The sequence below is a fragment of the Amblyraja radiata genome, chromosome 2 (assembly GCF_010909765.2).
Source record: "Amblyraja radiata isolate CabotCenter1 chromosome 2, sAmbRad1.1.pri, whole genome shotgun sequence".
In the NCBI taxonomy this organism is placed as follows: domain Eukaryota; kingdom Metazoa; phylum Chordata; class Chondrichthyes; order Rajiformes; family Rajidae; genus Amblyraja; species Amblyraja radiata.
This window is the reverse complement of record NC_045957.1, coordinates 118709812-118771277: the sequence shown is the minus strand read 5'-3', so window position 1 is coordinate 118771277 and position 61466 is coordinate 118709812. Positions and strand designations below refer to the sequence as shown.

The 61466-nt window shown below is 48.1% G+C and overlaps 1 protein-coding gene across 1 annotated transcript; it reads right to left on the bottom strand.

Moving 5' to 3' along the window:
- Window positions 1–859: 859 nt before the first annotated feature.
- Window positions 860–38866, bottom strand: gmpr (guanosine monophosphate reductase). The gene is made up of 9 exons (XM_033014278.1): window positions 38659–38866; window positions 34121–34240; window positions 24405–24488; window positions 21246–21419; window positions 17490–17571; window positions 15926–16032; window positions 13167–13209; window positions 8098–8257; window positions 860–2527 (listed from the first exon to the last, which is right to left on the bottom strand). Exons 1-9 carry the CDS (start codon window positions 38743–38745, stop codon window positions 2347–2349), a joined length of 1038 nt encoding a protein of 345 aa, XP_032870169.1. The 5' UTR covers window positions 38746–38866; the 3' UTR covers window positions 860–2346.
- Between the last annotated feature and the right edge of the window lie 22600 nt (window positions 38867–61466).

Sequence of the window (61466 nt, the reverse complement as noted above, 5' to 3'; positions counted from 1 at the left end):
ATCCCAATAAAATACATTTACGTTTGTGGTTGTAACGTGACAAAATGTGGAAAAGTTCAAGGGCTATGAATACTTTTGCAAGCCACTGTATCTCCCCGTTTTCTCTCTCCCTACATTCTTAAAACGTGGGGTTACATTGGCTACCCTCCAGTCCACAGGAACTGATCCAGAGTCGAGGGAACATTGGAAAATGATCATCAATGCATCCACGATTTCTAGGGCCACCTCCTTTAATACTCTGGGATGCAGACCATCAGGCCCTGGGGATTTATCTGCCTTCAGTCCCAACAGTTTACCCAACTCCATTTTCTGACTAATGTGGATTCCCTTCAGTTCCTCCTTCCCACTAGATCTTCGGTCCCCTAGTATTTCCGGGAGATTGTTTGTGTCTTCCTTAGTCAAGACAGAATCAAAGTACTCATTTAACTGTACTGTTAAATTATTCCTTGTTTCCCATTATAAATTCACCCGTCTCTGGCTGTAAGGGACCTACAGTCATTCGACTTCACTAATCTACTTATTACATACCTATAGAAACTGTCTGTTCCCGTTCCCCCCCCCCCCCCCCCCCCCCCCCCCCCCCCCCCCCCCCCTCCTCACCTTAAACCTATGTCCTCTAGCTCTCAATTCCCCTACTCTGGGCAAGAGACTCTGTGTGTCTACCCGATCTATTCCCCTCATGATTTTGTACACCTCTATAAGATCACCTCTCATCCTCCTGTGCTCTGAGGAATAGTCCCAGCCCGCTCAACCTCTCCCTGACCCTCGAGTCCTGGCAACATCTTCAGCCTATCTATTCCAATACCTATACCATAATCTCTCAGCTCAGAACTACGTCGAATCAAAATTGAGCCGTAAATTTGAAGTAAATCATTTTTATTTCACATCCTCAAACATTACAAACACATAAGAATTTATATATTTAAAATTCTGCTTGAAATAAATTAGATTTCTCGCATTCATAATTGTATATTCCTAAGCAGTCCATTTGGTAATAAAATAATTGCTGTACATTCATTTTTGGTTGAAGCAATTGCTGATTTTCACATCAAAATATAATCTTCAGTGGATAAAAATAAAACACATGGTTGAAGTTAGGTGCCGACCCGAAACATCATCTATCCATGGTCTCCAGAGATGCTGCCTGACCTGCCGAGTTACTCCAGCACTCTGTGTCCTTTTTGCATCATTGTGACTTTATTAAAGAAAATGCCATGCTGGACTAACTAAGCGAGTCAGACAGCATCTCTGGTAGACATGGTTAAGCGACGTTTCATATCGGGACCTTCCTTCAGACTAATCTTGTTGGGGGTGGGGTGTGGAGAAAGCTGGAATACAGAGGAGGGAGCGGGACAAGTGATGGGCGGATGTGCAGGAAGGAACCGCAGATGCCGCTTTGCACCGAAGATAGACACAAAGTGCTGGAGTAACTCAGCGGGTCAGGCAGCGTCTCTGGAGAAAAGGCATCGGCGACGTTTCACGCTCGGGATCCTTCTCCAGACCCTGAAGCTCTGAAGAAGGGTCTCGACCCGAGACGTCACCTTTCTTAAGTGATATGTGGATATAGCTGAGAGGGGGTTCACTGGCAGACGGGTGGATAAGGACTAGAGATGAAAAGAGGACAAAAGGGTGAAGGATAGGGATAAAAAGAAGAATGAAATGTGAATCCGGAGGGAAGGGGAGAAGTGGAATGGGAAAGGTGGAAGGGGGTAAAGGGGGGACGGGGCGGGGTGGTGGGATGAAATAGTCGGGTAGAGGGGGGAGGTAAAAAAGAGGGCAACCTAATATTGGGGGGGTTCAATGTAGCTTACAAGCCAAAAATAGCACAGTAAAGAACTGCCAGAATATTTTAGACGGCACAGTGGAAGACAGCTGCAGTTTAGTTTATTTTAGTTCAGAGATACAGCGCGGAAACAGGTCCTTCAGCCCACCCAGCGATCCCCGCACACTAACACCATCCTACACACACTGGGGACAATTTACATTTATACCAAGCCAATTAACCTACAAACCTGCACGTCTTCGGAGTGTGGGAGGAAACCGGAGCACCCGGAGAAAACCCACACAGGTCACGGGGATAACGTACAAACTCCGTACAGGCAGCACCCGTAGTGGGGATCGAACCCGGGTCTCTGGCGCAGCGAGGCAGCAACTCTACCGCTGCGCCACGCTGCCGCTCTAAGCCGTAGAAGACCAGCTCTATACGTCCTGCAGGCAATTTTTTTAAAATCTGGGAAATATTAACACAGCGTGCAAGGTTACGAATTATATTCAAGTACATCATGTTGAATGAGGGGAGCCGCAGAGAAATTAAACTCCCGGTTAGTTTGTCCGTGACGAGGCAGGCTAAGGGAACGTTTGGTTGTACTGACGGGTCACCCGGATGAAGGTTGTCCTTCGACTCAGCTCCTTCAGCTTGGCGGCTCCCACGTACGTACACGTGGACCGTAAACCGCCCAGAATGTCCAGGATAGTCTTCTCCACGTCCCCTTTGTATGGAACCTCCACCGTCCTGCCTTCCGAAGCCCTGGGTTCAAACGAAAGAGGCAATCCGCTGGGTTACACCAACTCATTAACCTATGATCAGCGACTCCCATCGCTGGGCCTGGACTCACTGGAGTTTAGAAGAAGGATGAGAGTGGTTCTTATTGAAACATATAAGATTGTTAAGGGTTTGGACATGCTAGAGGCAGGAAACATGTTCCCGATGTTGGGGGGAGGGGTAGGCCATTTAGGACTGAGATGAGGAAATGCTTTTTCACCCAGAGAGTTGTGAACTTGTGGAATTCTCTGCCACAGAAGGCAGCGTAGGCCAATTCATTGGATGTTTTCAAGAGAGAGTTAGATTTAGCTCTGAGGGCTAAAGGAATCAAGGGATATGAGGAGAAAGCAGGAACGGGGTACTGATTTTAGATGATCAGACATGATCATATTGAATGGCGGTGCTGGCTCGAAGGGCCGAATGGCCTACTGCACCAATTTTCAATGTTTCTGCCTCCTAATCCCATTTTCCTGCCTTCTCCCCATAACCCTTGACACCCGTTCTAATCAATTGCCTTAAAAATATCCACTGATTTGGCCTCCACAGCCGTCTGTGGCAATAAGTTCCACAGATTCACCAGCCTCTGACTAAAGTGGCTATCAAGAGGCTTTTAGATAGGCACACGGATATGTAAATTGTCCCTCGTGTATTAGGGTAGTGCTAGTGTACTATCCTCCGCAGTTTTGGGGACAGAGCCTTCTCCAGGGCAGCTCCCAGGCTCTGGAACTCCCTCCCCCAACTGATCCGCAATTCCGTGTCCCTCACCATCTTCCAGTCCCGCCTCAAGACCCATCTCTTCACCTCTGCCTATCCTTAGCCCCACGTCCCCCTCCCTTTTCATCTGTGCTTGAATTGCCTCATATTGTGTTTTGAATTGAATTCTGTCTTTAATTGGTGTACTAGTCATGTCTCTACTATTTATTTCATTCCGCTTACATGTTTTTCCTCTACTTGCTAAATTTTTGTAAGGTGTCCTTGAGACTCTTGAAAGGCGCCCATAAATAAAATTTATTATTATTATTATTAGTGTACGGGGATCTCTGGTCGGTGCGGACTCGGTGGGTCGAAGGGCCTGTATCTGCGTTCTATCTCTAAACCAAATCAACCAGTGGCCTACTAATAGTCCCAGTTTCCCACGGATTAGGTCATAAGGTCATGTGATAGGAGTAGAATTAGGTCATTCTGCCCATCAAGTCTACTGCGCCATTCAATCATGGCTGATCTTTCTCTCCCTCCTAACCCCATTCTCCTGCCATCTCCCCATAACCTCCGACACCCGTACTAATCAAGAATCTATCTACCTCTGCCATAATTGGCGGTATACAACAGTATTGATGTGGATAGAGAACTGGCTGGCAAACAGGAAGCAAAGAGTAGGAGTAAACGGGTCCTTTTCACAATGGCAGGCAGTGACTAGTGGGGTACCGCAAGGCTCAGTGCTGGGACCCCAGCTATTTACAATATATATTAATGATCTGGATGAGGGAATTGAAGGCAATATCTCCAAGTTTGCGGATGACACTAAGCTGGGGGGCAATGTTAGCTGTGAGGAGGATGCTAGGAGACTGCAAGGTGACTTGGATAGGCTGGGTGAGTGGGCAAATGTTTGGCAGATGCAGTATAATGTGGATAAATGTGAGGTTATCCATTTTGGTGGCAAAAACAGGAAAGCAGACTATTATCTAAATGGTGGCTGACTAGGAAAAGGGGAGATACAGCGAGACCTGGGTGTCATGGTACACCAGTCATTGAAAGTGGGCATGCAGGTGCAGCAGGCAGTGAAGAAAGCGAATGGTATGTTAGCTTTCGTAGCAAAAGGATTTGAGTATAGGAGCAGGGAGGTTCTACTGCAGTTGTACAGGGTCTTGGTGAGACCACACCTGGAGTATTGTGTACAGTTTTGGTCTCCAAATCTGAGGAAGGACATTATTGCCATAGAGGGAGTGCAGAGAAGGTTCACCAGACTGATTCCTGGGATGTCAGGACTGTCTTATGAAGAAAGACTGGATAGACTTGGTTTATACTCTCTAGAATTTAGGAGATTGAGAGGGGATCTTATAGAAACTTACAAAATTCTTAAGGGGTTGGACAGGCTAGATGCAGGAAGATTGCTCCCGATGTTGGGGAAGTCCAGGACAAGGGGTCACAGCTTAAGGATAAGGGGGAAATCCTTTAAAACCGAGATGAGAAGAACTTTTTTCACACAGAGAGTGGTGAATCTCTGGAACTCCCTGGCACAGAGGGTAGTCGAGGCCAGTTCATTGGCTATATTTAAGAGGGAGTTAGATGTGGCCCTTGTGGCTAAGGGGATCAGAGGGTATGGAGAGAAGGCAGGTACGGGATACTGAGTTGGATGATCAGCCATGATCATATTGAATGGCGGTGCAGGCTCGAAGGGCCGAATGGCCTACTCCTGCACCTAATTTCTATGTTTCTATAAAAATATCCACTGACTTGGCCTCCACAGCCTTCTGTGGCAATTAATTCCACAGATTCACCACCTTTTGACCAAATATATTTCTCCTCATCTCCTTCCTAAAGGAACGTCCTTTAATTTTGAGGCTGTGACCTCTAGTCCTAGACTCTCCCACTAGTGGAAACATCCTCTCCACATCCACTCTATCCAAGCCTTTCACTATTCGGTGAGCTTCAATGAGGTCCGCCCTCAACCTTCTAAACTCCAGCCAGTGCAGGCCCAGTGCCGACAAACACTCATCATAGGTTAACCAAGGCATTGTGCCGAATATGTTGCTGACAGTACCAGCATTATTGGGTGGCTACCGATCCCTGAAATGATCATAAGACATAGGAGGAGAATTAGGCCATTCGGCCCATTCGATTATGGCTGATCTATCTTCCCCTCTCAAACCCATTCTCCTGCCTTCTCCCCATGACCCCTGACACCCGTACTGATCAAGAACCACAGGAGGATGAGAGGCGGTCTTATGGAGGTGTACAAATTCATGAGAGGAATAGATCGGGTAGTCTTTTGCCCAGAGTAGGGGAATCGAGAACCAGAGGACCAAAGAGTAGTGGGTGTATGGAACGAGCTGCCAGAGGAGGTAGTTGAAGCAGGGACTATAGCAACGTTTGAGAAACATTTAGATGGTACATGTTTTTAATTTCCCCATCCTGGGTACAAGACCCAGGACTTGGGTTCATTCACCCTCATGATTTTACACACCTCTGTAAGATCACCCATCTCAATAGACAATAGGTGCAGGAGTAGTCCATTCGGCCCTTCGAGCCCATTCAATGTGATCATGGCTGATCATCCACAATCAGTACCCCGTTCCTGCCTACTCCCCATATCCCCTGACTCCGCTGTCTTCAAGAGCCCTGTCTAGCTCTCTTTTGAAAACATCCAGAGAACCAGCCTCCACCGCCCTCTGAGGCAGAGAATTCCACATGTGTGAAAAAGTTTTTCCTCATCTCCGTTCTATATGACCTACCCCTTATTAGAAACATAGAAACATAGAAAGTAGGTGCGAGAGTAGACCACCAGGTCCGTCGAGCCTGCACCGCCATTCGCTCATGGCTGAACACTAAACAGACACACTTACCCACAAACAGTAGACACAAGACACAGAACACAAGACACTACCCTCCCCTTTATACCGCTATCACCCCTCTCCACCCCAAGAACCTCGTGATCTCCTGGGGGAGGCAAAAAACCGGATAAAAACCCAGGTCCAATTCGGGAAAAAAATCCGGGAAATTCCTCTCCGACCCCAATCCAGGCGATCGACACTTGTCCAGGAGATCACTCGGGTCTTACTATACTAACCATACCTAGGTCCATATCCCTGCCCTCTCCCCGTAGCCCCTTATCCCCTTGGCAGCTAAAAAACCATCTATTTTAGTCTTAAATATATTTAAAGTTTCTGCTTCCACTGCTCCCTGGGGCAGTGAATTCCATAAATTAACCACCCTCTGGGTGAAGAAGTTCTTCCTCATCTCAGTTTTAAAAGAGCCCCCCCTTATTCTGCAACTATGTCCTCTAGTTCTAGTTCTAGTTATTCTTAAACTGGGGGCCCTGGTTCTGGACTCCCCCAATATCAGGAACATGTTTCCTGCCTCTAGTGTGTCCAAACTCTTAATAATCTTATATGTTTCAATGAGATACCCTTGCATCCTTCTAAACTCCAGAGTGTACAAGCCCAGCCGCTCCATTCTCTCAGCATATGACAGTCCCGCCATCCCGGGAATCAACCTTGTGAACCTACGCTGCATTCCCTGGAATGGAAGGAGATGGGCCAAACGCAGGCAGCATGGGGCTAGTGTAGATAGGGCATGTTGGCCGGTGTGGGCAAGTTGGGCTGAAGGGCCTGTTTCCACGCTGTTTCACCCTATGGCTCTGTGACTCAATACAAAATGCTGGAGGAACTCAAGATTCCCGCCCTGTTGAGTTACTCCGGCCTTTCACACTCTGGTGAAGTGTGTTTTATTGTCAGATGTCCCATTATTACTTGCAGCAGCACAACACAATATGTAAACACAGTGCACTGTAAAGAATATAATAAACAAGAAAAAAAAAGTGTCAGTATCTGTGTATATACATACACACACATACATACACATAGAAAACAAACATAGAAACATAGACAATAGGTGCAGGAGTAGGCCATTCGGCCCTTCGAGCCAGCACCGCCATTCAATATGCTTTCTCCCCATATCCCTTGATTCCATTAGGCCTAAGAGCTAAATCTCTTGAATACAACAATAATAATAGTCCATGTAGTTTGGGGATTATTTGGAGGTTGTAGTGTTTAATAACCTGATGTCTGTAGGGAAGAACATCCTGAACCTGGACGTTACAGTTTTCAGGCTCCTGTACCTTTTTCCCAATGGCAGGGGTGAGATGAGAGCGTGGCCAGGGAGGTGTGGGTCTCTGATGATGCTGGCTGACTTTTTGAGGCAGTGACTCCTGTAGATCCCTTCGGTGGTGGGGAGGTCAGTACCCGTGATGGACTGGGCAGTGTTTACAACTTATTGCAGTCTTCTTTGCTCCTGGGCGTTCGAGTTGCCGAACCAGGCCGTGATGCAACCAGTCAATATGCCCCCTACTGTACACCTGTAGAGGTTCAAGAGAGTCCTCTGACACACCGAGTCTCCGTAAACTTCTCGGGAAGTAGAGGCGTTGATGGGCTTTCTTGAAGACGCAGGAAACATGTTCCTGATGTTGGGGGAGTCCAGAACCAGGGGCCACAGTTTAAGAATAAGGGGTAAGCCATTTAGAACAGAGATGAGGAAACACTTTTTCACCCAGAGAGTTGAGAATCTGTGGAATTCTCTTCCTCAGAGGGTGGTGGAGACCAATTCTCTGGATACTTTCAAGATGGAGTTAGATAGGGCTCTTAAAGATAGCGGAGTCAGGGGATATGGGGAGAAGGCAGGAACGGGGTACTGATTGGGGATGATCAGCCATGCTCACATTGAATGGCGGTGCTGGGTCGAAGGGCCGAATGGTCTACTCCTACTCCGAATGGTCTATTGATACTGATGATAACTCTACTAATTTCTCCAGTGACGATGACTAACGTTGAAGGGATTACCTGTACTCCGCCACGCCGCCCGCGTGCTTCTTCATGGCCGTGTCCGAGCTCATTCCATAGAAGAGTTTCACCTTCCTGCCGTCCTTCTCGATGACTTCCCCGGCACACTGGTCATGGCCTGCAAACATCCCGCCCAGCATCACAAAGTCCGCTCCCGCTCCTGGAGACAACGAAGGAAAGGCGCTTAGTAACAGCGGGAGGAAACCGGAGCACCTGGAGAAAACCCCCTCAGGTCACGAGGAAAAACGTACACACTCGGTACCGTCATAGAAAACACAGGCAATAGGTGCAGGAGCAGGAGCAGGCCATTCGGCCCTTCGATCCAGCACCACCATTCAACATAATCAAGAGAGTCAAGAGAGAGTTTTATTGTCATGTGTCCCAAATAAGACAATGACATTCTTGCTTGCTCATTAGCAAATTTGCAGATGACACAAAGCTGGGTGGCAGTGTGAACTGTGAGGAGGATGCTATGAGAATGCAGGGTGACTTGGACAGGTTGGGGGAGTGGGCAGATGCATGGCAGATGAAGTTTAATGCAGATAAATGTGAGGTTATCCACTTTGGTAGCAAAAACAGGAAGGCAGATTACTATCTAAATGGCGTCAAGTTGGGAAAAGGCGAAGTACAACGGGATCTGGGGGTCCTTGTTCATCAGTCTATGAAAGTAAACATGCAGGTACAGAAGGCAGTGAAGAAAGCGAATGGCATGTTGGCCTTTATAACAAGAGGAGTCGAGTATAGGAGCAAAGAGGTCCTTCTGCAGTTGTACAGAGCCCTAGTGAGACCACACCTGGAGTATTGTGTGCAGTTTTGGTTCCCTAATTTGAGGAAGGACATTCTTGCTATTGAGGGAGTGCAGCGTAGGATTACAAAGTTAATTCCCGGGATGGCGGGACTGTCATATGCTGAGAGAATGGAGCAGTTGGGCTTGTACACTCTGGAGTTTAGAAGGATGAGAGGGTATCTCATTGAAACATATAAGATTGTTAAGGGTTTGGACACGCTAGACGTAGGAAACATGTTCCCGATGTTGGGGGAGTCCAGAACCAGGGGCCACAGTTTAAGAATAAGGAGTAAGCCATTTAGAACGGAAACGAGGAAACACTTTTTCTCACAGATAGTTGTGAGTCTGTGGAATTCTCTTCCTCAGAGGGCGGTGGAGGCTGGTTCTCTGGATGCTTTAAAGAGAGAGCTAGATGGTGCTCTTAAAAATAGCGGAGTCAGGGGATATGGGGAGAAGGCAGGAACGGGGTACTGATTGGGGATGATCAGCCATTGAATGGCGGTGCTGGCTCGAAGGGCCGAATGGCCTACTCCTGCACCTATTGTCTATTGTCTATTGCTGCAGCACAACAGAATATGTAAACATAATACAGAACAGGAGATAAAAGTTCAGTGTGTCTATATACCATAGACCATATATATACACACTAAATAAACAGATAAAGTGCATTAGGCTGTTATAGTTCAGAGTGTTCAAAAGGGAACTGCAGATGCTGGAATATCGAAGGTACACAAAATTGCTGGGGAAACTCAGTGGGTGCAGCAGCATCTATGGAGCGAAGGAAATAGGCGACGTTTCGGGCCGAAACCCTTCTTCAGACTCCTGTTATAGTTCAGAGTTTGTTTGATGGTGAGTTTAATAGCCTGATGGCTGTGGGGAAAAGCTGTTCCTGAACCTGGATGTTCCAGTTTTCAAGCTCCTGTGCCTTCTTCCCGATGGCGACGGAGAGATGATTGTGTGGCCAGGATGATCGTCCAAAATCAGTACCCCGTTCCTGTCTTCTCCCCATATCCCTTGATTCCGTTAGCCCCAAGAGCTAAATCTAACTCTCTCTTGAAAACATCCAGAGAACCGGCCTCCACTGCCTTCTGTGGCAGAGAATTCCACAGATTCACAACTCTCTGGGTGAAAATGTTTTTCCTCATCTCAGTCCTAAATGACTTGCCCATTATTCTTAAGAGAGTACTGCAGATGCTGGAAAAATCGAAGGTTGACAAAAAGCTGGAGAAACGCAGTCACAGGGAGAACATGCAAACTCCATACAGACAGCACCCGTAGTCGGGATCGAACCCGGGTCTCTGGCACTGTAAGGCAGCAACTCTACCGCTGCGTCACCGTGACGCCCTTGTATGTTTTTTTGTAAAGCAGCATCTGCAGTTCCTTATTTCTCGTCAAAGAGTGATACAGCGTGGAAACAGGCCCTTCAGCCCATCTTGCCCACACCGACCAACATGTCCCATCTACACTAGTCCCACCCGCTTTATGGAGGGAAATGGACCCGCATTTGGTCCATTTCCCTCCAAGCCTGTCCGAACTTGTTCCTCTGGCAGCTCGTCCCATGCACCCACCATCAGGCTCCTTCCTGGCTCTTTTACTCAACCTCTAATAGATGGCATCATCGGCAATGAGCTACTCCACCCTCAACTATAACTATCTGTTATCTGTTATTTATGTGTGTATATATATATATTCATTGGTATATGGACACACTGATCTGTTCTGTATTGATGCCTACTATATTGTGTTGTGCTGAAGCAATGCAAGAATTTCATTGTCCTATCTGGGACACATGACAATAAACTCTCTTGACTCTTGAACTTCTGCACTGAGGTAGTCAAGATGTGACAGGGATCACTAACACTTGATCAAGACTGCCCTCCTGTGGTGGAGGAAGGGAAAGCAGCTGAAAACACCAGAAACTCTATCTTAAGGGCCTTGGGCATTATTTGCGCGTCATTTACGCGACATCATTTAGCGTCACGCACACATCGTGACGCGCATGTGATGCGTGCATGGCGCGTGGTGAGACGTGGTGGCGTTTGGGATTCACAAAATCTTCGCGCGCCACCCGCGTGACATGCAAATAGACAATCGGTGCAGGAGTAGGCCATTCGGCCCTTCGAGGAGTCAGCACCGCCATTCAATGTGATCGTGGCTGATCATCCACAATCAGTACCCCGTTCCTGCCTTCTCCCCATATCCCCTGACTCCGCTATCTTTAATAGCCCTATCTAGCTCTCTCTTGAAATGACGCCCAAGTGGAACAGGCCCTTAAATAGTAATTTAGTTTAGAGATACAATATCATCAGCCCACCGAGTCCACGCCGACCATGGATCACCCGCTCACACCAGTTGGCGGCACGGTGGCGCAGCGGTAGAGTTGCTGCCTCACAGCGCCAGAGGCCAGAGTTCGATCCTGACTACGGGAGCTGTCTTTTTCACCCAGAGAGTTGTGAATCTGTGGAATTCTCTGCCACAGAAGGCAGTGGAGGCCAATTCACTGGATGTTTTCAAGAGAGAGTTAGATTTAGTTCTTAGGGCTAACGGAATCAAGGGATATGGGGAAATGATCAGCCATGATCATATTGAATGGCGGTGCTGGCTCGAAGGGCCGAATGGCCTACTCCTGCACCTATTTTTCTATGTCTGTACAGAGTTTGTACGTTTTCCTCATGACCTGTGTGGGTTTTCTCCGGGTGCTCCGGTTTCCTCCTGCACTCCAAAGACGTGCGGGTTTGTAGGTTAATTGGCTTGGTATAATAGTAAATTGTCCCTAGTGTGTAGGATGGTGTTAGTGTACGGGGATCGCTGGTCGGTGCGGACTCGGTGGGCCGAAGGGCCTGTTTCCACACTGTGTCTCTAAAACTAAAGAAAAAATAAAAACAAGTTCTTTGTTACCGAAGCCAATTCACTGACAAACCTGCACGTCCTTGGAGTGTGGGAGGAAACCGGAGCCCCCGGAGGAAATCCACGCGGTCATGAGGAGAACATAAATCTCTGTACAGACAGCACCCGTAGTCGGGATAGAACCCGGGTCTCTAGCGCTGTGAGGCAGCAACTCTACCGCTGCGCCACCGTGCTGTCACAGGTTGCATGACTCTGCACCATTGCACCATTCCACAGTTGGCTGCAAACCCTATGCATCGCTGGTCTGTCGCCGAGTGCAATATTTATTTCCGCAGCAGTACTCGAGGATGAGCAAACAACAGAGGGCGGTGGAGGCAGGTTCTCTGGATGCTTTCAAGGGAGAGCTAGATAGGGCTCTTAAAGATAGCTGAGTCAGGGGATATGGGGAGAACGCAGGAACGGGGTACTGATTGGGGATGATCAGCCATGATCACATTGAATGGCGGTGCTGGCTCGAAGGGCCGAATGGCCTCCTCCTGCACTTATTGTCTATTGTCTATAACAAGAATGTCAGAATACGAAGTTAGTCTGTAAAAGCCAGCTTCCCTGAGCTCACACTATATTCACCATTCCTCTACTTTGGGCAAGAGACTCTGTGCGTCTACCCGATCTATTCCTCTCATGATTTTATGCACCTCTATTAAGATCAGCCCTCATCCTCCTGCGCTTCAAGAAATAAAGTCCTAGCCTGAGGCAGACACAAAGTGCTGGAGCAACTCAGCGGGTCAGGCAGCATCGCTGGAGAAAAGGAATAGGTGACATTTCGGGTCAAGACCCTTCTACAGACACCTAGTCTACACAAACTCTCTGCCCCTCCCATTCCAACACTGGCCTTTCTGTCCTGGGCCTCCTCCATTGTCAGAGTGAGGCCCAGCGCAAATTGGAGGAACAGCATCTCATTATTTAGCTTGGGCAGCTTGCAGCCCAGCGGTATGAACATTGACTTCTCTAACGTCAAGTAACCCTTGCTTTCCCTCTCTCTCCATCCCACCGACTAGTTCCACTGTCCACCTGATTAATTTTACAGATTATACGCCTCGTTGTCACCTTCCCCTCAGCCAACAATGATCCATTCTACATTTCCGTCTGCCTTGATCTGTCGTTCTCACACCTTACCCTTCCAAAACTCCAGCCTCCCTATCCCGACTCTCAGTCTGAAGAAGGGACTCGACCCGAAACGTCACCCATTCCTTCTCGCCAGAGATGCTGCCTGTCCCGCTGAGTTACTCCAGCATTTTGCGTCTATTTTCGGTGTAAACCAGCATCTGCAGTTCCTTCCCACACAAACCGTGTTCATATTTGCAACGCCACTGACAAGGTGAATTATAACATATAGTTGCAATATATTCATGAGAGATTGGATTCAATCATTTACCAAATGCTTTGGCAACATCACCAGGACAGCTGCAGCCTCCATCCTTATGAAAAAAGAAAAAACAGTTAGCAATTAGCAAGCATTTGATTCCAATCCACACCAGCGGAAAGTGAAACGCTTTGGTAATCGTTCCACAAAATATCAATTCCCGCAAACTGTGTCATGTCGGGAACAGCTCCATCCGAGACCACCAGAAATTGTAGAGAGTTGTGGACGCAGCCCAGACCGTCTCACAAACCACCCTCCCTTCCACTGAAGGTAGACTAAAATATTGGAGAAACGCAGTGGGTGAGGCTCCATAGATGCTACCTCACCCGCTGAGTTTCTCCAGCATTTTTGTCCACCTTTGTCTCCCTTCCATCGACTCCATCTACACTTCACACTGCCACGGCAAGGCCAGCAGCATCATCAAGGACCAGTCTCACCCCTGGCCACTCCCTCTTCTCCCCTCTCCCAACAGGCAAAAGGTACAGAAGTGTGAAAACGCATATCTCCAGATTCAGGGACAGTTTCTTCCCAGCTGTTATCAGGCAACTGAACCATCCTACCACAACCAGAGAGCGGTGCTGAACTACTATCTACCTCATTGGTGACCCTCGGACTATCCTTGATTCTTGATCGGATCGTGCTCGCTACAGAAGCCGATCTACAGTCACACACTACAATCACTACACACTCTTAAATCTCTACTCCTGCAGCAACACTTCGTACTTTATCTGTACACTGTAAATGGCTCGATTGTAATCGTGTATTGTCTTTCCGTTGACTGGTTAGCACGCAACAGAAGCTTTTCACTGTACCTCGGTACACGTGACAATGAACTAAACTAAAACTGAACTGCGTGGCCTCCATTTTGTGGCAACAGTGTTAATGCCCCCCTGATGCAGTATTCTACTTGGGGAGCTTGCGATGCATGGAAACAGGCCATTCTGCCCAACCCGTCCATGCTAGCCAAGATGGCCCTCCTGAGTCCCCATTTGTCCATGTTTGCGCAGATCCCTCGATACCTTTCCTATCATAGATACATAGAAATGTAGAAAACAGGTGCAGGAGTAGGCCATTCGGCCCTTCGAGCCAGCCATTCAATGTGATCATGGCTGATCATCCACAATCAGTACCCCGTTCCTGGTTTCTCCCCGTATCCCTTGATTCCGTTAGCCCTAAGAGCTAAATTTAACTCACGTATCCACATATCTGTCATGTTGGTAAGTTCTAGGAGCAGAATCAGGCCATTCGGCCCATTAAGTCTACTCCACCATTCAATCATGGCTGATCTATCTTTCCATCTCAACCCCATTCTCCCGTCTTCTCTCCATAACCCCTGACACCCGTACTAATGAAGAATCTGTCAATGTCTGCCTCAAAAATACCCACTGACTTGACCTCCACAGCTGTCTGTGGCAAAAAAAATCCACAGATTCACCACCCTCTGACTAAAGAAATTCCTCCTCATCTTCTTTTTATAGGTATGTCCTTTAATTCTGAGGCTGTGGCCTCTGGTCCTAGGCTCTCCCACTAGTGGAAACATCCTCTCCACATCCACTCTATGTGGTCAGTGCAGACTCAGTGGGCCGAAGGGCCTGTGGTGTACGTCTAAAATAAAACAAACCACTGTAAACTGTGGAAAATGGCATCTGCGATATAATGAACAGTTACAATAAGCAGATTACTGCGGCAACTACAGTGGCGCAGCGGTAGAGTTGCTGCCTTACAGCGCTCTCAGCGCCGGAGACCCGGGTTCGATCCTGACCACGGGTGCTGTCTGTACGGAGTTTGTACGTTCTCCCCGTGACCTGCGTGGGTTTTCTCCGAGATCTTCGGTTTCCTCCCACACTCCAAAGACGTGCAGGTTTGTAGGTTAATTGGCTTGGTGTAAATGTTTTTAAAATAGTCCCTCATGTGTGAAGGATGGTGTCAGTGTGCGGGGATCGCTGGTCAGTGGGTCGAAGGGGCTGTTTCCGCGCTGTATCTCCAAACTAAACTACATGAAGTAAATGAACATTTAACTTGTGTGTAGAAAGGAACTGCAGATGCTGGTTTAAACTGAGGATAGAGACAAAATGCTGGAGTAACTCAGCGGGAGAGAAGGAATGGGTAACATTTTGGGTCGAGACGCTTCTTCAGATTGGTGTGTCGTGGTTACTTGGCCTAACACGACACCGGTTGGAAAGCGGTGCATTGGAAAGAAAGAGGTTTGGTTGATATAGACATAGAAGCACAGAAAATAGATGCAGGAGTCGGCCATTCGGCCCTTTGAGCCATTCAACATGATCGTGGCTGATCATCCAAAATCCCGTTCTTGCTTTCTCCCCTTATCCCTAGATTCCATCAGCCCAAGAGCTAAATCTAACTCACTTGTGAATACATCTTATAATATTTTAGAATCGAAAGGGCCTGTCCCTCTTGACCGTCATTAGCGCGCCATTGACGTGACATCAGTTACGCGTCACGACGCACACCTCATGACGCGTGCATTACGTGCGCTGGGCGCGTGGTGAGGCGTGGCGGCATAGGCAGTGATGCGCGATCGCCCCAGGATATTGTGATTCACAAAATCTTCGAGTGCCACCTGCGTGATGTGCAAATGACGCCCAAGTGCGACAGGCCCTTTAGAACTTTAACATCTTAGAATCTTATCACAATTGGAATCGGTGCATTGGAAAGAAAGAGGTTCCTGTTCATTTAGCAAGTTGCCGAGATGCCTGTGTGTAAGCGGATGCGAATGCGAGTGTGTGTGTGTGTGTGTGTGAGTCACTCACGGAGATGATGTGGCCTTTGAGACCGTGGGCAGAGTCGGCGCACTCAATAACCGCACTCAGCTGGGGGTAGCCCACCCCCGTTTTGATTCGAGTCGTGCACACAGAGCCTGGAAATAAAACACAATTGGCAGAAAGAAAGAGAGGCGTGCGTTAGGGTAGCACCTTACCACAGTCTCAGGGCGCAGCGGTAGAGTTGCTGCCCCACAGCGCCAGAGACCCGGGTTCGTTCCCGACCATGGGTGCTGCCTGCGCGCGGTTTGTATGTTCTCCCCGTGGGTTTTCTCCGAGATCTTCGGTTTCCTCCCACACTCCAAAGACAATAGACAATAGGTGCAGGAGTAGGCCATTTGGCCCTTCGAGCCAGCACCGCCATTCAATGTGATCATGGCTGATCATCCCCAATCAGTACCCCGTTCCTGCCTTCTCCCCATATCCCCTGACTCCGCTATTTTTAAGAGCCCTATCTAGCTGTCTCTTGAAAGCATCCAGAGAACCGGCCTCCACCGCCCTCTGAGAATTCCACAGACATGCTGATTTGTAGGTTATTCGGCTTGGTGTACTTGTAAATTGTTGTGTGTGTGTGTGTGTGTGTGTGTGTGTGTGTGTGTGTGTGTGTGTGTGTGTGTGTGTGTGTGTGTGTGTGTGTACGTATGTGTGTGTGTACGTGTGTGTGCGTGCGTGTGCGTGTGTGTGTGTGTGTGTGTGTGTGTGTACGTGTGTGTGTGTGTGTGTGTGTGTACGTGTGTGTGTGTGTACGTGTGTGTACGTGTGTGTACGTGTGTGTGTGTGTGTGTGTGTACGTGTGTGTGTACGTGTGTGTGTGTACGTGTACGTGTGTGTGTGTGTGTACGTGTGTGTGTGTGTGTGTGAGTGTGTGTACGTGTGTGTGTGTGTGTGTGCGTGCGTGTGTGTGCGTGCGTGTGTGTGTGTACGTGTGTGTGTGTGTGTGCGTGTGTGTGTGTGTGTGTGTGTGTGTGTGTGTGTGTACGTGTGTGTGTGTACGTGTGTGTGTGTGCGTGTGCGTGTGCGTGTGTGTGTGTGTGTGCGTGCGTGTGTGCGTGCGTGTGTGTGCGTGTGCGTGTGCGTGTATGTACGTGTGTGTGTGCGTGTGTGCGTGTGTGTGTGATAATGTTAATGTGCGGGGATCGCTGGTCGGCACGGGCTCGATGGGCCGAAGGGCCTGTTTCCGCGCTGTATCTCTGAACTAAACTAAGGCATTCAGACAGCACTGCGTCGAAGATGGTTCCCAAACCAGGCGACTACTTGCCTGCTAACCACAGACATAGATCCACAATCACACGTTACAATTCGCTCCACACTCTCACATTTCCCCTCCTACAGCACCTCCAGATTCAGGGACAGTTTCTTCCCAGCTGTTATCAGGCAACTGAACCATCCTACCAGCAACTAGAGAGCAGTCCTGAACTACTATCTACATCATTGGAGACCCTCGGACTGATTGGACGTTGCTGGCTTTATCTTGCACTAAACGTTATTCCTGTTATTCCCGTTATCCTGTATCTGTACACTGTGGACGGCTCGATTGGAAACATGTATCGTTTACCTGGCCCGATGCCCACTTTAATCACGTCAGCTCCTGCGAGAATCAGCTCTTCCACCATTTCCCCCGTTACCACGTTGCCAGCCTTGGGTTCGAGGGAGAGAGAGAGGGATTGAGAGAGAGAGAGAGAGAGGGAGAAAGGAAAAAAATGAACGTCGAAGAAAGCAGAAGTTTCTGCAACAGATTGGAGCAGCACGGTGGCGCAGCGGTAGAGTTGCTGCCTTACAGTGCTGCCTGTACGGAGTTTGTACGTTCTCCCCGTCACCTGCGCGGGTTTTCCCTCGAATGCTCTGGTTTCCTCTCGCACCCCAAAGACGTGCAGGTTTGCAGGTTAATTGGCTTCGGTAAATTGTAAATTGTCCCTAGTGTGTGTCGGATAGTGTACGGGGTGATCGCTGGTTACTCCTCAGGTTCCTATTATATCTTTCCGACCTCACCTTAAACCTACGTCCTCTGGTTCTCAAATTCCCTCCTCTGGGCAAAAGATGCTGTATTTGAATCCTGGCAACGTTTCCTATTTCCTTCGCTCCATAGATGCTGCCTCACCCGCTGAGTTTCTCCAGCATTTTTGTCTACCTTCGATTTTCCAGCATCTACAATTCCTTCATAAAAGATTCTGTATGTTATCCCGATCTATTCCTGGGATGGGAGATTGCAACCTTCACGTGGTCCGCCCTGTTTCAACAAATGCAATCAGCCTGACGTGCACAATCAAATAAGATCAAATAGAACAAGTTGCCCCACAACTTCAGGCTGAAGAAGAGAAGAACTATTCCTCTAATAGTTTTGTCCACCTCTAAAAGATCACTCCTTATCCTCCTGGTGCGAAAAGGAATATAGTCTTCGCCTGCTCAACTTCTCAATAGACAATAGACAATAGGTGCAGGAGTAGGCCATTCGGCCCTTCGAGCCAGCACCGCCATTCAATGTGATCATGGCTGATCATCCCCAATCAGTACCCCGTTCCTGCCTTCGCCCCATATCCCCTGACTCCGCTATTTTTAAGAGCTTCTCTCTTGAAAGCTCTCTCTCTCCCTATAGCTCAGCCCCTCGAATCCTGGCAACATCCTGGTAAATCTTCTCTGCGCCCTTTATAGCTTGACAATATCTTTCCTATAACATGGTGCCCAGGACTGAACACAATACTCTAAATGCGGCCTCGCCAACGTCTTCTACAACTGCAACATGGGGATCATGACCGAAGCCTCCATGTGGCGATCCCTGGAAGCCACGACATGATGCACTCTGTGGCGCGTCGGGCGACAATTCTGTCAACATGTTGGACGCCGACAGAAGCCAACAGTGAGCCACATCGTCTGACACACAGGAGCGAACGAGCAAAAGCAAAGACAGTAACTCAGCGACACTCTCAGAATCTCCCCTAGCCCAGACCATCACATAAACTAACCTCTCTTCCATTAACTCCATTTACACCTCACCTCGCCAGCAGCATCATCGAGGACCAGTCGCTCCCTGGCCACTCCCTCTTCTCCCCTCCGTCCATCGGGAAAAAGGTACAGAAGTGTGAAAACGCAGACCTCCAGATTCAGGGACAGTTTCTCCCAGCTGTTATCAGGCAACTGAATCATCCTACCACAACTAGAGAGCGGTCCTGAACTACTATCGGACTGTCCTCGATTGGATTTTACTGGATTTACCTTGAACTAAACGTTATTCCCTTTATCCTGTATCTGTACACTGTGAATGGCTCGATTGTAATCATGTATTGTCTTTCTGCTGACTGGTTAGCACGCAACAAAAGCTTTTCACTGTACCTCGGTACACATGACAACAAACTATACTAAACTAGGAATGGCTGTGGACTGTCCAGCCTGTTTTCCTTTTGCCCCTCAAGACTGACCTGAGGTTGACCTGATCCCACAACCTTACCTCAGGTGCGACAATGCCAATCCTTGCCCAGAGTTGACCCCTCCAGGGAATGTGTACGAAGGAACTGCAGATGCTGGTTTAAACTGAAGATGGACACAAAGAGCTGAAGTAACTCAGCGGGACAGGCAGCATCTCTGGAGAGAAAGAATGGGTGACGTTTTGGGTCGAGACCCTTCTTCAGACTGAAGAAGTGTTTCGACTCGAATCGAGTGGGTTTTCTGCGGGTGCTCCAGTTTCCCACCACATTCCAAAGACGTGCGGGTTTGTAGATTAATTGGCTTCGGTAAAGATGGCAAATTGTCCCTACTGTGGAGGATAGTGCTAGTGTACGGGGTGATCGCTGGTCGGGACGGACCTGATGGGCCAAAGGGCCTGTTTCCGCACTGTATCTCTAAACTAAACTAAACTAAACTACAAGAGAAGGTTATTGGCTGCAACCTTCCCTCCATTGATGAACTGTACACTGCAAGGGCCAGGAAGCGAGCGGGCAAGATCATCTCTGACCCCTCTCACCCTGGCCACAAACTCTTTGAATCACTTCCCTCTGGAAGGCGACTCGGACTGTCAAAGCTGCCACAGCTAGACACAGCCAGTTTTTATCCACGAGTAGTTGCTCTACTCAACAACCAAAAATCTGTAGCCTCCCTTTGATCTGGTATTTTGTTGGTTCACATGCTTGATCAATGGTGTTTTATCATTAATGTTTTATTATTATTAATGTTTAGTGTTTTCTGAGTCATTCGTAACTGTCACTGTATGTCATGTTGTTACTTGTGGGCGGAGCATCAAGGCAAATTCCTTGTATGTGAATACTTGGCCAATAAACTAACTTGCTTACTTACTTAAACAAGCATGAGCAGGTGATCGTGGGTCAGTATGGACTGGGTGGGCCGAAGGACATGTTTCCACACTGTGTCTCGAAACTTAGGCCCTCGAGTGCAGGCAACGCCCTCATCATCTACACACTTTCCACCTTAACAACGTCTTTCATAAGGAGAGGGAGGGTGACCAAAACTGAGCACAGTGCGGCCTCACATACGTCTCGCACGACTTGTGCCAAGATTGAAGAGTGGCAAGTCATTGAAACTTCCCGACATCTCCACCAACTTTCCAGTTGACAAATTCCCAGAATTGGAAACTCGGCTTGTGGGAAGAGGCTATTTTTGTGACTTTAGACTTTAGATTTTAGATACAGCGCAGAAACAGGCCTTTCGGCCCACCGGGTCCGTGCCGACCAGCGATCACCCCGTGCACTAGCACTATCCTACACACCGTTCATAAGTATGAGAGGCAGAATTAGGCCATTCGGCCCATCAAGTCTACTCCGCCATTCAGTCATGGCTGATCGATCTCTCCCTCTCAACCCCATTCTCCTGCTTTCTCCCCATCACCCCTGACACCCGTACTCATCAAGAATCTATCTATCTCTGCCTTAAAAATATTCACTGACTTGGCCTCCACAGCCGTCTGTGGCAAAGAATTCCACAGATTCACCGCCCTCTGACTAAAGAACTCTTGACACGAGGGACAATTTACAATCTTTACTGAAGCCAATTCACCTGCAGGTCTGCACGTATGTGGAGCATGGGAGGAAACTGGAGCAGCTGGAGAAAAACCCACGCAGGTCACGGGGAGAACGTGCAAACTCCGTACAGACAGCACCCGTGGTCAGGATGGAACCCGGGTCTCTGGCGCCGTGCCACTGATCTCCATACTGGAGAGTATATCTGGAGGTTGCCACGTCCCAAAATCAGCAAGTTCGAAACGCACCCGAGATCTTAGTACCTTGATGGGCCAAATGGCCTGATTCTGCTCCGATCACTCACGGCTTAATAGAAAGGAGCGTTCGCAGGAGCGTACAAGACTTACCATGATGGTGTGTTTTGGGAACTTGGACCGAACAGTTTTGACAGATTCCACAAAGTACTCGGAGTAACCGTTAGCAACGTCTAGGCAGATGTAGTTGATGGCTGGAATAGACTCCAGGATCTTACACAGCTTTTCCAAGTCTGCCTGGCTTGTACCCGAGCTGACAGCCACGTGCTGACGAGAGAGAGAAAGAGAGAGAGGTGAGCAGAAAAGCAGAGAATCCATTCAACATAGAACGCAGCACAGCACAGGAACAGGCCCTTCAGCCCACAATGTCAGTGCTAGACACGGTGCCAGGACCAACTTTATTTTAGTTTAGAGATGCAGCGTGGAAACAGGCCCTTCGGCCCGCTGAGTCCATGTGGACCAGCGATCCCCGCACCCTAACACTATCCTACGCACACGGTGGCGCAGCGGTAGAGTTGCTGCCTTACAGTGAATGCAGCGCCGGAGACCCGGGTTCGATCCTGACCACGGGCGCTGTCTGTACGGAGTTTGTACATTCTCCCCGTGACCTACGTGGGTTTTCTCCGAGATCTTTGGTTTCCTTCCACACTCCAAAGACGTGCAGGTTTGTAGGTTAACTGGCTTGGTAAATGTAAATTGTCCCTAGTGGGTGTAGGATAGTGTTAATGTGCGGGGATCGCTGGTCGGCGCGGACACGGTGGGCCTAAAGGGCCTGTTTCCGTGCTGTATCTCTAAACTAAAATGAGTTTAGTTTAGTTTAGAGATACAGCGCGGGAACAGGCACTTCGGACCAACGAGTCTGCGTTGACCAGCGATCACCCGTACACTAGCACTATCCTACACACTAGGGACAATTTCACATTTATACAAGAACACCAAGCCAATTAACCCACAAACCTGTACGTCTTTGGAGCGTGGGAAGGAAACCTGAGCACCCGGAGATAAACCCACGCGGTCACGGGGAGAACGTACAAACTACGTACAGACAGCGCCCGTAGTTGGGATCGATAGCGGGTGTCTGGCGCTGTGAGGCAGCAACTCTACCGCTGCGCCATCGTGCCATAGCTCAGAGACACAGCGGGGTAACAGGCCCTCCGAGTCAGTGCCGACCAGCGATCTCCGCACATTAACACTAGTCCACGCACGCTGGGGTGCAATTTTGCAATTGGACAAGCCAATTAACCTACAAACCTGTAGGGCTTGGGATTGTCGGAGGAAGATCCCGGGGAAAACCCATGTTTACCCGCCTGCACGTGGACGGTGCTGGCTCGAAGGGCCGAATGGCCTACTCCTGCACCTATTGCCTATTGTCTACCTGCTTATCTAAAACGCCACTATCGTTTCTGCTTCCACCACTATCTCTATCTGTGCGTTCCAGGCCCCCACCACCCTCTGAGTAAAAGACCTTTCACCCCACATCTCCTTAAACTCTGCCCCTCTTACCTTAAAGCTGCGCCCTCTAGCAGTGGACATTTCCACCCTGGGGAAAATACGTTCTGACTGTCTACCCTATGTATGACTCAAGGTCACTCCTATTCTCCTCTTGCGTGTACTGTATCCACGAGTTTTTCACGGAAGGTTTGCAACATCTATACCATACGCACGTGTATATCTGCCTCCACCACCACCCCCGGCAGCGCAGGTCAGGCACACACCACCCTGTGTGAAATAACTTGCCCCACGCATCCCCTTTACACTTTGCCCCTTCTTGCCTTAAACAATAGAAAATAGACAACAGACAATAGGTGCAGGAGTAGGCCATTCGGCCCTTCGAGCCAGCACCACCATTCAATGTGATCATGGCTGATCATCCCCAATCAGTACCCCGTTCTGGCCTTCTCCCCATATCCCCTGATTCCGCTATCTTTAAGAGCCCTATCAAACTCTCTCTTGAAAGCATCCAGAGAACCCGCCTCCACCGCCCTCTGAGGCAGAGAATTCCACAGACTCACCACTCTCTGTGAGAAAAAGTGTTTCCTCGTCTCCGTTCTAAATGGCTTACCTCTTATTCTTAAACTGTGGCCCCTGGTTCTGGACACCCCCAACATCGGGAACATGTTTCCTGCCTCTAGCGTGTCCAAACCCTTAATAATCTTATATGTTTCAATGAGATATCCTCTCATCCTTCTAAACTCCAGAGTGTACAAGCCCAGCTGCTCCATTCTCTCAGCATATGACAGTCCCGCCATCCCGGGAATTAACCTTGTACCAAAGCTATGCCCTCGAGCTCAGCTTTTTACCCCAGGATATATCTACGGTGAACACCACGGTGAACGTCTTGCTATTGCTATACGACATTCTTGCTATTGAGGAGATTGCAACCTTCACGTGGTCCGCCCTGTTTCGACGAATCCATCAACCCGGCGTGCACAATCAAATAATATCAAATAGAACGTTGTCCTATAACTTTAGGCTGTGCACGCCATACGCAATAAGAAGAGGAGTTATTGAGGGAGTACAGCGTAGGTTCACCATGGTTAATTCCCGGGATGGCGGGACTGACATATGATGAAAGAATGGGTCAACTGGGCTTCTATTCGCCGGGATTCAGGAGGATGAGAGGGTACGTTATAGAAACATTTAAAATTCTTAAAGGATTGGACAGGGCTAGATGCAGGAAAAATGTTCCCGATGTCGGGGGAGTCCAGAACCAGGGGTCACACAGTTTAAGAATAAGAGGTTGGCCATTTAGGACTGAGATGAGGAAAAACCTCTTCACCCAGAGAGTTGTGAATCTGTGGAATTCTCTGCCACAGAAGGCAGTGGAGGCCAATTCACTGGATGAATTCAAGAGAGAGTTAGATTTAGCTCTTAGGGAATCAAGGGATATGTGGAAAAATCAGGAACGGGGTACTGATTTTGGGTGATCAGCCATGCGCATATTGAATGGCGGTGCTGGCACGAATGGCCTACTCCTGCAGCTGTTTTCTATGTTTCTACGTTGCTAACTCTGCCCGGTCCATCACAGGTACTGACCTCCCCAACATCGAAGGGATCTACAGGAGTTGCTGCCTTAAAAAAGCAGCCAGCATCATCAGAGACCCACACCATCCTGGCCACACACTCATCTCACCACTGCCATCGGGGAAGAAGGTACAGGAGCCTGAAAACTGTAACGTCCAGGTTCAGGAACAGCTTCTTTCATGCAGCCATCAGGTTAAACCGCCGAATATATTCTCAAGAATAACATACCTCAAGACATTCAGGGTGAGAAGCTGCAAACGCCTTCCATTCCTCGAGAGTGTAGTGTTTGTGAATGGTGATAAACATGGCGAACTGCAAAATAAACCAGAGGCTGGGTGAGTTTATTGCAGGCACATACATGGAACATAGAACAGTACAGAGGATAGACGCATAAAGCTGGAGCAACTCAACGGGACAGGCGGCGTCTCTGGAGAGAAGGAATGGGTGACGTTTCCGGGTCGCGACCCTTCTTCAGTCTGAACGTCACCCATTCTTTCTCTCCAGAGACGCCGCCTGTCCCGCTGAGTTACTCCAGCATTTTGTAAATTTTGCAAAGGAGGAGGACTGGCTGAACTTTGTTGCGTTCCACCACAGTGAAGAATGCTGTGGTGGATTTTTTATTTTTTTTCAAAATAGACTTTATTCAATCGATAAATATATACAATTCATGAACCATGCGAAAAAAATTCATCCGACATTTTCGGAGACTATACAAATTGTTCAGTATCATTTTTTTACATTTGTCAAATTCCACCAAACTGTCCCCCACCCGTGCCACTCTGTGGCCCCTGTCCAAGTAATGAATATATACAATGTGTGCACAGTGCGAAAAATTCATCCGACATTTTCGTAGGCTACACAAATTGTTCAATACAGTTTATACACCTTTTAAATTCCACGAAAATGTCCCCCACCCGTGCCACTCATGTGGCCCCCTCCCGAGAATGCTGTGGTGGATGTTTGTGTTAAATCTTATTGTGTATTGTGTGTTCTTTTTAAGTGTATCGCTGCTGGCAAATTCATTTCACTGCACCTTTGGGTGCATGTGACGAGTAAATTTGACTTTGACTTTGATGTTGTATCTATCTTCGGTGTAAACCAGCATCTGCAGTTCCTTCCTCCCCAAGATTTTTTATACGTACATTAAAAACAAGGGGGTTATTAGGGAGAGGATAGGATAAAGGAGGGAATTCACGCTCGGAGTCAGAGGATGAAAAGTGCAAATGTTAATTGGAGGAACATTGAAGCAGGTACTATAACAGCATTTAAAAGTCAGTTGCACAAGTACATGGATAGGCAAGGTTTGCAGGGAGGTAGACTTTCAGTCCTGGGCCTCCTCCACTGTCAGAGAGGGGACAGTGGGCAAGTGGTACTAGTCTAGATGGGACACCTTATCGGCATTTGAGTCCCCTAATGTGAGGAAGGACATTCTTGCTATTGAGGGAGTGCAGCGTAGGTTTACAAGGTTAATTCCCGGGATGGCGGGACTGTCATATGCAGAGAGAATGGAGCAGCTGGGCTTGTACACTCTGGAGTTTAGAAGGATGAGAGGATATCTCATTGAAACATATAAGATTGTTAAGGGCTTGGACACACTGGAGGCAGGAAACATGTTCCCGATATTGGGGGAATCCAGAACCAGGGGCCACAGTTTAAGAATAAGGGGTAAGCCATTTAGAACGGAGACGAGGAAACACTTTTTCTCACAGAGAGTGGTGAGTCTGTGGAATTCTCTGCCTCCGAGGGCGGTGGAGGCCGGTTCTCTGGATGCTTTCTAGAGAGAGCTAGATAGGGCTCTTAAAAATAGCGGAGTCAGGGGATATGGGGAAAAGGCAAGGAACGGGGTACTGATTGGGGATGATCAGCCATGATCATATCGAATGGCGGTGCTGGCTTGAAGGGCCGAATGGCCTACTCCTGCACCTATTGTCTATTGTCTATTGGCATGGACATTGAAATTCCTCCAGTTTGCCTCTATCCTCACTCTGACAGTGGAGGAGGCCCAGGACTGAAAGCCTGAAGAAAGGCTCCAACTCGAAACGTCACCTTCAGTTTAGTTTAAACAGCGCGGAAACAGGCCCTTCGGCCGACCGGGTCCGCGCCGACCAGCGATCCCCCCGCACACTAACACCATCCTACACACACTAGGGACAATTTACACGTACACCAAGCCAATTAACCTACAAACCTGCACGTCTTCGGACTGTGGGAGGAAACCGGAGATCCCGGAGAAAACTCACGCAGGTCACGGGGAGAACGTACAAACTCTGCACAGACAAGCACCCATAGTCAGGATGGAACCCGGGTCTCTGGCGCTGTGAGGCAGCAGCTCTACCCGCTGCGCCACCGTGACACATCTTTTCTTTTCTATTACCTATTCTCCTACGTCACCCATTCCTTCTCTCCAGATACACTGCCTGTCCCGCTGAGTTACTCCAGCATTTTGTGTCTAAGAAGACTTGGTATTCCCTATCATACAACTCGCCACTGGCGTTAGATGGACACAAAATGCTGGAGTAACTCAGCAGGACAGGCAGCATCTCTGGAGAGAAGGAATGGGTGGCATTTCGGGTCGAGACCCTTCTTCAGATACTAACGTTAGACGGCCCTTCCTGACCCGCCTAATCACCCACTTCAGTTTTTCCTGCTTTCTTTATATTCCTCAAAAGCCTCTCTGAATTCATCTTCCTAAACTTAACATAAGGTCATAAGGTCATCGGTAATAGGAGCAGAATTAGGCCATTCAGCCCATTGTCTACTCCGCCATTCAATCATGGCTGATCTATCTCTCCCTCCTAACCCCATTCTCCTGCCTTCTCCCCGTAACCTCTGACACCTGTAATAATCAAGAATCTATCTAAGTCTGCCTTAAAAATATCACAGACTTGACCATCCATTGACATTGACTTCGGTGGCAAAGAATTCCACAGATTCACCACCCTCTGACTAAAGAAATTCCTTCTCATCTCCTTCCTAAAGGAACGTCCTTTAATTCTGAGACTATGGCCTCTAGTCCTAGACTCTCCCACTAGTGGAAACATCCTCTCCACATCCACTCTATCCAGGCCTTTCGCTATTCGGTACGTTTCAATGAGGGGGCCCCTCATCCTTCTAAACTCCAGTGAATACAGGCCCAGTGCCGTCAAACGCTCATCATAAGTTAACCACTTATTCCTGGGATCATAAACGTAAAACTCCTTCCTGTCCAAATTCACAACCTCTTTCAACATCAAAGTTCCCTAACCTTGCTATCCTTATCCCTCCTCCTTACTGGAACATAGCGATCCTGAAATACGATCGGCTGGTCTTTAAATAACTTCCACATGTCAGACGTGGACTCAATAACAACTGCTCCCAATATATCCGCCCTCGCTCCTGCCGAAAAATGTTGTGAGATACACACAAAATGCTGGAGTAACTCAGCGGGTCAGACAGCATCTCTGGAGAGAAGGACTAGGTGACACTTCAGACTGGAGAAAGGTCTCGACCCGAAACGTCACCCATTCCTTTTCTCCAGAAATGCTGCTTCATCCGCTGGGTTACTCCAGCTTGTTGTGTCTATCTTCGCTTTAAACCAGCATCCTCCTTGCACTGATAATGCTGTAATCTGCTTCATCTAAGACAGACACAAAAAGCTGGAGTAACTCAGCGGGACAGGCAGCATCTCCGGAGAGAAGGAATGGGTGACGTTTCGAGTCGAGATCCTTCTTTATCTCAATTTAATTGAGTTTAGCTTATTAATGTCACATGTACCGAGGTACAATGAAAAGCTTTGTACTATCCAGTCAGTGGAAAGACTATACATGATTACAATCGAGCCGTCCACAGAGCACAGGATAATGGGAATAACGTTTAGTGCAAGGTAAAGTCCGATTAAAGATAGTCCGAGGGTCTCCAATGAGGTAGATGATAGGTCAGGACCGCTCTCCAGTTGGTGATAGGATGGTTCAGTTGCCTGAAAAATAGAGGGGAAGAAACTGTCCCTGAATCTGGAGGTGTATTTTCACACTTCTGTACCAAGTTACTAGGACACTATTAAACATGCATGTGTATAGGACAGGCTTAGAGGGATATGGGCCAAATGCAGGTAGATGGGGCATGTTGATCGGTGTGGGCAAGTTAGGCTAAAGGGGGCTGTCTCTACACGGTACAACTTCACGACTATGACAATGGCCATATGGCTATTATACATATAAACGTTTCAGTTCAGTTTTCAGTTTAGTATATTGTCACGTGTACCGAGGTACAGTGAAAAGCTTTTGTTGCGTGCTACCCAGTCAGCAGAAAGACAACACATGATTACAATCGGGCCTTTACAGTGTACAGATACATGATAAGGGAATAACGTTTAGTGCAAGGTAAAGTCCGATCAAGGATAGTCCGAGGGTCACCAATGAGGTAGATAGTATTTTGGGACCACTCTCTGGTTGTGGTAGGATGGTTCAGTTGCCTGATAACAGCTGGGAAGAAACTGCCCCTGAATCTGGAGGTGTGCGTTTGCACACTCGTGTACCAAGCTACAAGGGCCTGTCCCACAAGTTGCTCTAGTGGGCCTGTCCCACTTAGGAGATTTTTTGGGTGACCGCAGCAACATTTTCAACATGTTGAAACATTTCCAGCGACAGTGGTGGCCATTTTTGCTGTCGTAGGTTGACGTATGTCCTATCGTAGGTTGTCGCCAGGTGTTGTAGGTGAATTCCATTAAAACTAGTCCCTGGCAGTCGCCTAAGTGGGACAGGCCCATTACTAGACAGGTACATGGATTGGACAGGTGTGGAGGGAAATGGGCCAAACGCAGGCAGGTGGGGTTTTCACGCTGTAGGACTCTATGACTTTGAATGCGACCATATGGTTACTGCACATATAAACAGCCAGAGAAAGTGACCCCTAGACGTCTCTGCTCTGCCTAATACAATGATTTGGATTCTGGGTTTTGGAAACACATTGCATGTAAGATACACTGATGTGTTTAGCCAGTACACACACACACACACACACACACACACACACACCTGTTTTGGCCACACCTGTGTTCTCCTTGGTCGGCAAGACTTAACAGGCTTTTTCAGGATTTTTTTAAAACAATAACCTTCAACAGCGCCGGAGACCCGGGTTCCATCCCGACTAAGGGTGCTGTCTGTACGGAGTTTGTACGTTCTCCCCGTGAACTGCGTGGGTCTTCTCCGATTACCACACTTCAATGATGAGATTCTTCCCAGCCGTTAGCGGGCAACTGAGCCTCCGACCACAACTAGAGAGCAGTCCTGAACTACTATCTTGGTCTGTAGCTTGCAGGTTAATTGGCTTCAGTGAGTTGTACAATTAGTGTGTATAGGTGATCACTGGCCGGCATGGACTCAGTGGGCTGAAGGGCCTGTTTCCACTAATGGGAGAGTCTAGGACCAAAGGCCAGGCGCGTGGCTTTTCTCCGGGTGCTCCTGTTTCCTCCCGCACTCCAAAGACGTGCAGGTTTGTAGGTTAATTGGCTTTGGTAAAGATTGTAAATTGTCCCGAGTGTGTGTGGGATAGTGCTAGTGTACGGGATGATCGCTGGGACTCGGTGGGCCGAAGGGCCTGTTTCCGCGCTGTATCTCTAAACTAAACTAAACTGAATTTAGACTAGCAATTGGGAAATTGTGGTGGGGCGAGTCCAGAACCAGGGGCCACAGTCTTAGAATAAAGGGGAGGTCAATTAAGACTGAGGTGAGAAAAAACTTTTTCACCCAGAGAGTTGTGAATTTGTGGAATTCCCTGCCACAGAGGGCAGTGGAGGCCAAATCACTGGATGGATTTAAGAGAGAGTTAGATAGAGTTCTAGGGGCTAGTGGAATCAAGGGATATGGGGAGAAGGCAGGCACGGGTTATTGATTGGGGACGATCAGCCATGATCACAATGAATGGCGGTGCTGGCTCGAAGGGTCGAATGGCCTCCTCCTGCACCTATTTTCTATGTTTCTATGTTCTATGGAACGGTGTATTGTAATATTCTCTGAGTAAGCAAGTTATCCTTCACCACACAAAGGAAGATAAATCATGGCTTTCACAATAAACTGTAAAAGTTGCAGATACGTTAGCAGGTGCAGCTACTGTGGAGATGACAATCAATCATCGCACGTCACAACAGGAATCTTATACCATCTCCTGATACTGCCAAAACACACTCCAAATGACTGTCACAGTCTCTGTGCTGGAGTAACTCAGCGGGTCAGGCAGCATCTCTGGAGAGAAGGAATGGGCGACGTTTCGGGTCGAGACCCTTCTTCTTAAACTTGCACTAAAGCATTATTCCCTTTATCCAGTATCTGTACACTGTGGACGGCTTGTTGCAATCGTGTGTGGTCTTTTCACTGACAATAAACTAAACTAACAAAACTGGTTAGTGGATACGATGAGCGTTTGTCGGCACTGGGCCTGTACTCGCTGGAGTTTAGAAGGTTGAGGGGGGACCTCATTCAAACATACAGAATAATGAAAGGTCTGGATAGAGTGGATGTGGAGAGGATGTTTCCACTGGTGGGAGAGTCTAGGACCAGAGGTCACAGCCTTAGAATTAAAGGGCACTCTTTTAGAAAGGAGGTGAGGAGAACATTCTTTAGTAAGAGGATAGTCAATCTGTGGAACTCATTGCCACAGAGGGCTGTGGAGGCCAAGTCAGTGAATATTTTTAAGGTAGAGATAGACAACCTCTAGCTTAGAACGGGTGTCAACGGTTATGGGAAAATGGGATTAGGAGGCAGAAATCAGCCATAATTGAATGGCGGAGTAGACTCGATGGGCCGAATGGCCTAATTCTACTCCAATAACACGTGAACTTGTGACTCTGTGTCCTTTTGTGTAAACCAGCATAAGCAATTCCTTCTTTCTACAGAGAGTCATAGAGTTACAGAGTGATAGAGCATGGATACAGGCCCTTCAGCTCAACGTGCCCTTGCCAGAAGCTCCATCTAACGTAGTCCCATTTATCCATAAGTTCAGACGTGATAGGAACAGAATTAGGCCATTCGGCCCATCAATTCTACTCCACCATTCAATCATGGTTGATCTATTTCCCCTTGCAACCCCATTCCCCTGCCTTCTCCCCATGACCCCTGTGTGACCCATTGACCCATACCCCTCGAAACAGGATCAGTTCCTGTGGATTGGAGGATAGCTAATGTTATTCCATTTTTCAAGAAAGGAGCGAGAGAGAAATCGTGGAATTACAGACCAGTTAGCCTGACATCGGTGGTGGGGAAGATGCTGGAGTCAATTATTAAAGAAGCAATAACGGTGCATTTGCATAGCAGTAAAACGATTGGTCCAAGTCAGCGTGGATTTATGAATGGGAAATCCTACTTGACTAATCTTCTGGGGTTTTTTGAGGATGCGACAAGTAAAATGGATGAAGGAGAGCCAGTGGATGTAGCTTATCTGGACTTTCAGAAAGCCTTTGATAATGTCCCACACAGGAGATTAGTGGGCAAAATTAGAGCACATGGTATTGACATGGATAGAAAATTGGTTGGCAGACAGGAAACAATGAGTAGGGATTAATGGGTCCGTGTCAGAATTGCAGGCAGTGACGAGTGGAGTGCCGCAAGGCTCGGTGCTGGGACCGCAACTAGTTACAATACAGATTAATGATTTAGATGATGGAATTAAAAGTAACATTAGCAAATTTGCAGATAACATAAAGATGCATGGCAGTGTGAACCGCGAAGAGGATGCTAGGAGGCTGCAGGATGCCTTGGACAGGTTGAGTGAGTGGGCAGATGCATGGCAGATGCAGTATAATGTAGATAAATGTGAGGTTATCCACTTTGGCGGCAAGAACAAGAAGGCAGATTAATATCTCAATTGTGTCAGATTAGGTGCAACGAGACCTGAGTGTCCTTTTACACCAGTCACTGAAAGTAAACATGCAGGTACAGCAGGCAGTGAAGAAAGCTAATGGCATGTTGGCCTTCATAACGAGAGGATTTGAGTAAAGGAGTAAAGAGATCCTTCTGCAGTTGTACAGGGCCCTGGTGAGACCACATCAGGAGTATTGTATGCAGTTTTGGTCTCCAAATTTGAACAAGGACATCCTTGCTATTGAGGGAGTGCAGCGTAGTTTCACGAGATTAATCCCCAGGATGGCGGGACTGTCATATGAGGAAAGATTGGAAAGACTGGGCTTGTATTCACTGGAATTTAGAAGGATGAGAAGGGATTTTATAGAAACGTATAAAATTAGATAAGAACTGGACATGCTAGATGCAGGAAAAATGTTCCCAATGTTGGGGGAAGTCCAGAACCAGGGGCCACAGTCTAAGAATAAAGGGGAGACCATGTAAAACTGAGATGAGAAAAAAAAATTCACCCAGAGAATTGTGAATTTGTGGAATTCTCTGCCACAGAGGTCAGTGGAGGCCAATTCACTGGATGAATTCAAATGAGAATTAGATAGAGCTCTCGGGGCTAGCGGAATCATGGGATATGGGGAGAATGCAGGCACGGGTTACTGATTGAAGATGATCAGCCAGGATCACATTGAATGGCGGTGCTGGCTCGAAGGGCCAAATGGCCTCCTCCTGCACCTATTTTCTATATTTCTATGTAAACCTGTTCTATGCATTTATCTGGAAGGGTCTCGACCCAAAACGTCACCCATTCCTTCTCTCCAGAGATGCTGCCTGTCCCGCTGAGTTATTCCAACATTTTGTGTTATTATTGTTATTGTACCAGCCTCAACTGCCTCCTCTCGCAGCTCGTTCCATACACCCACCCCACCCTTTGTGTGAAAAAGCTACACGTCATAGAAACATAGAAACATAGAAAATAGGTGCAGGAGTAGGCCATTCGGCCCTTCGAGCCTGCACCGCCATTCAATATGATCATGGCTGATCATCCAACTCAGTATCCTGTACCTGCCTTCTCTCCATACCCCCTGATCCCTTTAGCCACAAGGGCCACATCTAACTCCCTCTTAAATATAGCCAACGGACTGGCCTCAACTACCTTCTGTGGCAGAGAATTCCAGAGATTCACCACTCTCTGTGTAAAATATGTTTTCCTCATCTCGGTCCTAAAAGATTTCCCCCTTATCCTTAAACTGTGACCCCTTGTTCTGGACTTCTCCAACATCGGGAACAATCTTCCTGCATCTAGCCTATCCAACCCCTTAAGAATTTTGTAAGTTTCTATAAGATCCCCCCTCAATCTTCTAAATTCTAGCGAGTACAAACCGAGTGTATCCAATCTTTCTTCATATGAAAGTCCTGACATCCCAGGAATCAGTCTGGTGAACCTTCTCTGTACTCCCTCTACGGCAAGAATGTCTTTCCTCATCAGTTTCTCAGTCCTCAATGTCAGTTTCCTATTAAATCTTTTCCCCTTCACCTTGAACCTATGTCCTCTGGTCCTCGATTCCCCTACTCTGGGCAAGAGACTCTGTGCATCTACCTAATCTATTCCTCTCATGATTTTGTACACCTCTATAAGATCTCCCCTCATCCTCCAGTGCTCCAAGGAATAGAGACCCAACCTGCTCAACCTCTCCCTATAGCTCACACCCTTGAGACCTGGCAACACCCTCGCAAATCTTCTCGGCACCCTTTAGTTTTAGGTTTTGGGATACAGTGCGGAAACAGGCCCTTCGGCCCACCGAGTCCGCGCCGACCAGCGATCCCCGCACATTAAGGCTATCCTACGCACACTAAGGATAATTTACCATTACACCAAGCCAATTAACTTACAAACCTGTGCGTCTTTGGAGTGTGGGAGCAAATCGAAAATCTTGGAGAAAACCCACGCAGGTCACGGGGAGAACGTACAAACTCCGTACAGACAGCACCCGTAGTCGGGATAGAACCCGGGTCTCTGGCGCTGCATACGCTGTAAGGCAGCAACTCTACCGCTTTGCCACCGTGGCAGCCCAGCCAAGTTTTCCAGCTTGATTTATCCAAAGACATGAAGATACTAACCTTACTTAAAACCTCGGCCATTTTGAACGTTCCCACTGTGTCCATGTTGGCCGCGATGATGGGGATTCCATTGTAGGTCTGCTTGGAGTTCCGAAACGTGAAGGTTCGCTTCAGGTCCACCTGTGGAGGTACAGAGGCAAACTAGTAAACTAGTACACCCTCCCTCAACTACGCATGTCCATCAGGCGTCACCCAGCGTCCATGTGAAAACAGCCTAGTCACCTGTAGTCGGCGAAAAAATCACCTAAGTGGGACAGGGGCTGTACTACAGCAGTTAATGTTTAGAGGATACTTGTAGGTCTTCAGCAAACGTCAACACAGTAATTCAATCTAGGATCACATGCCGCTAAAGCGTTAGAGGGAAGATTCGTCAACAGGAACGAATATTTGATTACATTCTCCCAGCTTGAATCCTGATACCCCTTATCAATCCTTTATTAATCATGTATTGCCTTTCCACTGGCAGGTTAGCACGCAACAAAAGCTTTCCACTGTACCTCAGTACACGTGAGAATAGACACTAGGTGCAGGAGTAGGCCATTCGGCCCTTCGAGCCAGCACCGCCATTCAATGTGATCATGGCTGATCATCCCCAATCAGTACCCCGTTCCTGCCTTCTCCCCATATCCCCTGACTCCGCTATATTTAAGAGCCCTATCTAGCTCTCTCTTGAAAGTATCCAGAGAACCGGCCTCCACCGACCTCTGAGGCAGAGAATTCCACAGACTCACAACTCTGTGTGAAAAGGTTTTTCCTCATCTCCGTTCTAAATGGCTTACTCCTTATTCTTAAACTGTGGCCCCTGGTTCTGGACTCCCCCAACATCAGGAACATGAACATCGGGACAATTAACTAACCTGAACCAAAGTAATGCTAAACTTAAGAAAAAGGGGTAGGCCTTTTCGAACTTATTTTCTATGTTTCTATGTTTCTAAATGCCAGATCGATTTGATCAGCTTGCGTGAGAAAGCAGCCGTTCCAACGAACTATAACCACGCCAACATTCAAAAGGCATTTGGACAGGTACATGGATAGTTCCTGAACGGTACTCCGGTGGCACAGTGTCACAGCGGTAGAGTTGCTGCCTCACAGCGCTAGAGACCTGCGGGTTCGATCCTGACTACGGGTGCTGTCTGTACGGAGTTTATACCCGTGACCACGTGGGTTTTCTCCGGGTGCTCCGGTTTCCTCCCACACTCAAAAGACGATCAGGTTTGTAGGTTCATTGGCTTCAGTAAAATTGTAAATTGTGTCTGGTGTGTGGGAAAGTGGAGTCCGACCCGACACGTCACCTATTTCTTTTCGTTTTAGTTTTAGCTGTAGAGATACAGCGCGGAAATAGGCCCTTCGGCCCACCGAGTCCATGCCAACCAGCGATCGCCCAGCACACTAACACTGCCCTACACACCAGCCACAGTTTTACAGTTATACCAAAGCCAATTCATCTTTTCTTTTGTAAGCCAGCATTTACAGTCCGTTTGCCCAGTGGAACAGCGGGGGCAAAAATCAGTGGAGGCCCAGTGATGTAATCTTAAAAATGGTCACCTTTTAAGGTGAAGGGGAAAAGATTTAATAGGGATCTGAGGGGTAACAAAGGGTGGTGGGTATATGGAACGAGCTGTCAGAGGAGGTTGTTAAGGCAGGGACTATCGCAACGTTGGAGAAACAATTAGACAGGTATATGGATAGGACAGGTTTAGAGGGATATGGGCCAAACAAACGCAGGCAGGTGGGACGAGTGCAGATGGGGCATGTTGGTCAGGTTGGGCTGAAGGGCCTGTTTCCACACTGTGTGAATCCATGACTATATGACTCTGTAACCTGTAACAGGTCACGCTTATTCTAGAAGCCCCTTTGACCTACATTCTCACCAATCATAACCCGTGTGCAGATAGGGCCAATCAGTGCGTGTGACCTTGGAGTTGATATTGACCTCTTGTGCGTGGACCTTCTCCTGTTGGGCCTGTCCCACTTACCCGACTTTTTCGGCGACTGCCAGCGCCCGTCATGGGACGTTACAGGTCGCCGAAAATTTTCAACATGTTGAAAATCCAGCGGCGACCAGAACAAGGTACGACTCTTTGGGCGGCTACTCACGACCATACAGGCTTCACCCCGCGACATGTCGCCTGTATGGTCGTGAGTAGTCCCCTCAGTCGCCCAAAGAGTCGTAGCATCTTTCTGGTCACCGCTGGATTTTCAACATGTTAAAATTTTTCGGCGACCTGCAACGAACTATCTTCTTCTTCTTCTTGTGTATGGCGTGCACAGCCTAATGTTGTAGCACAACTTGTTCTATTTGATCTTATTTGATTGTGCACGCTGGGGTTGATTGCATTCATGGAAACAGGGCGGACCACGTGAAGGTTGCAATCTCCCACCCCACAACGACCTATAACGGGTGCCAACAGTCAGCGAAAAAGTTGCGTAAGTGGGACAGGCACATGAGGCTGCGGGTGACGGGCTGTATGCAAAACTAACGTGGGCGTGAAGGCGCCACATGGCCAATCTCGACCTCATCGGCGGGTGGAATCTGCCCCCCAGTTGCCGGGGCTCTGGAACTCCGGCCCAGCAGGAGCAGGCAGATCCGTTCCCATCGCCGACACCCGAGGCCGACTTTGTGGGCCGGTATCTCGGCCCCTGGGCGGAAGGTTCCGGTGCCGTTGGACTCCTCTCGGAGGTCGTGACCTCTGTTGGTCCGGTGAAATGGATAATCCGGCAAGGCTCTGGAACCAAAGATGCCGGAAAATCTGTAATGAATCTGTTCTTAAGGGATCGGACAGGGTAGATGCAGGAAAAATGTTCTTGATGTTGGGGGAGTCCAGAACCAGGGGTCACACAGTTTAAGAATAAGGGGTAGGTCATTTAGGACTGAGATGAGCAAAAAAACCTTCTTTCGCCCAGAGAGTTGTGAATCTGTGGACCTGTCACTTGCCCAAGCAGTTGTCCCCACGTGCCTTAAAACCACCTCCATCGTGCCGGTGCCAAAACACTCCACTGCGGCAAGCCTCAACGACTTCCGCCCAGTTGCACTTACTCCCATCATCACCAAGTGCTTCTAGAGGCTGGTCCTGGCACACCTCAAAGTCTGCCAACCCCCCACACTGGATCCCTATCAGTTTGCCTACCGCAAGAACAGGAGTACGGAGGATGCCATCTCAACGGCACTTCACTCCGCCCTCTCCCACCTCGACAACAGAGACACTTACGTGCGAATGCTGTTCATCGACTATAGCTCAGCATTCAACACCATTATCCTCTCAAAACTGATCACCAAACTCGGTGATCTGGGCATCGACCCCTCCCTCTGCAACTGGATACTGGACTTTCTAACCAACAGACCCCAGTCTGTTAGGTTAGACAAGCACACCTCTTCAACCCTCACCCTGAACACCGGCGTTCCACAGAGCTGTGCGCTGAGCCCCCTCCTCTACTCTCTTCACCTACGACTGCACACCTGTACATGGTACTAACACCATCATCAAGAATGCAGATGATACGTTTCCTCGTCTCCGTTCTAAATGGCTTACCCCTTATTCTTAAACTGTAGCCCCTGGTTCTGGACTCCCCCAACATCGGGAACATGTTTCCTGCCTATAGCAGAGAGAGTTGGATTTAGCTCAGGGCTAAGGCCTATTTTTCTATGTTTCTATTATAGAAACCCAATCCCTCTGTACACCACCTCACCTCCAATCTCCGGCCTCTGAACAGAGCTACTAATTTAAAAGCACACCGTCATCCCCTGTGATTTTGAACACACGGGACAAGGTTGACTGGTGGCCCATAAATGACCTCTAAATGCACTGGTCGCCACTGTCTGTATCATTCACCAGCTAGTAGTTCATTGCTGACCAGAAAGGAAGGGGGTTGAGATACAATGCAGAGTAAAGACCAAGTTCATGGAGAGAGGAGGGAGGGGGGAAGGGAAGAGGGGAAAGTTGAGAGGGGAAGTGTGGAGAGGAGGGTAGAGGGGAGGAGAGATGGGTGGAGAAGATGAGAGGGGAGGGGAGGAGAGGGGTTGGGAGGGGATGAGAGGGGAGGGGAGGGGAATAGTGGAGAGGAGAGGGATGGAGGTGAGAGGGGGGGAGAGGAGAGGGAAGGCGATGGGAAGGGAGGGGAGGGGAAGAGAGGGGAGGGGAGGGGAGAGGGGTGAAGATGGGAGGGGAGGGGAAGGGGGGAGGGGAGTGGAGGGGAGAGGAAGGGGAGGGAGGGAGGAGAGGAGAGGGGAATGAGGAGAGGGAGGGGGGAGGGGGAGGAGGGAGGGAGAGGAGAGGAGAGGGAGGGAGAGGGGAGGAGAGAGAGAGGAAGGAGAGGGAGGGATGAGGAGAGGTGAGGGAAGGGAAGGAGGGAAGAGGGGAGGGAGGAGGAGGGGAGTGAGAGGAGAGTGGAGGGGAGAGGGGAGAGGGGAAGGAGGGATGCGGAGGAGAGTCGAGGAGAGGAGAGAAGAGGGGAGGGGAGGGGAGGGGAGGGGAGTGGTGGGGAGGAGAGGGTTGGGAGTTGAGATACAATCCATGGCCAAGTCTCTCTCCGTGTCTCACCTCTGATCTGCTCTTTAAGCTGCTCCGTTTGGGTCTCACCAGGACATCGGTGAAGTCTAGTTTGAGGTCGCTGTCCACCCGGGGCATGGTGTGTGTGTGTGTGTGTGGGAGCGGCTGCGGCGATGCACAGAGCCTGTAGTCCTCGCCCGCTGCCCATTTATAGTCCCGCAGCGCTGCGGAGATCCTGTATATGGATACATGGTGTCATTCACTGCGCTGCGGAGATCCTGCAAAGCAAGCGTAGAAGGAGTGGGGGGAGCAAAAGAAAGATAAGGGTATAAAAAAGAACGAAAGAAAGAAAGAAGAGACAGAAGAAAGAGAGAAAGAAAGCAAAGAGAAAGAAAAAAGAGAAAGAAAGAAGACGAAAGAAGAACGAAGAGAAAAGAGAAAAGCACAGCCATCCTAAAGCCCTCAATCCACTACTCCCTTCTCTCTCTCCATCACTCTCCCTCTCTCCCTCCCTCCCTCTCTCCTCTCTCCCTCTCTCTCTCCCTCCCCTAGATACACTGCAGTGTGTGTGGGATGTATAAAACACACGTACACACTGCACAGTCAATTTAATTTCAATTTCAATTAAAAAAACAAAACGTTATTGGCATGATAAAATACATCGTTATATTGCAAAGTATAAAACATGACATACATATTTAAAATGCATAAGTATAAATACAAGTATACAGTGCATGGATAGATGTGTCCCTGTACATATACTCGCAATAGGCCTATAGCCCTTTATTGACTGCTACAAGTTCTTGCAGCTGTTAGCAGTATAATAGAATAACAAGTTTAGCAATTCAATATTAATTTCTTAGTTACCCAAATATGCTGGAGAAACTCAGCGGGTGCAGCAGCATCTATGGAGCGAAGGGAATAGGCAACGTTTCGGGCCGAAACCCTTCTTCAGACTGTCAGTTAATGTCAATCAGTGTGTGCGTGCATATGTGCATGTTGGTCATTCATCGTCTCTCAGGCTATGGCTGTTACATATTGTGCACCAAGATGTGCCGTATTTCCTTCACCAAGGATTATTCTTAGCTTCACGGTCACTTACTCACACTTGGTCTCCAGCCAGCCACCTTCTCTCTCTCTCTCTCTTTCTCTCTAAAGTCACCAGCCCTTCCCCTGCACTGCTCAGAGGCATCGGCCAGCATTACACTCCTGCGTCCAAGGTCAAGGCTGCTCTTTTGCGGCCCTGAAACGTGAAACATTACCTATCCGTGCTCTCCAGAGATGCTGCCTGATCCGCTGAATTACTCCAGCATTTGTGTCTTTTTTTATTTGTAAACCAGCATCTGCAGTTCCTTGTGTCTGCAGATCCTATAATGCAGGCAACAGTTCCTATTCATTGACTTGATCGAAAGGTACAGCATGATAAAAGGCCCTTCAGCCCATCGAGTCCACGCTGACCATCGATCACCCGTTCACACTAGTTCTACGTCATCACACCTTCTCAACCGACACACGAGGGGCAATGTTGCAGTCCCCGGCCCCAGAAAGCATGCACTTGCTGCAAATCCTGCAACGCACTAGACCATTGCAGAAGTCTGGAACAACTATAATATCAGCCGCCTGTACTCCACGGAATAATGTCATAAGGAATAGGAGTAGAATTAGGCCATTCAATACACAATAGACAATCGACAATAGGTGCAGGAGTAGGCCATTCGGCCCTTCGAGCCAGCACCGCCATTTAATGTGATCATGGCTGATCATCCCCAATCAGTACCCCGTTCCTGCCTTCTCCCCGTATCCCCTGACTCCGCTATTTTTAAGAGCCCTATCTAGCTCTCACTTGAAAGTATCCAGAGAACCTGCCTCCACCGCCCTCTGAGGCAGAGAATTCCACAGACTCACAGCTCTCTGTGAGAAAAAGTGTTTCCTCGTCTCCGTTCTAAATGGCTTACCCCTTATTCTTAAACTGTGGCCCCTGGTTCTGGACTCCCCCGACATCGGGAACATGTTTCCTGCCTCTAGCGTGTCCAAACCCTTAACAAGTCTACTCCTCCATTCAATCATGGCTGATCTATCTCTCCCTCCTATCCTGCCTTCTCCCCATAACCTCCGTACTAATCAAGAATAAAGTCCTCGTCTGCTCAACCATTCCCTCGAATATCTTTTAAATGTTGTGTTTGTACCTTGTAGACCTTTATAAGATCATCCCTCAGCCTGCTGCGCTCCAAGGAATAAAGTCCTTGCTTGCCCCAGCCTCTCCCCCTAAACCTTTCCCATCCATGTGCTTTAGTTTAGTTTAGAGATACAGCGCAGAAACAGGCTCTTTGGCCCACCGGGTCTGCGCCGACAAGCGATCCCCGCACACTAACACTACCCTACACATAATAATTGACACCAACACCAAATCCAATTAACCTACAAACCTGCACGTCTTTGGAGTGCGGGAGGAAACCGACGATCTCGGAGAAAACCCACGCAGGTCACGGACGGGGAGAACGTGCAAACTCCGTACAGACAGCACCTGTAGTCGGGATTGAACCCGGGCCTCCGGCGCTGTGAGGCAGCAACTCTACCGCTGCACCACCGTGCCGCACTAGTCCAAACGTCTTTTTAATGTTGTGATAATACCTTCTGCACCTCTATAAAGTTACCTCTCAGCCTCCTGCGCTCCAGGGAATAACGTCCCAGCCTGCCCAAACCCCTCCCTCTACACATTCACTATTCACGTACCTGCCCAAATGTGTTTTAAATGTTGTGACAGTACCTTATACACTTCCATACGATCACCCCTTAGAAATAAATTCCCAGCTTGCCCCGACATCTCCCTCTAATGTTTGTAGTAAATATTGTGATAGCAAGTAATGTAGGCGGCTGTGGAGGCCAAGTCAGTGGATATATTTAAGGCAGAGATAGACAGATTCTTGATCAGTACGGGTGACAAGGGTTATGGGGAGAAGGCAGGAGAATGGGGTTAGGATAGAGCCCCTTAGAGTCATACAGTGATACAGTGTGGAAACAGCCTTCGGCCCAACTTGCCCACACCGACCAACACGTTGCTCAGGTTCCCTATTAAATATTTCCCCCTTCACCTTGAACCTATGTCCTCTGGCTCTCGATTCCCCTACCCTGGTCACGAAAAACTCTGTGCGTCTACCGCTGATGATTTTGTACACGTTTCATGTCAGCTGCAGGACAAGAGGGTTTATGAGGATGTTTTGTTTGGTTTAGTGATGTTTAGTTTAGAGATACAGAGATACAGGCTCTTGGGCCCACACACTAATAATATCCTACACGCACCAGGGACAGTTTACAATAACACCAAGCCAAATAAACCTGCACGTCTTTGGAGTGTGGGAGAAAACCGGAGCACCCGGAGAAAACCCACACGGTCACAGGGAGAACATGCAAACTCCATACAGACAGCACCCGTAGTCAGGATGGAACCCGGGTCTCTGGCGCTGTGAGGCAGCAACTCTACCGCTGTATGTTGTATGTTGTATGCTGCTGCACCCGCTGAGTTTCTCCAGCATTTTTGTCTACCTTCGATTTTCCAGCATCTGCAGTTCCTTCTTAAACACAAGGAACTGCAGATGACCGGTTTACGCCGAAGATAGGCGCAAAATGCTGGAGTAACTCAGCGGGACAGGCAGCATGTCTGGAGAGAAGGAATGGGTGACGTTTCGGGTTCGAGGCCCATCTTCAGGCTGAGAGTCGGGGAGATGGAGACTGGAGGTAAGGGAAGGTACAAAGAACAAAATGAACGAAAGGCGTGAAAAGAACAAATCAAAGCCAGCAACGATGAGTGGAGCCCACAATGGTCCATTGCTGGCTGTGGAAAGGTTAACGAGGGGATACAAACAGTGGAACTAAGATGGCCGACAGTGAAGCTAGCAGGACGACCAGGATGGGGGAGGGACGGAGAGAGAGGGAAAACAAGTCTTACTTGAAGTTAGAGAAATCAATATTCATGCCGTTGAGTTGTGTGAAATTACTTGAGATATTCATACCTCATAACTTTATATAGAACTAGCATATGGGAAGGGTGCAGACAAGATTCACGAGGATGTTGCCAGGGCTCGAGGGTGTGTGCTACAGGGAGAGGTTGAGTAGGCTGGGACTCTATTCCTTGGAGCGCAGGAGGATGAGGGGTGATCTTATAGACGTGAGAGGGTAGATGCAGAGTGTCTCTTGCCCAGAGTAGGGGAATCAAGAACAAAAGACATAGTTTTAAAGTGAAAGGGGAAAGATTGAATAGGAATTTGAGGGATGACTTTTTCACACAAAGGGTGGTGGGTGTATGGAACGAGCTGCCGGAGGAGGTGGTTGAGGCAGCAATGTTTAAGAGGTACATGGATAGGACAGGTTTAGAGGGATATGGGCCAATCGCAGGCAGGTGGGACTAATGTAGATGGGGCATGTTGGTCGTCGTTTGCAAGTTGGGCCGAAGGGCCTGTTTCCACGTTGCATGATGTTTGTCGGCACTGGGCCTGTACTCTCTGGAGTTTAGAAGAATGAGGGGGGATCTCATTGAAACGTACAGAATAGTGAAAGGCTTGGATAGAGTGGATGTGGAGAGGATGTATCCTCTAGGGGGAGAGTCTAGGACCAGAGGTCACAGCTCCAGAATTAAAGGACGTTCTTTTAGGAAGGAGATGAGAAGGCGTTTCTTTAGTCAGAGGGTGGTGAATCTGTGGAATGATTTGCCGCAGACGGCTGTGGAGGCCAAGTCAGTGGGCATTTTTAAAGCATAGTTAGATAGATTCTTGATTAGTATGGGTGTCAGGGGTTATGGGGAGAAGGCAGGAGAATTGGGTTAGTAGGGAGAGATAGATCAGCCATGATTGAAGGGCGGAGTAGACTCGATGGGCCGAATGGCCTAATTCTACTCCTATCACATGACCTTATGAACATGAGTAGAGCCCCAGCCAGCTCAAGCTCCCCCTATAGCTCAGACCCTCGAATCCTGGCAACATCCTTGTAAATCTTCTCTGCACCATTTCCAACTTAACAGCACCTTTCCTGTAACATGGTGCCCAGAACTGAACACGATACTGTAAATGCGGCCTCACCGACGTCTTATACAACTGCAACGTGACCTCCCAACTTCTATACTCAATGCCCTGACTGATGAAGGTGGATGTCGGAGGTTACGGGGAGAAGGCAGGAGAAGGGGGTTAGGACGGAGAGATAGATCAGCTATGATCGAATGGCGGAGTAGACTTGCTGGGCCGAATGGCCTAATTCTGCTCCTATCACTGATGATCTTATGACTCTGTGAGTCTCTGTATCAAATGACAGACCGGTTCCATTTATAATTCAGTGCAAACTTGATGCGTGCTTCAGTGAACTCTGTAAAGGACAGGCACCAAGGGTTGTGACCGATTGTATTTTGTGAAGGGAAGGGAAGTCGTGCAGCCTTGGTGACCCATCGCCCAGGGCAACATGTCCTCTCCGATGTTATTTAAACAGCAACTGCACAGCAGGTTAAATCAATACTCTGTCATCTGCTTCCTGTCTGCTCAGTAGTTAGCCCCCATATTCCTGGGAATCTGCCGCATCTGCTTTTTCACTGTTTCATTTACTTTTGGGGAAAGCAGATTAGATTGCAATTAGATTTTAGAGCATGGATCTAGAACGGAGACAGGTTTCTGCCTCACAGCTCCAGAGACCCGGGTTCAATCCTGACTATGGGTGCTGTCTATATGCTCTCCCTGTGACTGCGTGGGTTTTCTCCGGGTGCTCCGGTTTCCTCCCACACTCCAAAGACGTGCAGGCTAATTGGCCTTGATAAAGATTGTAAATTGTCCCTAGTGTGTGTAGGAAAGAGCAAGTGCAACGGGATCTGGGGGTCCTTGTTCATTATCAGTCACTGAAAGTAAGCATGCAGGTACAGCAGGCAGTGAAGAAAGCTAATGGCATGTTGGCCTTCATAACAAGAGGAGTTGAGTATAGGAGCAAAGAGGTCCTTCTGCAGTTGTACAGGGCCCTGGTGAGACCACACCTGGAGTATTGTGTTGACATGTTATCTCAATTTTTGTCTCCAAATTTGGGGAAAGACATTCTTGCTATTGAAGGAGTGCAGCGTGGGTTCACGAGGTTAATTCCCGGGATGGTGGGACTGTCATATGTTGATAGAATGGAGCGGCTGGGCTTGTATACTCTGGAGTTTAGAAGGATGAGAGGGAATCTTATTGAAACATAAGATTATTAAGAGATTGGACACGCTAGAGCAGGGATCGGCAACCTTGTTCTGCATAGGGGCCGGGACGCATGCCTGTGAGCGGATGGGGGGGGGGGGGGGCCACATCTATCACGTGTACACATAGATCCCGCCCCCATCCCGCCACGGATGGCAGGCATCAAGTCACGTGTTCACAGCAGGTGCACAAAAATGCTGGAGAAACTCAGCGGGTGAGGCACCCTCACGCAACCCTCGCATGTCTCCACCCGCTGAGTTTCTCCAGCATTTTTTGTCCACCTTCGATTTTTCCAGCATCTGTGGTTCTTTCTTAAACGTGTTCACAGAAGGTGCGCGGCAGTGCCGGCGGCTTTGCGCAGGATGCGGTACAGACAGAGCTCAGCGCTCGGCAGGCCGGATGATTACGGGGAAACAAAATCCGCCTGTGGGCCAGATGATTTCAGGTTATGGGCCACATTCGGCCCGGGGGCCGTAGGTTGCCAACCCTGGTTTAGAGGTACAGTGAAAAGCTGTAAAAGTCTTTCTCCAGTGAGCTATTCAGTAAATTTCAGTTTAGGTCATTGAGGCAGCTTAGGCAGTGAAGTTCAACTGCCTCAAGGTCTTTGAGACAGGTACTATCTTGACCTTTAAGAAAGTTAGACAGGCACATGGATAGGGCAAGTTTGGAGGGATATGGACCAAACGCATGCAGGTGGGACTAGTGTAGATGGGGCATGTTGGTTGGTGTGGGCAAGTTGGGCCGAAGTGCCTGTTTCCACGCTGTATTGACTAATATTCTTCACAGTAAATGGAATGTATTAAAACGAACACCGTAATTCTCACCGTACATATTTTGGATCTGAGGAAATGCGGTGAACTTTCAGCAGAAGGTTAAAAATCGATTTTTTTAATCTCAAAAGTGTCTTATGCAATGATTAAAAGGGAACTTTTCCACAAATTTGTGGCGGCACGGTGGCACAGCTTTAGGCTTGCTGCCTCACAGCGCCAGAGACCACGGTTTGATCCTGACCACGGGTGCTGTCTGTGCGGAGTTTGTACGTTCTCCCAGATGACTTAAAACTCATCTCTACTCCCAAGCCTTTCTTGACGTCCTCTGACGTCCTCATGTATTTATGTATGTTTTTAATCTATGAACCACTGCTGTATAACGTAAGTACCTCCACCAATGTAAAGCACTTTGGTCAACGAGAGTTGTTTTTTAAATGTGCTATAGAAATAAAAGTGACTTGACCTGACCTGACCTGCGTGGGTTTTCTCCGAGATCTTCGGTTTATTCCCACTCCAAAGACGTGCAGGTTTGTAGGTTAATTGGCTTGGTGTAAATGTGCAATTGTCCCCAGTGTGCGTGGGATAGTGTTGGTGTACGGGGTGATCGCTGGTCGGTGCCGACTCAGTTCCGCTCTGTATCTCTAAACTAAATAAACTAAACTAAGAGTTCAGCAAACTATTGCAACAACACGGTGAATGCACTTGATACACTTCCATCATGAGATTGCCATACACGGTGACACAATGATCTGTTTACACACCAAACATATGGATTGGCAATGATCTTTCCTTGAAGGCTGGTGGCTTAGAACATTTTGATCCAAGTTCCGTTCAGGCTGACATGAAATTACTCACAAGTGCAGATTTGGAGCTTAAACTCGCTTTGAAAGGAAAATATCAGGAATCGCTGAAGAATAATAACAGCTGCTATAGATTAGATTAGACCTCAAAGCAAAATTAATAGCCCAGAGAGGCTTAGAGTGCCAAAGTTCCGTAATGTTGTGTTCTCGAGCTCAGACCTCTCCCTCGACTGACTGGAGTGAATGTTCATAAGTTTAAGGAGCAGAATTAGGCCATTTGGCCCATCAAGGCCACTCCGCCGTTCAATCATGGCTGATCAATCTCTCCCTCCTAACTAAGGTTGCCAACTTTCTCACTCCCAAATAAGGGACAAAAGGTCAAAATAAGGGACAAATTCCCGACGGCAATTCATTGACCGACTCGGCCGTGGCTGGGTGAATGATGAGTTGGCCCGGGTGCTAGACTGCACACCAAGCCCAGCTGGCGGGCCCAGCTGAGGAGTTTTAGGCCCGAGCGCAGGACATTGCGCGCGACATCGCGCGGCCCGGGCCAAAACTCCTCAGCCGGCCCGCCGGCTGGGCTTTGTGTTCTGCTGCACGCAAAGTCCGATGCCCCATCCAACTCATGAACCGATGATCGGCCATGAGAAGGAGGGGAGGTGGTGGTGGTGTCGGCGGTAAGCGAAGGTCCGAAGGTCGGACAGCTGGCCGGGCTGCCGACCGATCGACGGGGCCACGGGCGAGGCGCTGCTGCTGCTGCTGCTGCTGCTGCTGCTGCACTCCATGGGCTGCACTACGTTGGGATGGGTGAGGCGGGGCCGGACGCAGCGCCCCGACCCGACAGTCCCCTCGACCCGAGTAGTAGCGGTCAAATACAGGACAAGGGCGGACTCGTACGGGACAAACCAATTTAGCCCAATGTACGGGATGTCCCGGCTAATACGGGACAGTTGGCAACCGTACTCCGAACCCCATTCTCCTGCCTTCTCCACATTACCCCTGACACCCCCTTACTAATCAAGAACCTGTCAATCTCCACCTTAAACATATCAATTGACTTGGCCTCCACAGCCGTCTGTGACAAAGAATTCCACAGATTCACCACCCTCTGACTACTGAAATTCCTCCTCATCTCCTTTCTAAAGGTACGTCCTTTTAATCTGAGGCTGTGACCTCTAGTCCTCGACTCTCCCGCTAGTGGAAACATCCTCTCCACATCCACTCTATCCAGGCCTTTCACTTGTCGGCAAGTTTCAATGAGGCCCCGCCTCATCCATCTAAACTCCAGCGAGCACAGGCCCAGTGCCGTCAAACGCTCTTCATATGTTAACCCACTCATTCCGGGCAGGCCCTTTTATGGACGAAAGGCACAAAATAAACACAGAAGGCATTTAGACTTTACAGATACAACATGGAAACAGGCCCTTCGGCCCACCGAGTCCGCTCCTACCAGCGATCCTCCCGTGCACTATCCTACGCACTACCGACAATTTTTACAATTTTACCGGAGGCAATTAACCTGCAAACCTGCACATGTTTAGAGTGTGGGAGGAAACCGGAGCACCCGGAGAAAACCCACGCAGTTGCAGAGATAATGTACAAACTCTGGAGCATTGGAGGTTGAGGGGAGACTTGATAGTGTACACACAATTATGAGAGTCATAGATAGGGTAGGTAGTCAGAGCCATTTTTCCAGGGTGGAAAGGTCAAAGACTGGAGGGCAGAGCTTTAAGTTTGCATTGACGACGCCGAAGTAGAGATGGTCGAAAACTTCAAATTCCTAGGAGTCAATATCACCAACAACTTCTCCTGGGCCACCCATATTGAAGCAACAACCAAGAAAGCACACCAACCCCTCTACTTCCTTAGAAGGCTTAGGAGGTTCAGCATGTCCCCGACAACTCTCACCAACTTCTAAAGATGCGCCGTAGAAAGCATTTTATCGGGATGCATCACAGCACGGTTTGGGAACAGCTCCATCCAAGAATTTGCAGAGAATTGTGGACGCAGCCCAGACCATCGCACAAACCAACCTCCCTTCCATTGACTCCATCTACACCTCACGCTGCCTCGGCAAGGCCAGCAGCATCATCAAGGACCAGTCGCACCCCCGGCCACTCCCTCTCCCCTCTCCCATCGGGCAAAAGGTACAGAAGTGTGAAAACGCACACCTCCAGATTCAGGGACAGTTTCTTCCCAGCTGTTATCAAGCAATTGAACCATCCTACCACAACTAGAGAACAGTGCTGAAGTACTATATACCTCATTGGGACGCTCGGACTATCTTTGATCGGAGTTTACTGGCTTTATCTTGCACTAAATGTTATTCATGTTATTCCCTTTATCATGTATCTATCCGTACACTGTTGGACGGCTCAATTGGAATCATGTATCGTTTTTCCGCTGACTGGTGAGCACGCAACAAAAGCTAAACTGAACTCAACATTGAAAGGCCTCCATAGAGTGGATATGGAGAGGATGTTTCCACTAATAATTATAATAATAAATTTTATTTAATGGGCGCCTTTCAGACATCTCAAGGACACCTTACATAGTAATCGGAATAACATATAATCGGAATATAACAAGTAATAAAGACATCACAGAGACACAAATTAAAAACAGAATTCAATCCAAAAACAGAAAATCAAAAACACAGTGTGAAGAGAGAGCAGCGGCAGCCAAAGCGCGCCAGCGTTCACTCTCTCTTCACGGCAGCCATCTTGGACACAGACCTACAGGACTACAATTAGACAAAAAAATCATCCCCCCACAATGGATAGCACTGTGGAGGAAGGCACAATGTCCAGTCCCCACCCCATGTTCACCCCAAAGTCAGGCCTATTGAGGCCACCGCAGTTGCCTCTACGGAGGCCCGATGTTCCTGGCCGTTCTCACCGGGTGGTCTTGCCCCGGCGTCGGGAGAGTCCTTTCGGCGGCTGGGCCACCTGGAACGGCCGCTTCCTGGTTGGAGCCCGCGGCTGCCGAAGCCGACAAGGCCGCGCCGGTTTGGAGCTCCCAGGCTCCCGATGAAAAAGTCGGCGCTGCCTCTCCGCACGCCGCCTCTCCGCTCCGCAGACCTGCAGCCCGGAGTGTTTCTCTCGGCGGTCCAGCGCGTCGCTCCAGCGCGGCGATCCAGGCAAGGCGTCGCCCGCTCCACTCCGCTCCGCTCCAGCGCTTCAACGCTGTGCCGCCGCCGAGGCCGAGGTGCTGGGCGGTCCCCGACAGGAAACGGCGCTCCAAGCCCGCTGGTAGGCCACGAGGACGGGTCGACGGGCAGCCCGGAGAAAAGGCTGCCACACCGACCAGGTAGGGATCTAGAAATAAAGTTTACACCTACCCCCCACATTAAAAGACCATATCCCCTACAAACAAAAAACAGGACTCACTAAAAACTATTAAAAAAACGAATTTAAAACGGACGGCTGCTGGCTAGCGGCCATTCACCAAGATGGCTCCTCCTCCTCAAGATGGCTCCTCCTCCTCCTCTAGTGCTAGAGTGTAGGATCAGAGGCCATAGCCTCAGAATAAAAGGACATACCTTTGGAAAGGGGATGAGGAGGAATTCCTTTAGTCACGGGGAGAGCGTACAAACTCCGTACAAACAGCCACTGTCTGCCATTCTGAAAGGGACCTGTTAATCCCTACTCTCTGTTTCCTGTCTGCCAACCAATTTTCTATCAATGTCAGCACTCTACCCCCAATACCATGTGCCCTCATTTTGCCCACTAATCACCTATGTGGGACCTTATCAAATGCTTTCTGAAAGTCCATGTACACTACATCAATTGGCTCTCCCTTGTCCATTTTCCTAGTTACATCCTCAAAAAATTCCAGAAAATTAGTCAAGCATGATTTCCCCTTCGTAAATCCATGCTGACTCGGACCGATCCTGTTACTGCTATCCAAATGTGCCGCTATTTCATCTTTTATGATTGATTCCAGCATCTTCCCCACCACCGAGGTCAGGATAACTGGTCTTTAATTCCCCATTTTCTCTCTCGCTCCTTTCTTGAAAAGTGGGATAACATTAGTTATCCTCCAGTCCACAGGGACAGATCCTGAATCTATTGAACATTGGAAAATGATCACCAAATGACCGGCACTATTTCTAGAGCCACCTCCCCGAGGACCCTAGGATGCAGACCATCAGTCCCATTAGCCTACCCAATACTATTTCTCGCCTAATGAAAATTTCTTTCAGTTCCACTACCCCCTTAGATCCTCTGTCCTCCAGTACATCTGGGAGATTGTTTGTGTCTTCCTTAGTGAAGACAGATCCGAAGCACCTATTCAACTCTTCAGCCATTTCCTTGTTACCCATAATAATTTCACCCGAGTCTGCCTTCAAGGGACCCACATTTGACTTTGCTACTCTTGGTAGCCATTGTTGTTTATATTCCTCCATCTGCCAAGGCGGAAGTCGCGTGTGACGTGCTGCACACCACTATAGCGGGACTCCAGTCCAAGTATCCAGAGGCGTTCATTGTTGTGTCTGGAGATTATAACCATGTCTGTCTCTCTAAGACTTTGCCCACCTTTAAACAGTATATTGACTGTACAACCAGAGGTGATAAAACACTGGACCTCTTGTATGCAAATGTCAAAAATGCATACAAATGTACTGCACTGCCCCCTCTTGGTCGATCAGACCACGACATGTTACATCTCTCTCCCTCCTACACACCAGCTGCCAAGAGGTTGCCTGTCACCATCAGAACATCAAGAGACTGGTATCCTGAGGCAGATGAAGCCCTGAGGTATTGTTTTGAGACAACAGATTGGGATGTGTTCTGTGGGGAGTATGGGGAAGACATTGACGGCCTAACAGAATGCATTACCCATTACATCAATTTCTGTTATGATGACATCATGCCACCCAGGGTAATTCGTTGCTACCCCAATAACAAACCCTGGATTACCAGCAGCCTGAAGGCCTTACTAAATGAGAAGAAAAAGGCTTTCAGGGAGGGCGACAGGAATAAGATCAAAGAACTTCAAAAGGAACTGAAGGTGAGGATTAAGGAGGGGAAAGAAGCCTATAGGTTCAAATTAGAACGACAGCTGCAGCAAGATGGTGTGAAGCAGGTATGGGCTGGAATGCGAAAGATCACGGGCATGAAGCAGAACGGTGGTACACTGCCTGATGGTGAACAGGGTCTGGCTGATGATCTGAATAGTTTCTTCAACAGATTTGACTGCCCCACACCACCCCAGCCTCCCCCACCTGGTCTGCTGACCATTGCTGCTTCCTCTCCACCTCCCATCCCTCTCTCCATCACTCCTGAGATGTCACCTGTACGGAGTCCCCTCTTTCCACCTCCCACTCCACCGGCAGCCCCACACATGACTCTTTATACTGCTCAGGTCAAGGTGATGCTGGACAGACTGAAGCCAGGGAAGGCAGTGGGGCCTGATGACACCAGCCCAAGGCTACTGAAGACTTGCTCTTCAGAGCTGTGTGGTATTTTAACACACCTGTTCAACCTGAGCTTACGTCTACAGAGGGTTCCAAGGCTGTGGAAAACATCTTGCCTGGTACCTGTCCCAAAGAAGACCCATCCCACTCTCTACAATGACTACAGACCAGTAGCGCTCACTTCTCACATAATGAAGACATTTGAGAGACTTGTCCTTTCCTACATCAGGACTAGTGTGTCAAATCACATGGATCCTTTGCAGTTTGCGTATCAGCCTAACATCAGTGTCGATGATGCCCTCATTTACATGCTGCAGAGGGTGTACACACATTTGGACACTGCTGATGCATCTGTAAGGATTACTTTTTTTGACTTTTCAAGCGCCTTCAACACTATTCAGCCCCGACTGCTAGGGGAGAAGATGGAGAAGATGAAAGTGGATCCATCACTGGTACTGTGGTGTTTGGATTACCTTTCCCTCAGACCACAGTACGTGCGCCTACAGAACAGTGTCTCGGGCACCATCTTGAGCAGCACAGGGGCTCCACAAGGAACTGTGCTGGCTCCGTTCCTGTTTACCATCTACACAGCGGATCTCCAATGGAACACCAACAACTGCTTTTTGCAGAAGTATTCGGATGATACAGCTGTTGTCGGCCTCATTAAAGGGGGCAATGAGGAGGAATACAGAGACATTATAAGTAACTTTGTGGAGTGGAGCGCACACAATAATCTCCATCTCAACACCAAAAAAACAAAGGAGATAGTGGTGGACTTTAGGAGGGGGAGGAGGAGGACTCAAGCAACGCCGATCAACATTAAGGGCACTGAGGTGGAGGTGGTTGCTAATCACAGGTACCTTGGGGTGCAGCTTGACAGTGAGCTGAACTGGAAGTGTCACATGGAGGCAGTGTACAGGAGGGGACAAAGCCGACTGTATTTTTTAAGGAGGCTGAGGTCTTTTAATATCTGCCAACCCCTACTGTGCAGTGTCTACCATTCAGTGGTGGCCAGTGCTCTGTTCTTTGCTGTGGCCTGTTGGGGAGATGGCGCCCGTATAGCGGATAAAAACAGATTGGACAAACTAATTAGGAAGGCCGGCTCAGTGGTCGGGGCTGAGCAACGAACGGTCCAGCAGGTGGCAGAGGCCAGAACTTTAAATAAACTAGGTTCCATAATGACAAACCCCACTCACCCACTCCATGCCCTGAAGGTGATCAAGAGCAGTATCTTCAGCAAGAGGCTGATTGCACCAATGTGCAAAACGGAGAGATACAGGAAGTCCTGTTTACCAGCTGCAATAAGACTTTTTAATGAGCACAAATAACTGCACTTTTTTTAAATTAATTGTATTTTAACTTGTATTTTAACGTATTTTAACTTGTTATGTATGAAAGCGTGGTGTTATGTTATGTTTGTCTTGAAGCTGTCGTGGCAAATAATTTCCTGAAAAGGATTATTAAAGGAATATTCTATTCTATTCTTCTATTTCCCCTTAACATATCTAAAGAAGCTTTTACTGTCCTTCTTTATATTCCTGGCCAGCTTCCCTTCGTACTTCATCGTTTCATCCCGTATTGCCCATTTTGTTTCCTTCCGTTGTCCTATGAAAGTTTCCCAATCCTCTGGCTTCCGGCTACTCTTTGCTGTGTTATACATCTTTTCTTTTAGTTTTATTCTATCCCTAACTTCTCGTCAGCCACGGTTGTCTTCTACTCCCCTTAGAATCTTTCTTCCTTTTTGGAATGAAATTATCCTGCGTCTTCCGGATTATGCCCAGAAATTCCTGCCATTGCTGTTCCACCGTCATTCCTGCTAGTATCCCTTTCCAGTCTACCTTGGCCAGCTCCCCTCTCATGCCTTCATCGTCCCATTTGTTCAACTGCATCACTGCCACTTCCGATTTAACATTCTCCTTCTCAAATTGCAGATTAAAACTAATCATATTATGATCACTACCTCCAAGCTGTTCCTTTACCTCGAGTTCTCTTATCATATCTGGTTCATTGGACAACACTAATGAATTCCACAGATTCACCACCTTCAGACAAAGTACTGGAGTAACTCAGTGGGACAGGCAACATCTCTGGAGAGAAAGGAACGAGAGACGTTGCGGGTTGGGACCATCTCAACTTTTAGAGATACAGTGCAGAAACGGGCCCTTCGACCCACCGAGTCCGTACCGACCATCTTCGGGATGTGGGAGCAAGCTGGAACACCTGTTGAAAACCCATGCGGTCACAGGGAGAACAAACAAACTCCATACAGACAGCACCCGTAGTCAGGATCGAACCCAGGTCTCTGGCACTGTAAGGTAGCAATCCTACCGCTGCGCCACCGTGCAGATCAAGATCCCATTGTAATTCTTGGTAATCTTCACGGTCTCTGATCACTCCTGTCTTAACATCATCTGCAACCTCACCTGAAGAGAATTATAGGTGATTAGCTGCAGAGAATTACAAATAGACTCATCGCCAGTTCTTAAAGCTACACACAAGGAACTGCAGATGCGGGATCACAAAAAAAACAGCATCCCTGGAGAAGATGGATAGGGGGACGTTTCGGTTCACGACCCTTCTTCAGACATTGTATTAGGGGGGGGGGGGGGAGCTGGAGGAGGGAGAGGTGGGGATGGGATATTATTTGGCACAATGGGATATTGTTTAACAGGTGGCTACAGGTAGCGGAGGAGTGGGGGAGGTTTAATGATTGGACCAGAGATGAAAAGATTAAAATGTGAGATAAATAAATATGGATAGAAGAAATGTGAATTGTGAAGCCAGAGGAGGGAATACAGGTGGAAGGGAACAGCGGGGAGGGGAAAGAATGAAATAGTGTGCATCCATTTAGACACAGGGAAGAGAGGGGTAGTCTAGTTTAGTTTGTTGTCACGTACACTGAGGTACAGTGAAAAACATTTTTTGTTGCGTCCAATCCAGTCATAAGGTAATAAATAATAGGCATTTTGGATAGGTACGTGGATAGGACAGGTTTGGATGGATACGGGCCAAACGCGGGCAGGTGGGACTAGTGTAGATGGGGCATGTTGGTCAACATGGTCAAGTTGGGCCGAAGGGCCTGTTTTCCTTCTGTATGATTCTATGACTGATCACTGATGGACACCATCGGACTACCTTTGATCGGACTTTACTGGACTTTATCTTGCACTATACATTCTTCATAATATTCCCTTTATCATGTATCTGTACACTGTGGACGGCTCAATTGCAATCATGTGTTGTCTTTCCGCTGACTGGTTAGCACGCAACTAAAGCTTTTCACTGTACCTCAGTACACGTGACAATAAACTCAACTCAATCTATCTATCTCTGCTTTAAAAATATCCATTGACTTGGTCTCCACAGCCGTCTGTAGCAAAGAATTCCACAGATTCACCACCCTCTGACTGAAGAAATTCCTTCTCATCTCCTTCCTAAAAGAACGTCCTTTAATTCTGAGGCCGTGACCTCTAGTCCCAGTCTCTCCCACTGATGAAAACATCCTCTCCACATCCACTCTATCCAAGCCTTTCACTATTCGGTACGTTTGAATGAGGTCTCCCCTCATTCTAAACTCCAGCGAGTACAGGCCCAGTGCCGACAAACACTCATCATATGTTAATTCACTCATTGCTGGGATCATTCTTGTAAACCTCCTCTGGACCCTCTCCAGGGCCAGCACATCCTTCCTCAGATATGGTGCCCAGAATTGCTCGCAATACTCCAAATGTAGCCTGAACAGCGCCTTATAGAGCCTCAGCATTACATCTCTACCCTATTGGGGAAATGTTAAAAATAAATGTTAGACAGGTGCATGGATAGTAAATGTTTAGATGGATTTGGGCCAAACGCAGGCAGGTGGGACTAGTATAGATGGGGACATGTTGGTCGGCGAGAGCAAGATGGGATGGAGGGACTGTTTCTGTTTCTAAGTGGAAAGTGTGTTAATTCATTTTAATGTGCAACACGTTAGGACTTTTTAAATGTTTCCACAATTAGACAATAGACAATAGGTGCAGGAGTAGGCCATTCGAGCCAGCATCGCCATTCAATGTGATCATGGCTGATCATCCACATTCAGTAGCCCGCTCCTGCATTCTCACCATATCCCCTGACTCCGTTATCTTTAAGAGCCCTATCTAACTCTCTCTTGAAAGCTTCCAGAGAATTGGCCTCCATTGCCTTCTGAGGCAGAGAATTCCACAGATTCACAACTCTCTGGGTGAAAACGTTTTTCCTCATCTCCGTTCTAAATGGCCTACCCCTTATTCTTAAACTGTGGCCCCTGGGCCTCACTCCCCCAACATCGGTAACATGTTTCCTGCTGGGATGAAATCAGCATGAAAGGCGTCGGAAATCCCAGTCAGATCGTTTTGGATTGCGGGATATATCTTTTTTTTTCATTTTTTAAAGCTGTTTTTGAAGCATGAGATGGGAGAGAAAACGCAGTCAGATTTTTTTTAATCAGAACTGTATGCAAAAATAGACATTTCACTGTTCCCAGGTACATATGACATTAACGTACCATTGGCCATTGAGAGAAATAATTGCAGATGATTATTTAAAGAGCAAGATCTCTGTAGGAATTCTGAAGCTCTGCAGCAAGAGATAACGTTTCTGGAGATGAAAATATAAAATGACATTTAAAATATCCACAGGTTTACATGATCTGAGGACTGAAAATGCACATATTAATAGATTGGCATTTCAGTGCTGTCACACTAAGTCTTGCGAAGACTCGAAGGGCATTAGTGACTCACTGTCACCGCTGTTGTTCAATTACTATCTACAGGATGACTTCTCTGTCCTGTTTAATACCTGAGATTAATTCCTGGGATGGCGGGACTGTCATATGTTGAAAGAATGGAGCGACTGGGCTTGTATACACTGGAGTTTAGAAGGATGAGAGGGCATCTCTCAATACTAGAGTATTGTGTGCAGTTTTGGTCCCCTAATTTGAGGAAGGACATTCTTGCTATTGACAGAGTGCAGCGTAGGTTTACAAGGTTAATTCCCAGGATGGCGGGACTGTCATATGCTGAGAGAATGGAGCGGCTGGGCTTGAATACACTGGAATTTAGAAGGATGAGAGGGTATCTCATTGAAACATATAAGATTGTTAAGGGCTTGGACACGCTAGAGGCAAGAAACATGTTCCCGATGTTGGGGGAGTCCAGATCCAGGGGCCACAGTTTAAGAATAAGGAGTAGGCCATTTAGAAAGGAGACGAGGAAACACTTTTTCTCACAGAGAGTGGTGAGTCTGTGGAATTCTCTGCCTCAGAGTGCGGTGGAGGCAGGTTCCTTCTTGAACAATCTTATTGAAACATGTAAGATTATTAAGGTGCTGCTGCACCCGCTGAGTTTCTCCAGCATTTATGTGTACCTAAGATTATTAAGGGATTGGACACGCTAGAGGCAGGAAACATGTTCCCGATGTTGGGGGGAGTCCAGAACCAGGTCCCACAGTTTAAGAATAAGGGGTAGGCCATTTAGAACGGAAAAAAGGGAAAAGTTTTTCACCCAGAGAGTTATGAATCTGTGGAATTCTCTGCCTCAGAGGTCAGTGGAGGGCAATTCTCTGGATGCTTTCAAGAGAGTTAGATAGAGCTTTAAAGATAGCGGAGTCAGGGGATATGGGGAGAAGGCAGGAACGGGGTACTGATTATGCATGATCAGCCATGTTCACAGTGACTGGCTCGAGGGGCTGAATTGCCTACTCCTGCACCTATTGTCTATTACATCATTGCTCCCTATTCTTTAGAGGTGGCCAGTCTTGAGAACACAATTGTTCAAGAAGGAACTGCAGATGCTGGAAAATCGAAGGTAGACAAAAGTGCTGGAGAAACTCAGCATGTGCGGCAGCATCTATGGAGCGAAGGAAATAGGCAACGTTTCAGGCCCGACCACTTTTGTCTACCTGAGAACACAAGTAATGAGAATAGACACAAAAAGCTGGAGTAGCTCAGCAGGACAGGCAGCATCTCCGGAGAGAAGGAATGGGTGACGTTTCGGGTCGAGACCCTTCATCAGACTTAAAAGAGTCTCGACCCGAAACATCACCTATTCCTTCTCTCCGGAGATGCTGCCTGTCCTGCTGAGTTACTCCAGCATTTTGTGTCTATCTTTGGTTTAAACCAGCATCTGTAGTTCCTTCGTACACAAGTACTGCGAACACAAGTGTGTAGAGAGGAACTGCAGATGCTGGATTATACCGAAGATAGACTCATAAGTGATAGGAGCAGAATTAGGCCATTCGGCCCATCAAGTCTCCTCCGCCATTCAATCATGGCTGATCCATCGCTACCTCCTAACCCCATTCTCCTGCCTTCTCCCCATAAACTCTGACACCCGCACTAATCAAGAATCTATCTAAATCTGCCTTAAATAGACAATAGGTGCAGGAGCAGGCCATTCGGCCCTTCGAGCCAGCACCGTCATTCAATGTGATTCAAAGTGAGTATGGCTGATCATCCACAACCAGTATACAATTCCTGCCTTCTCCCCATATCCCCTGACTCCGCTATATTTAAGAGCCCTATCAAGCTCTCTCTTGAAAATATCCAGAGAAACGGCCTCCACCTCCCTATGAGGCAGAGAATTCCATAGACTCACAACTCTCTGTGTGAAAAAGTGTTTCCTTTGCACACAATACTCTAGGTGTAGTCTCACTAGGGCCCTGTACAACTGCAGAAGGACCTCTTTGCTCCTATACTCAATTCCTCTTGTTATGAAGGCCAATATGCCATTCGCTTTCTTCACTGCCTGCTGTACCTGCATGCTTACTTTCATTGACTGATGAACAAGGACCCCCAGATCCCGTGTACTTCCATTTTTCCCAACTTGGCACCATTTAGATAATAATCTGCCTTCCTGTTTTTGCTACCAAAGTGGATAACCTCACATTTATCCGCATTAAACTTCATCTGTCATGCATCTGCCCACTCCCCCAACCTGCCCAAGTCACCCTGCATTCTCATAGCATCCTCCTCACAGTTCACACTGCCACCCAGCTTTGTGTCATCTGCAAATTTGCTAATGTTACTTTGAATCCCTTCATTTAAATCATTGTATATTGTAAATAGCTGCGGTCCCAGCACCGAGCCTTGCGGTACCCCACTAGTCACTGCCTGCCATTCTGAAAGGGACCTGTTAATCACTACTCTGTTTCCTGTCTGCCAACCAATTTTCTATCAATGTCAGCACTCTACCCCCAATACCATGTGCCCTCGTTTTGCCCACTAATCACCTATGTGGGACCTCATCAAATGCTTTCTGAAAGTCCATGTACACTACATCAATTGGCTCTCCCTTGTCCATTTTCCTAGTTACATCCTCAAAAAATTCCAGAAAATTAGTCAAGCATGATTTCCCCTTCGTAAATCCATGCTGACTCGGACCGATCCTGTTACTGCTATCCAAATGTGCCGCTATTTCATCTTTTATGATTGATTCCAGCATCTTCCCCACCACCGAGGTCAGGATAACTGGTCTTTAATTCCCCATTTTCTCTCTCGCTCCTTTCTTCAAAAGTGGGATAACATTAGCTATCCTCCAGTCCACAGGGACAGATCCTGAATCTATTGAACATTGGAAAATGATCACCAAATGACCGCCACTATTTCTAGAGCCACCTCCCCGAGGACCCTGGGATGCAGACCATCAGTCCCATTAGCCTACCCAATACTATTTCTCGCCTAATGAAAATTTCTTTCAGTTCCTCTACCCCCTTAGATCCTCTGTCCTCCAGTACATCTGGGAGATTGTTTGTGTCTTCCTTAGTGAAGACAGATCCGAAGTACCTATTCAACTCTTCAGCCATTTACTTGTTACCCATAATAATTACACTCGTGTCTGCCTTCAAGGGACCCACATTTGACTTTGCTACTCTTTTTCCCTTAACATATCTAAAGAAGCTTTTACTGTCCTTCTTTATATTCCTGACCAGCTTCCCTTCGTACTTCATCGTTTCATCCCGTATTGCCCATTTTGTTTCCTTCCGTTGTCCTATGAAAGTTTCCCAATCCTCTGGCTTCCGGCTACTCTTTGCTGTGTTATACATCTTTTCTTTTAGTTTTATTCTATCCCTAACTTCTCTTGTCAGCCACGGTTGCCTCCTACTACCCTTAGAATCTTTCTTCCTTTTTGGAATGAAATGATCCTGCGCCTTCCGGATTATGCCCAGAAATTCCTGCCATTGCTGTTCCACCGTCATTCCTGCTAGTATCCCTTTCCAGTCTACTTTCGCCAGCTCCCCTCTCATGCCTTCATCGTCCCCTTTGTTCAACTGCATCACTGCCACTTCCGATTTAACGTTCTCCTTCTCAAATTGCAGATTAAAACTAATCATATTATGATCACTACCTCCAAGCTGTTCCTTTACCTCGAGTTAGAAACATAGAAACATAGAAATTAGGTGCAGGAGTAGGCCATTCGGCCCTTCGAGCCTGCACCACCATTCAATATGATCATGGCTGATCATCCAACTCAGTATCCCGTACCTGCCTTCTCCCCATACCCTCTGATCCCCTTAGCCACAAGGGCCACATCTAACTCCCTCTTAAATATAGCCAATGAACTGGCCTCGACTACCCTCTGTGGCAGGGAGTTCCAGAGATTCACCACTCTCTGTGTGAAAAAAGTTCTTCTCATCTCAGTTTTAAAGGATTTCCCCCTTATCCTTAAGCTGTGACCCCTTGTCCTGGACTTCCCCAACATCGGGAGCAATCTTCCTGCATCTAGCCTGTCCAACCCCTTAAGAATTTTGTAAGTTTCTATAAGATCCCCTCTCAATCTCCTAAATTCTAGAGAGTATAAACCAAGTCTATCCAGTCTTTCTTCATAAGACAGTCCTGACATCCCAGGAATCAGTCTGGTGAACCTTCTCTGCACTCCCTCTATGGCAATAATGTCCTTCCTCAGATTTGGAGACCAAAACTGTACGCAATACTCCAGGTGTGGTCTCACCAAGACCCTGTACAACTGCAGTAGAACCTCCCTGCTCCTATACTCAAATCCTTTTGCTATGAAAGCTAACATACCATTCGCTTTCTTCACTGCCTGCTGCACCTGCATGCCCACTTTCAATGACTGGTGTACCATGACACCCAGGTCTCGCTGCATCTCCCCTTTTCCTAGTCGGCCACCATTTAGATAATAGTCTGCTTTCCTGTTTTTGCCACCAAAATGGATAACCTCACATTTATCCACATTATACTGCATCTGCCAAACATTTGCCCACTCACCCAGCCTATCCAAGTCACCTTGCAGTCCTCCTAGCATCCTCCTCACAGCTAACACTGCCCCCCAGCTTAGTGTCATCCGCAAACTTGGAGATATTGCCTTCAATTCCCTCATCCAGATCATTAATATATATTGTAAATAGCTGGGGTCCCAGCACTGAGCCTTGCGGTACCCCACTAGTCACTGCCTGCCATTGTGAAAAGGACCCGTTTACTCCTACTCTTTGCTTCCTGTTTGCCAGCCAGTTCTCTATCCACATCAATACTGAACCCCCAATGCCATGTGCTTTAAGTTTGTAAACTAATCTCTTATGTGGGACCTTGTCGAAAGCCTTCTGGAAGTCCAGATACACCACATCCACTAGTTCTCCCCTATCCACGCTACTAGTTACATCCTCGAAAAATTCTATAAGATTCGTCAGACATGAT

Excerpts from the sequence above, each read along its gene's own strand:
- gmpr (XM_033014278.1), bottom strand. The coding sequence starts at position 38,745 with ATGCCCCGGGTGGACAGCGACCTCAAACTAGACTTCACCGATGTCCTG. Across the intron at positions 24,489-34,120 it reads TGGCCGAGGTTTTAAGTAAG|TTCGCCATGTTTATCACCAT; the intron begins GTTAGTATCTTC and ends TTTATTTTGCAG. Across the intron at positions 8,258-13,166 it reads TGATGTTGCCAAAGCATTTG|GAGCGGGAGCGGACTTTGTG; the intron begins GTAAATGATTGA and ends CGTTGTCTCCAG.